Source organism: Nicotiana sylvestris, chromosome 1, assembly GCF_000393655.2.
Source record: "Nicotiana sylvestris chromosome 1, ASM39365v2, whole genome shotgun sequence".
Classification (NCBI taxonomy): Eukaryota; Viridiplantae; Streptophyta; class Magnoliopsida; order Solanales; family Solanaceae; genus Nicotiana; species Nicotiana sylvestris.
Genome location: NC_091057.1, coordinates 10,585,717 through 10,657,805, shown reverse-complemented (window position 1 = coordinate 10,657,805; position 72,089 = coordinate 10,585,717). Strand labels below are relative to the sequence as shown.

General features: G+C 38.4%; 1 protein-coding gene and 1 pseudogene across 1 annotated transcript; one reads left to right on the top strand and one right to left on the bottom strand.

Annotated features, from left to right (window-relative positions):
* Nucleotides 1–57,893: 57,893 nt before the first annotated feature.
* Nucleotides 57,894–61,553, top strand: LOC104233428 (uncharacterized). Its single transcript, XM_009786825.2, has 6 exons — nt 57,894–58,204; nt 58,415–58,519; nt 59,861–60,213; nt 60,548–60,643; nt 60,883–60,942; nt 61,028–61,553. The coding sequence occupies exons 2-6, from the start codon at nt 58,420–58,422 to the stop codon at nt 61,226–61,228; spliced, it is 810 nt and encodes a 269-aa protein (XP_009785127.1). The 5' UTR covers nt 57,894–58,204; nt 58,415–58,419; the 3' UTR covers nt 61,229–61,553.
* A 2,791-nt stretch (nt 61,554–64,344) lies between these two features.
* Nucleotides 64,345–70,567, bottom strand: LOC104233433 (sesquiterpene synthase 14b-like; annotated as a pseudogene).
* Nucleotides 70,568–72,089: the final 1,522 nt, after the last annotated feature.

Below are 72,089 nucleotides of genomic sequence, written 5' to 3'. Positions count from 1 at the left end.
TCTTAAATAGTAGCCCTTTAAAGTGGCTACCTAGTGTCATTTCTACCTAGTCAAACCAGTAAATGTGGTTATGTTCAAACGATAGGCTATAAATTAAATACTTGCAATGCATAGAAGATTATCCTCTTTGTTAGTATGATATTACCTAATTTTCAGTCACCCCATGAGCAATCCTTCGCGCACGAGTTAGCAATGACAGGAAATTGACCGGTCGGGGTCAATGATCTCAGGGGTTTAGGGGTGCTTCTCTGAGAGATCAGTACAATTTATATGCCCCCACATTAAATATATCTAATTATAAAGCATTAGTGTGTGTTTGGCATTAAGAAAAATGTTTTCCATAGAAAATGTTTTCCTGAAAAACGTGGTTGTGTAGTCTGATTATATTTTGTAACGAATGATAATCTTTTTTGTACATTTTATTGGTTTAATAATTAAGATGTTATAGTTGATTCGTTTCTCATAGTAATTTTTAGTATACTGAATTGTTTCTTCATTAATTAAGACGCCACGTATACTGATAAAATTAATGCAATGTTCTTCTTTTATTTTAAATTTTGGAATTTTCATATTTATTTGTTCTATAATTCTTTTTTATTAATTTATAAAAAAAAATGAAAGGCCTATGGGCTTGCAACCTATGTTTCGGGGCTTACAAATTTATCTATACTATATTAAAAGCACGAAGACCCTTAGCGAAATGTCGTTCGCCTTTTTTATCCTTTTAAAATAGAGCTCACACTAGACAAAATAGTCATTTAATTATTAGATCAGATGTGTTCAAGAAATTCACCAACAAAGATGGAAAATTCAAGGAAACTCTTACCAAAGATGTACATGGATTGTTAAGTTTATATAAAGCAGCAGATTTAAGAGTACATGGGGAAGAAATACTAGAACAAGCTCTAAGTTTTACACTCACTAATTTGGAGTCAATGATCCCTAAATTGAGCAACTCATCACTTAAGGCCCAAGTCAGTGCAGCCCTAAGTCAGCCCATTCATAAAAACTTCGGGGATTTGCATCTATACCCTGTTTTTGGGTCATGTTTTAACTTGTGCCCGCTTTGGAAAAAAGAATTGTAAGCATACCCTCTTTTTCGCGTAACTTCAGCATACGGAGCAGAAGTAGCAAAGGCAATCACACAAAACTTCAGCATTTTAGTAGACGGGCCTGAAGTAGCAAGTGTGCTGAAGTTTTTGTTTGTAATTGCCGAACTTAAGCATAGTAGCTGAAGTTTTGTTCTCTATTTGCTGAAGGTTTTATTTGTAATTGCTGAACTTAAGCATAGTAGCTGAAGTTTTATTCTCTATTTGCTGAAATTTTTGTTTGTAATTGCACTAAATAAGCTAAAGTTTTTTATCCTGGATTCATTAGTTTTGTCATTAAGCTTTTTCAAAAACTTCAGCAGAAGATGCTGAAGTTACTTAGTTCATTTATAAAAACTTCAGCACTAAATAAGTTGAAGTTTTTTTGTCCTGGATAAGCTTTTTCAAAAACTTCAGCAGAGATGCTGAAGTTATTTAGTTCAATTGTAAAAACGTCAGCTTATTTAGTGTTGAAGTTGTTATAAAAAGTGAAAGTTTTTATAATTTCTTGTTTATCACAAGATCAAGAAAAGACTTCTATAATTTCTTGGGCTCCTTCCCTAGTTGATCAGTTTAAGTTTCAAGAAAACCAAGAATGTGAGTTGAGCAATTTTTGGAATAAAAACGAGTTGATAGAGGCATTCTTTGTTTTCCTCATGGCTACAATAGTCGAATCAAATTTCCGTACATAGACAATCTTGTAATTTGATGGTTGTGGAAATTCAGCCATTGGATTGTTACTAAGTGGTACAACTACAATGCCACCTATTTTCAAAGCTCGTTCAATAAAATTTAAGGACTGAGGGAAACCATAGGAAAATACAAAGTGAAAAGTCATCAGGATTCAACATATATCTGTGTTACTGTATATTCATAGCAGCACCAACAACAGCAGAAGAAAGAAGAAGAAGAAGAAGAAGAAGAAGAAGAAGAAGAAGAAGAAGAAGAAGAAGAAGAAGAAGGAGGAGGAGGAGAAAGGGGACTGAAGTTGTTTAAAAAGTGGGTATAAGTTAAAACTTTTAAAAAATAGGTATAAGTTAAATGGAGGTGACCAAATAAGACGCCCAGTACAATTTTTACAAAATCTACCAAGGATGACAGCAAGAAAATACATATCTATTTATGAGAACATTGAATCTCATAATAACTTGAATTTGCTTTTGAAATTTGCAAAATTGGATTTTAACATTGTGCGAGAGCTTGGCGAGGTTATAAGGTACATACATTATTATTATATCCGCTTCATTCACATGAATATAGTATATACTTAGAGCTCAAAACGGGTCAGCCCAGCCCTGCCCAAACTTCATGGGCTTTTAAATTTGGTGGGTTGTGACGGGCCGGGCCGCCACATGAATAGGCCTTAAAATGGCTAGCCCAACCCAGCCCTAAGAGGGCTGCTGGCTAAGGCGGGCCGACCCTTCAATTTTTTCTAGAAAAAAAAATTCTTTAAATCCTTAAATATTTTTTCGTGACATAGTCGATTAATCATGTAACAATTTATATTTGCTTAGAGCGTATAAATAGCTTGATATATGACGAGGATTCTCGTAATTGAAATGTAAATTCTCTATATCTCTAGCTCTTCTTTTTTAAAGTTACATGAATATTTTTTTAATGTTTTTGTTTCATTTTTCTCAGATTCAGGGATTGCTTCAATAAGTTTATATGCTGAGATTTTTTCAATTTGGGATTAACATCATTTGTTGATTTCATCATTATAGTCCATAGATTTTTAAAATTCATGAAATTTGCTAGTGGTCAATTTGTTTTATATTTAAAACTGGTCTTTTTCTATACTGAAGAGCAGTTTATATATTAATAATATATTAAAGTAATTCAAACTGATCATTGGCCACTTAAAATAATATTTACAAAAAAATTATTATTGGTCACCTAAAACTTTTCGAGTTCATTATTAATTAAGCAAAAGAAAAACACATTTTGTCATATTACATGATGTTAAAAATCTATATTCTAGTTGATATGGAAAGGTAAATGAGCAATCTAAGATTGGGAATGGGATTACAGTTAATAGTTTTTAGTTTTTACTTTTTTAAAATATTAATTATTTAATAGCTAATTACTTTAAATTTAATTAATTTTTGGCCCACGGGCTGGCCCAGATCCAGCCTCGTCCAAACCTCAAGGGCCAGCGGGCTATCTTGGGCTGGGCTTATAAGCCTCAATTATAAATGGGCTCGAAAAATCCTAGCCCAACCCTACCCAAGTAGCGGGTTGGGTTGGATTGGTCTCATGGGCCAAGCCCATTTTGACGGCTCTATATATACTGATAACAAATGGACGGATTGAACCAGTCATAATGGATTAAATTAATAGCAAAAGAAATATATATTTTTAGTCACTCTAAAAAAAATAGCAGATAATTATATATATCTGTATTTTTTATCAAAACAATATACATATTATATACATTTTGGGCTAGTGATTATATATATATATTTGGCTAGCGAATGTAATTAGTTTTGGGACGACCCAAAGGGTCATCACCTGTTTTCTTACCCATTATGTGCTTCCGAGGCCTTAAAAACCTCATTTAGAGTCGCTTCGATTTCGTGCGCAGTCTGGACGCGTAGCCGGAAAGCTTAAATATGAAATTTTATGAAAAATGCTAAATTTTGATGTTAAAATGAATAAATTTGACTTCGGTCAACATTTTGGGTAAATAAACCCGGACCCGTGATTTGACGGTCCCGGAGGGTCCGTAGGAAAATATGGGACTCGGACGTATGCCCGGAATCAGAATCCGAGGTCCCTAGCCCGAAAAGTGAATTTTTTTTAAGGAAATTATTTTTTGAAAATGTCTAACGAAATTGAAATGAAATTTGATTAGAACGAGTTGGTATCGGGCCCGTATTTTGGTTCTGGCGCTCGGTAGAGGTCTTATATATGACTTGAGTCATTCCTGTGAAATTTGGTTAAAAACGGACGTCGTTTTGACGCGATCCAGACCTTAATTGAGAAATGTGATGTTTAAAAGAGTCTTGAAAAATTTCATTGATCACGAGGTGTAATTCGACGTTCGTAATATTATTTTGGTAATTTGATGACACGAATATGTCCGTAGGATATTTTTGAGGTTGTGTGTATACTTGGGTTGGAGTTTCGAGGGCTCGAGTGAGTTCGAGTAGGTTCCGGGATGCCTTAGGCTTAGAAAGTCAGATGTTGCAGGTTCAGGAAGTTGCAGGACTCTGAACCCTTTTGTGCGGTCCGCGAGAATCGCGTGCGACCGCGGAGGGGCCAGCGCGGCCGCGGTCGCCTTTGTGTGGGGCGCAATGGAGGTTGTGCGGCCGCAGTCGCCTTTGTGCGGTCCGCACAGGGTGTTGAACTGCAGGTCTTCAGGGAGGCTTGTGCGGCCGCAGTCCATTTAATGTGGTCCGCAGTGGAGCTCCGCGGCCGCAGTCCTTTTTATGCGGTCCGCAGTGAGGGTCTGAGAGAGGTATAAATAGACGGAATTTTCAGTTATTTTTCACTTTTCAAAACCCCAAAAACATAAAAGGCAATTTTTCAAACAACCTTTCTTCTCCAAATCAATTATAAGTCATTTTTAACTAGTTTTCTTCAATCATTAACATCTTTTAACATGGTTTCAACTTAAAATCAAAGATTTTCATGGGGGAAATTGGGTGTTTTGAGTAGAACCTAGGTTTTTTCCAAAAATTGGGGATTTGGACCTTAATTTGAGGTCCAATTTCAAAACAAATTATTCATTTGGGTTCGTGGGGGAATGGGTAATCGGATTTTGGTCCGAACCTTAGGTTTCGACCACGTAGGCCCGGGGGTGATTTTGACTTTTGGTTAAAACTTTAGGAAAACTCATTTTCATGCATGGGGGTTGATTCATTTAGCACTTATTGATGTAATTAAGTAACTTGTGACTAGATTCGAGCAGATTGGTGGTGGAATCAAGGGGTAAAGCTACAATTGAGGCTTGAGTGGTGTTTAAAGATTCGAGGTAAGTGTTTGGTCTAACCTTAGCTTGAGGTATTAGTAGTTGAGTCTTATTTGCTACGTGCTAATTGTCGAGTACGATGTATAGGCATGGTGACGAGTATCTATACGTTGGTGTTTATCATGACCGTGAGTCTTCATATTGCTTATATTCTGATTTTATTGTATCTTTCATGCCTTAATGATGATTTCTATATGTTGTAAAGAGCATGTGAAATAAATTGTGATCTTTGCACTTCGATAAGCATTGGCTCGAGTGGTAATACGAATTGTGAAAATATATGAGATAATTGAACCCTTTGGAGCATTGGCTCAAGTGGAAAAGTGAGTCATAAAGTAAGAAGTAAAAGAAAGAGAAAGAGTTATTGAATTGTTCCCTTGCTGGGATTTAGCTGTTTAATTGTATTCCCTTGCCGGGATTTCTATTATTATTTTTTGTTTAATCCCTTGCCCTTTGTTTGTGATTGTTGTTTGGGTGAGGAAGAGCGATAAAGCACGAAGGGTGATGTCGTGCATTGTTTGCTATTGTGAGGAAAGAGTATAAAGCACGAAGGGTGATGTCGTGTCGTACGATGTACCATTCCGTACCGATATTCATTGACTATATTGTGAGGAAAGAGAGTAAAAGCATGAAGGGTGATGTCGTGCACATTATTATGATACGATTTATTTGGAGAGGACGAGAGTAAAAGCACGAATGGTGATGTCGTGCATTTGTTAATTTCTGATTCTTTGTTGATATCCGAGTTATTTTGTTTCTTTCATTACTTGTTGTTATTTGATTTACTTTGAGGTATTAGATTCCCTTACCCTATTTGCCCTGTGATTGTTGTTTGGATGAGGAAGAGCGTAAAGCACGAAGGGTGATGTCGTATATTGTTTTGGTGAGAACGAGAGTAAAAACACGAAGGGTGATGCCGTGAAAATTGTTGATTTCTGCTTCTTTGTTGATATACTAGTTATGTTGTTTCTTTCCTTACTTGATGCCTTTCTATTCGGAACTATATTCACCCCCATAGCATGTTTCCCTCTCCCACATTGACCAATTATTCTTGTATCTCTTTTCCGTTGTGTATATATATATATATATGAACTGCACATGTTTATTTGGAGTCTGGTGCTAGCCTCAACACTACTTCGCCGAGGTTAAGCTGAACACTTACCAGCACATGGGGTCAGTTGTGCTGATACTACACTCTGTGCTCTTTTGCACAGATCCAGGTCTTGGACAGAAGCAGTAGCGCTGGAGCCAGCCTTCAGTCCAGTGAGACACCGAGGTAGCCTTGCAGGCGTTCGCAGGTCCGACGTCTCCTCTATCTTTTATTTCAGTCTGTTATCTCATGTTTCCGAGACAAACAGTTTATATTTTTCTTTCAAACGGTTGTATTTAGTATTCTTAGAAGTTCGTGAGTAATGTGACATCAGTTCTTGGGTAGAGGCATATGTTGATTTCCGCATATTTATTTAATTCCGTTGTTTTCATGATATTGCTGATAATTGTTAAAAGGAGTAATTTGTTAATGAAGTAAGCAGTTAAGGATTGGCTTGCCTATCTCACATTAGTAGGTGCCATCACGACTCCCGAGGGTGAGAAATCCGGGTCGTGACAAGTTTCGGTCGACTAATCAATTTTATAGTTTGCCCAATTGATAAACATGTCATGATCCAAAGTTTTTTTGGGTCAAATAAATGGTCATAATTTAGTCCCCCCCCCCCCGCAAACACATCCAAACCGATCTCCTCCTTTCTACTTTTTTATTTTTTAAAAGAAATTGTGAAAGATAGTGTATTTTTCTGAAAGTAGTAGATTAAGTTGATCTTTTAAATTAACATAATTTTCAATTTTCAAACATGATTTTATATGTTTGATTTGCGTTATATTTTGACATGTTGATTAACACTATCTTTACCTGTTTTGACTCAATAAATGGGTTATTTTGAGTTCAATCCACTGAATCAATATGAGTCAAGTCTTGGGCGGGTTGCTAAAAAATGGGTTGACAATATTACTTTAGCTAGTATGCATATACTAAGAATAATTCGATAGAAATGTAACTAATTAACCATACCTTTGTACGGTAAGTGGCAGAAAGATCCTATAGAGCAATTTCCATATGCAAGAGATTGATTGGTGTAATGTCATTTTTATACGGTAAAAATCTACTTTGAGCCTTAATATAGTCGTGCAAGAGAATTGATGCCAAAAGTACTTGCATATACACCATTGTTGATGACACTTATGATGCTTTTGCAACTTTTGATGAACTTGTGTCTTTTACCGATGCAATCGATAGATGCGGGTAAGCTTTTATTGTTTAAACATAATTGATTATTTAATTCTCTCATTAATGAGTAAGAAGAAATTATGTGTCAGTTAAGAACACGCCACTTTTTTATGAGATGATTTGTATAGAAATGTAGAAATTAGCTTATGACTCTGGTTCAAACCCTTAATGTGCAGATGTGACATTAGTGTTATCGGTTCAATACCGCCCAGTTTGAGACCTACTTATAAAGCCCTTGTAGACCTTTATACTCAAATAGAAGAAATATTTATCAGAGAAGATAGATTGGATCGTCTCTGTTGGGTTTTGTTATTATTTATTAATGACAAAAGAGGTGTGAATGGAAAATGGTGTAAAAAAACGGAGGAAAGTGAAATTTGAATGAGTTAATTTTACTAATACACTTTGTCCCTCATTGGTAGAAGGAAAGAAAATCTTTGTGTATATATAGAGAAGCTCATCTTTTAGCTCTTAAAGAGTTAAAAAGAAGGCAAGCCTCGCGCCGTCGTCATCGTCACTCGGCTTCGGTCAAAGATTGATTGATTAATCTTTTAGGAAAAAATTCTTTTAAGTCACTTTATGGACTTAGACAAGCATCCAAACAATGGCATTTAACCAAACAATGTTGGCAAATGGATTTAAAAACAACGAGTGTGACAAATATGTTTACATTAAAAATACTCCAGGTCATGAAGTCATTGTTTGTTTATATGTTGATGACATGTTGATAATGAGCAAAAGTATGACAGATATCAATGCTACAAAACACATGTTGGTTAGCAAATTAGACAGGAAAGACTTAGGAGTTGCTGATGTGATATTAGGAATCAGAATTCACAAGACTCCACAAGGTCTAGCATTATCATAGTCTCACTACATTGAAAAGGTATTTGACAAGTTCAAGTATTTGGATTTCAAAATTGCCAAGACTCCAATTGACGTGAGTTGTGCACTTCAAAAGAATGAAGGTGAAAGTGACTCACAACTGGATTATGCAAGAGTATTGGAAAGTTTGATGTTGTGATGATCCGGTCGGTCGTCTTAAGAATTTATGCCCAATCTCCTATTAACTGCTTTTCCAAGTTTATTTTGCTATTTTGATTTGCCGTGATATTCAGTTTTGAGTTCGGAGAGTTTTGGGACACTTAGTCCCTAAATGAGAGCTTAAGTGTTGGAAAGTTGGTCATAGTTGGAACAGTGTGAAGACGACCTCGAAATGGAAATCCGATGATTCTGTTAGCTCCATTAGGTGATTTCAGGCTTAGGGGCGTATTCAGATTGTGTTTTGGAGGTCCGTAGCTAATTTAAGCTTACCGAAAGTTGAATTTTTGAAGTTTCCGGTTCGATAGTGAGATTTTGATCCGAGGGTCAGGATGGAATTCCGGAAGTTGGAGTAGCTCCGTAGTGGTTAATGTGATGTGTGTGCAAAATTTCAAGCCTTTTGGACGAGGTTTGATAAACCTTTTAATCGAAAGCGTATTTTTAGAATTTTTAGAATTCTTAGGCTTGAATCCAATGAAAATAGGTGTTTTGATGTTGTTTTGAGTGTTCCGAAGGTTGGAACAAGTTTGAATGATGTTTTAGGATTGGTTGGCAGGGTTGGTTGAGATCCCGGGGGCCTCGGGTGTGTTTCAGATGCTCAACGGGTCATTTTGGAACTTAGAGAAATTGCAAAAAATTGCAGCAGCCCGGTTCTGGTTTCCTTCTTCGCAATTCACGAGTGGGGTCTCGCGCTCGCGAAGAGGAGCTGGGGTTTGGGGAGGTTTAATGCTTCGCGTTTGCGAAGTTTCTCCAGCGTTCACGAAGCTGAGAGGTCTTATACCTACGCGTTTGCGACGGTGTTCCCGCATTCGCGTAGAAGGAGGAGATTGCGCATCGTGTTCGCGATGAAGGAAAGTTGGACCAAACGAAGTTGTGCTTCGCGATCATGAGGGTCCTTCCGCGTTCGCGAAGAAGAAAATACCTAGGCAGAATATAAAATTTCAAAATCGAGGGTTTAGCCATTTTTATCAAAACTTAAGCTTGGGAGCTTGGATTTGAGCGAGATTTTGAAAGATTTTTAGAGCTATCGATTGGGTAACGGTTCTTAACTCATTTTTGCTTGTAACCAGGTAATCCAAACATGAAATCATCATTTAATTTCGTATTGGAGATGAAAATTGGGGAAAAGTTGGAAGAAAGTTCTTAGACCTAGAATTCGACTTTTGATTGGGAATTTGACCTTAGATTTGGATAATTTTGGTATGCATGAAATCGGGAGAGTGTGAGGATTCTAATAAAATAAATTTTACCCGATCGACGTGGGCCCGAGGGGCGTTTTGGTCATTTTACCTAATTTGCGTATTAGCTTAGAATTTATTTGTAGAATCAGTTACTTGAGGTGTTATTTACATTATGCAATTGAATTGAATAGATTTGGGACATTGGAGTCGAGTACTCGTGGCAAGAGCATGGTTTCAGGTTGATTTTGAGCCGGTTCGAGGTAAGTGACTTGTCTAACCTTGTGTGGGGGACCTTTCCCTTAGGATTCAGTATATTTGATATTTGAAATGCCTAGTACGTGAGGTGACGAGTGCGTACTTGAGCTAATTGTTGAAAATCCGGTTTTCTTTAAGTAATTTCAATTGTGTTCCTTTTCCTGTTTCATTTTACTTGCAATTTAAACCTGTTCTTAGCTTAGAAAAAGTATGTCTAATTGACTTAACTGTTTATTTGCTTAAACTGTCTTATTTGAATTATGTGAAGCATGTTAGATTAGAATTACCTGTTTACTTGATACGAAATTGAAATTAATTGAGTATTCTTGTGTTGTTGCTGTGTGTTTTACTTGGGGCTATGGGACGGCATCCCAGGAGATCCTCTGTACGTAATTATGATTTGAAATGAGGTGCGGGATACCGAGAGATCCCTGGCACATATATTGAGGATACCGAGAGATCCTCGGGATACTAAGAGATCCCTAGCACATATTGAGGATACCGAGAGATCCTCGGGATACCAAGAGATCCTTAGCGTATATTGAGGATACCGAGAAATCCTCGGGATACCAAGAGATCCCTGGCGTTTATTGAGGGTGCTAAGATATCCTCGGGATACTGAGAGATCCCCGGTTATTTCCTTATTATTGCTATTGCCTCTATTTCATTTATTCAATTCCTTATTTTCCTGTATTAAATTCCTATCATTAGTTTTCAACTGTACTGCTTATTTTATACTGTCATGTCTTATATTCTTTATTTTTTCTCAGTAGGTCCCTGACCTTCCTCGTCACTACCTGATTGAGGTTAGGCTTAGCACTTACTGAGTACCGTTGTGGTGTACTCATGCCCCTTTTGCGCATGTTTTTCATGTGCAGATCCTTGTACTACGACTCAGTCATATCACCCTTAAGGCGAGGTGACTGCTCCAACGACTTCGAGGTATATCTGTCGCGTTCACAGACCGAGGAGTCCCTTTCCATTCTAGCTCTTAAACATTGCGCTTCTGTATTTCTTTTCCTTATTAGATATTCTGGAGAATAGAGTATTGTGTAGTGATCCTTAGTTTGAGATTCATGGGTTTCCGGGTCTAAGAGATATGTATTGGTTTCTAAGAGTTTAATATTGTGTATGCCGAGCAGCACTTTTGAACACTGTTATAACACTCTTCATTATGTTTTAATTTGTTTTTTTATTCCGCACTTTGGTTATCTTCTGCAATTTAGGCTTACCTAGTCGTAGAGGACTAGGTGCCATCACGATGGTTCACGGAGGGCGAACCGGGTCGTGACATGTTGGTATCAAAGCTCTAGGTTCATAGGAGTCATGGATCACAAGCCGGTTTATTAGAGCCTTGCTGATCGGTATGGAGACGTCTGTACTTATCTATGAGAGACTATGTAACTGTTAGAAAAACAATTCCACTTTATTTGATTTCCCTGTCGTGTGATATTTTGACATCACAAGTCTAAACTTCTATCTTCTATTCTCTTACAGATGAACATGTGCTACCCGAGATGATCAGGCACCCGCGCCCCCTACTGCAGCCATCAGAGGCCGGGGCCGGGGTAGAGGCCGAGGACGCGCACGTGGTGCAGCCAGAGCACCTGCGCAAGCTACCATAGAGGTACCACTAGTAGTTTCAGCCAGAGTCTAGGCACCTAACACGCCTACTGCTACTACTACTTCAGCTCTTCAGGAGACTTTGGCACAGTTCATGAGCATGTACACCACTCTGGCTCAGGCAAGGTTGCTTCCCCTTACTGTAGCTACATCTCAGGCCGGGGGAGGAGCACAGACCCCCACCACCCGCACTCCTGAGCAACGAGTTCTTGTTGAGCAGGTCCCTAAGATTATTCTTGTACCGCCTGCAGTGCCAGTTCAGCCTGAGGGTAGGGCAGCCGATTCCGAGGAGGAGCAATTGAGGCTTGAGAGGTTCAAGAGGTACAAGCCTCCTGTATTCAGTGGTCTAGCATTGGAGGATGCTCTGGAATTTCTATATGAGAGTTACCGCATTCTACGTACCATGGGTATATCAGGATCGAGCGAGGTTTCCTTCACTACCTTCCAGCTTCGAGGAGCCGCCTATGAGTGGTGGCACACCTATGAGTTAGACAATCCGGATGAGGCAGCTTCACTGACTTGAACTCAGTTTTCAGATCTGTTCCGAAGAGAGTATGTTCCTCAGAGCCTCAGGGATGCATGGTACACAAAGTTTGAGCATTTGCGCCAGGGTACTATGACTGTCTCAGAGTATGCAGTCCATTACACTAGTTTGGCTAGGCATGCACCAGCCTTGGTTTCTACTGTTCGCGAGAGGGTTTGCCGGTTTATTGAGGGCCTTATTCCCAGTATCAGGTCTAGCATGAACCGTGAGTTGGAGATGGATATTTTTTATCAGCAGGTGGTGAGCATTGCTAGTAGGATTAAGGGTATTCATGCTAGGGAGATAGAGGAGAGGGAGGCCAAGAGGTCTCGAGAGTTAGGCCATTTCTCTGGTGCGCGTGCCCCAACTGCAAGTCGTCATGGTAGGGATTATATGAGTCACCCTGTTCATTCAGCTCTTCCAGCAGCCAGAGGTATTCCAGCTCCTCCTAGACCTCAGGAGCCTTATTATGCACCTCTGGTATCTAGTATGCCTATTGTGCGAGGTGCTTTCAGAGGTCAGTCCAGCAGACCTGGCCCGAGCTAGTCACAGCCACCACATCCTCCCAAATCTTGTTTTGAGTGTGGTGACACGTGCCATGTGGTGAGGGATTGCCCCAGACTTGGGAGATGTGCACCTCCACAGACTTCTCAGCCACAGCGTGCCCCGTAGAGTTCTCAGGCTATGGTTACAGCTCTAGTTGCTACCCCACCTGCTCAGCCAGCCAGAGGTGGAGGTTGGGGAGGTAAAAGTTGCCCTAGAGGAGGAGGCCAGGCCTGATACTATGCCCTTCCTGCCCGTACCGAGGTTGTTGCCTCCAATTCTGTCATCACATGTATTATACTGGTTTGTCACAGAGATGCATCGGTTCTATTCGATCTAGGCTCCACTTATTCTTATGTGTCTTCTTATTTTGCTCCGCATTTGGGTGTATCTCAGGATTCTTTGAGTTCCCCTATTTATGTTTCTACTCCTATAGGAGTTTCTCTTATTGTGGACCGTGTTTATCGGTCATGTTTGGTTGCTCTTAGTGGTTTTGAGACTAGAGCCAATTTATTGTTACTCAGCATGGTTGACTTTGATATTATTTTGGGCATGGACTGATTGTCACCCCATTAGGCTATTCTTGATTGTCACGCCAAAACCGTGACGCTGGCTATGCCAGGTGTACCACGTGTTAAGTGGAGGGGTACTTTAGATCACACTCGAAGTAGAGTTATTTTTTTCCTTAAACTCAGTGTATGGTTGAAAAGGGGTGTGACGCGTATTTAGCTTATGTGAGAGATGTCAGTATTGATACCCCTTCAGTTGATTCAGTCCCAGTAGTATGGGATTTTCCCTATGTATTTCCAGCTGATCTTCCAGGCATGCCTCCTGATAAAGATATTGATCTTGGCATTGATCTATTGATGGGCACTCAGCCCATTTCTATTCCTCCGTATTGTATGGCTCCTCATGAGTTGAAGGAGTTGAATGATCAGATACAGGAATTTCTTAACAAGGGTTTTATTCGACCCAGTGTATCACATTGGGATTATCCTATCTTGTTTGTGAAGAAAAAGGATGGTTTTATGCGTATGTGTATTGACTATCGCTAGTTAAACAAGGTTACAGTGAAGAACCGTTATCATTTGCCTCGTATTGATGATCTGTTTGACCAGCTTCAGGGTGCACGAGTGTTTTTTAAGATTGATTTGCGCTCAGGTTACCATCAGTTGAAGATTTGGGAGCTAGATATCCCGAAGACTGCTTTCAGGACTCGGTATGGTCATTACGAGTTCCTTGTTATGTCATATGGGCTGACCAATGCCCTAGCAACCTTTATGCATATGATGCACAGTGTGTTCTGGATGTATCTTGACTCGTTCTTCATTGTCTTTATTGATGATATTCTGGTGTATTCCCGAAGTCGGGAAGAACATGGGCAGTACGTGAGGACTGTGCTTCAAACTCTGAGAGAGAAGAAGTTATATGCTAAGTTCTCGAAATGTGAGTTTTGGTAGGATTTAGTGGCATTGTTAGGCCACGTGGTATCGAGTGAGGGTATTCAGGTGGATTCGAAGAAGATATAGGCCGTGCAGAGTTGGCCCAGACCATCCTTAGCTACCGAGATCTGCAATTTCCTTGGCTTGGCGGGCTACTAAAATCGTTTTGTGGAGGGGTTTTCATCGATTGCAGCCCATATGACCAGGTTGACCCAGTAAGGTGCTTTGTTTTAGTGGATGGAGCAGTGTGAGGCGAGCTTTCAGAAGCTCAATATAGCTTTGACTACAGCCCCAGTTTTGATATTGCCTATAGGTTTGGGGTCTTATACGGTTTATTGTGATGCCTCGAAGATGGCCTCAGAGCGGTGTTGATGCAGGACGGTAGGGTGATTGCCTACGCATCCAGACAATTGAAGGTACATGAGAAGAACTATCCGGTCCACGACCTTGAGTTAGCTGTCATTGTTCACGCCCTGAAAATTTGGCGCCATTATTTATACGGGGTTCCCAGTGAGATTTATATTGACCATCGGAGCTTGCAGCACTTGTTCAAGCAAAAGGATCTAAATTTGTGCCAGAGGAGGTGGTTAGAGTTGCTGAAGGACTATGACATCACTATTTTATATCACCCGGGCAAGGCCAATGTGGTGGTCAATGCTTTGAGTCATTGGGCAGAGAGTTTGGGGAGTTTGTCTTATTTACCAGCATCGGAGAGGCCTATGGCGATGGATGTTCAGGCCTTAGCCAGTCAGTTTGTGAGATTGGATCTTTTGGATCCTAGTCGGGTTCTAGCTTGCGTGGTTTCTCGGTCTTCCTTAGTTGATCGTATCAAGGAGCGATAGTTTGATGACCCTCATTTGCTTGTCCTCAAGGACAATGTTCAGCACGGTGATTCCAGAGATATAACTATTGGTGATGATGGGGTATTGAGGATACAGGGTCGGATTTGTGTACCCAATGTTGATGGGCTTCGGGAGTTGATTCTGGAGAAGGCCCATAGCTCGCGGTATTCTATTCATCCAGGTGTCGCGAAGATGTATCAGGATTTGAGGCAGCACTACTACTAAAGGCGAATGAAGAAGGATATAATTGGATTTGTAGCTCGGTGCCTCAACTGTCAGCAGGTGAAGTATGAGCACCAGAGACCGGGTAGGTTGCTTCAGCAGATAGAGATTCCGGAGTGGAAGTGGGAACGAATCACCATGGACTTTGTAGTTGGGCTCCCACGGACTTTGAAGAAGTTCGATGTTATTTGGGTGATTGTGGATCGGTTGACCAAGTCCGCTCATTTCATTCCTGTGTGTACTACTTATTCTTCAGAGTGGTTGGCGGAGATTTATATCCGGGAGATTGTTCATCTGCATGGTATTCTAGTGTCCATCATTTCAGTTAGAGGTACTCAATTCACATCACGGTTCTGGAGGGCCGTTCAGCATGAGTTAGGTACTCGGGTAGAGTTGAGTACAACATTTCACCCTCAGATGAACGGACAGTCCGAGCGCACTATTCAGATTCTTGAGGATATGCTTCGTGCGCGTGTGATTAAGTTTGGAGAGTCTTGGGATTAGTTTTTGCCATTGACAGAGTTTGCTTACAACAACAGCTATCAGTCCAGTATTCAGATGGCACAATTTGAGGCTTTATATGGGAGATAGTGTAGATCCCCGGTAGATTTGTTTGAGTCGGGTAAGGCTAAATTGTTGGGCACAGACTTGGTTTAGGATGCTTTGGAGAAGGTTAAGGTGATTCAAGATAGACTCCGTACAACCCAGTCTAGACAGAAGAGTTACGCAGATCGGAAGGTTCGTGATGTTTCTTATATGGTTGGAGAGCGGGTTCTGCTTCGGGTTTCACCTATGAAGGGCGTTATGAGATTTGGGAAGAAAGGGAAGTTGAGTCCGAGGTTTATTGGTCCTTTTGAGATATTGGGGCGTGTTAGGGAGGTTGCTTATGAGCTTGCTTTACCTCCCAGCTTGGAAGGAGTTCATCCGATATTTCATGTTTTGATGCTCCGGAGGTATCACGGTGATCCGTCACACGTGTTGAATTTCAGTTCAGTCCAGTTGGACAAGGATCTATCCTATATTGAGGAGCTAGTGATAGTATTGGATAGGAAGGTTAGAAAGCTGAGGTCAAAGAACATTGCAACTGTGAAGGTTCAGTGGCGGGGTCAGCCGGTCGAGGAGGCGACCTGGGAGATCGAGCAGGATATGTCCAGCCGTTACCCTCATCTTTTCACTACTTCAGGTATGTCTTTATGCTCGTTCGAGGACGAACAAATGTTTAAGTGTAGGAGGATGTGGCGACCCAGCTGGTCGTCTTAAGAATTTACGCCCTGATCCCCCATTAACTGCTTTCCCCAAGTTTATTTCTGCTATTTTGATTTGTGGGGATGTTCGGTTTTAAGTTCGGAGAGTTTTGGGACACTTCGTCCCTAAATAAGAGCTTAAGTGTTGGAAAGTTGGCCGTAGTTGGAACAGTGTGAAGATGGATTCGGAATGGAAATCAGATGGTTCTGTTAGCTCCGTTGGGTGATTTCGGGCTTAGAGGCGTGTTCAGATTGTGTTTTGGAGGTCCGTAGCTAATTTACGCCTGAAATGCCGAAAGTTGAATTTTTGAAGTTTCTGGTTCGATAGTGAGATTTTGATCCGAGGGTCGGGATGGAATTCCGGAAGTTGGAGTAGCTCCATAGTGTTTAATGTGACGTGTATGCAAAATTTCAGGTCATTCGGACGAGGTTTGATAGACCTTTTGATCGAAAACATATTTTTAGAGTTTTTGGAATTCTTAGGCTTGAATCCGATGAAAAATAGGTGTTTTGATGTTGTTTTGAGCATTCCAAAGGTTGGAAAAAGTTTGAATGATGTTTTAGGATTGGTTGGCAGGGTTGGTTGAGGTCCCGGGGGCCTCGAGTGTGTTTCGGATGCTCAACGGGTCATTTTGGAACTTAGAGAAATTGCAGAAAATTGCAGCAGCCCAGTTCTGGCTTCCTTCTTTGCGTTCGCGAGTGGGTACTCGCATTCGCGAAGAGGAGCTGAGGCTGGGGGAGGTTTAATGCTTCTCGTTCGCGAAGTTTCTCCCACGTTCGTGAAGCTGAGAGGTCTTATACCTATGTGTTCGCGATGGTGTTCCCGCGTTCGCGTGGGAGGAGGAGATTGTGCACCTCGTTCACGACTAGGGAATCGTGTTCATGATGAAGAAAAGCTGGACCAAGTAAAAGTTGTGTTTCGTGAACGCGAGGGTCCTTCCGCGTTTGCAAAGAAGGAAATACCTGGGCAGAATATAAAATTTCAAAATCGAGGGTTTAGCCATTTTTATCAAAACTTAAGCTTGGGAGCTCGGATTTGAACGAGATTTTGAGGGATTTTCAGAGATATCGATTTGGTAATGATTCTTAAGTCCTTTTTGCTTGTAACCCATTAATCCAAACATGAATTCATCATTTAACAGATTGGAGATGAAAATTGGGAAAAAGTTGGAATAAAGTTCTTAGACCTAGAATTCGACTTTTGATTGGGAATTTGACCTTAGATTTAGATAATTTTGGTATGCATGAACTCGGGAGAGTGTAAGGATTCTGAAAATATAAATTTTACTTGATTTCGAGATGTGGGTCCGAGGGGCATTTTGGTCATTTTACCTAATTTTGCGTGTTAACTTAGAATATATTTGTACAATCAGTTACTTGAGGTGTTATTTACATTATGCAATTGAATTGAATAGATTTGGGTCATTTGGAGTCGAGTACTCGTGGCAAGAGCGTGGTTTCGGGTTGATTTTGAGCCGGTTCGAGGTAAGTGGCTTGTCTAACCTTGTGTGGGGGACCTTCCTTTTAAGATTCGGTATATTTGATATTTGAAATGCCTAGTACGTGAGGTTATAAGTACGTACTTGAGCTAATTGTTGAAAATCCGATTTTCTTTAAGTAATTTCAATTGTGTTCCTTTTCCTGTTTCATTTTACTTGCAATTTAAACCTGTTCTTAGCTTAGAGAAAGCATGTCTAATTGACCTAACTGTTTATTTGCTTAAACTGCCTTAACTGAATTATGTGAAGCATGTTAGATTAGAATTACCTATTTACTTGATACGAAATTGAGCTTAATTGAGTATTCTTGTGTTGTTGTTGTGTGTTTTACTTTGGGACTACAGGACGACATCCTGGGAGATCCCTTGTACGTAATTGTGATTTGAACTGAGGTTCAGGATATCGAGAGATCCCTGTCACGTATATTGAGGATACCAAGAGATTCTTGGGATACCAAGAGATCCCTAGCACATATTGAGGATACCGAGAGATCCCCGGGATACTAAGAGATCCCTAACACATATTGAGGATACTGAGAGATCCTCGGGATACCAAGAGATCCCTAGCATATATTGAGGATACCTAGAGATCCTCGAGATACCAAGAGATCCCTGACATTTATTGAGGGTACTAAAAGATCCTCGAGATATTGAGAGATCCCTGGTTATTTCCTGGTGATTATTTTTGCCTCTGTTTCAGTTATTGAATTCCTTGTTTACCTGTATTAAATTCCTATAGTTAGTTTTCAACTGTACTGCTTATTTTATGCTGTCATGTCTTATATTCTTTATTTTTTCAGTAGGTCCCTGACCTTCCTCGTCACTACCCGATCGACGTTAGGCTTGGCACTTACTAAGTACCATTGTGGTGTACTCATGCCCCTTCTGCGCATGTTTTTCTTGTGCAGATCTAGGTACTACGACTCAGTCATATCACTCTTGATGCAAGGCGACTGCTCCAGTGACCTCGAGGTATATCTGCTGCATCCGCAGACCGAGGAGTCCCTTTCCATTCTAGCTCTTAAACATTGCCCTTTAGTATTTCTTTTCCTTGTTAGATATTCTGGAGATTAGAGTACTGTGTAGTGATCCTTATCTTGTGATTCATGGGTTTTCGGGTCTTGGAGATATGTATTGATTTCTGAGAGTTAAATATTGTATATAGCGAGCGGCACTTTTAAACACTATTTTATCACTCTTCATTCTATTTTAATTTGTTTTTTTATTTCGCACTTTGGTTATCTTCCGCAATTTAGGCTTACCTAGTCGTAGAGGACTAGGTGCCATCACGATGGTTCACGGAGGGCAAACCGGTTCGTGACAGATGTATATCATGAATTGTACGCGACCAGATACAACATGTGCTTTTAGTAAACTGAGTCGGTTTACAAGTAATCCCAATCAAATACATTGGATGGCAATGAAACGAGTGTTGGGATACCTAAAACATACCCAAAATTATGCTTTGCATTATAACAAATATCCTTCCATGATCGAGGGAATAGTGATGCAAATTGGATTACCGGATCATCTGAAGTTAAATCCACAAGTGGATATATTTTCACAATTGGGGGTGGAGCAGTGTCTTGGAAATCTTCAAAACAAATGTGCATCACCCGTTCTACAATAGAATCTGAATTCATAGCTTTAGATAAGGCCAGTGAAGAAGCTGAATGGCTCCAGAATTTGTTGGGAGATATTCCATTTTGGCCCAACCCTTTGGCACCTATTTGTATACATTGTGATAGTCAAACGGCAATAGGTAGGGCAGAGGAGCATTATGTATAACGGAAAATCTTGTCATATTCGACGGAGACACAATACTATTAGACAACTACTCTCTAGTGGTGTTATCACAATTGACTACGTAAAGTCAAGAGATAACGTGTCAGATCCACTTACAAAAGGCCTATCTACGGAGGCAGTTGAAAGATCATCAAAGGGAATGAAGTTAAAGGCCTAGGACAAGTCATCATGGCGGTAACTATACCTAGCAGACTGGAGATCCCAAGAGCTAGGTTCAAAGAGATCAAACAAAGTTATGAATGACGGTTCAACATTGTCAAATAACTCAACACATTCTCATGATGAAGAAAATGTTCAAAAAACGAGGTAAAGCATTAAGGCTTTATGATTAGTCAATAAAGATTAAAGCTTTTTAATGATTTTCTAAGTCTGGAAAGATATGACCACATATTGTGTCTTTAGGATTACATGTTTAAGAATCACCTATGTGAGTGTGAAGTGTAAGCCGCTCCAAGGAGAATGAAAGTAAAGGCCCATTCTCTAAGCAATCCTGAAACCAGGCAGTGTTCATAGCTAAAACGAACACAACCGTGAGAACCTTAGATGGTGAAGGATTGATTGTGTGACTTATGTTGTCTAGGTATACAACAAAGCTCGACGGTTCAAAGATAACAAATCTACCATTGACCGAGTATATCCGATATAAGTTTACTACGAAAAGTTCAAAGGGAAACCTATTTATCCAGATGCAATTAATTCTTGCATGTAAAACACACACAACTTCGTGCATTCCTTTAAGTTTATAGCCACTCCCCCATTCATGTGGGGGATTGTTGGATTTTGTTATTATTTATTAATGACAAAAGAGGTGTGAATGGAAAATGGTGGGAAAGGAAATGGAGGGAAGTGATGTTTTGAATGAGTTCATTTAACTAATGCACTTTGTCCCTCATTGGTAGAAGGAAAGAAAATCTTTGTGTATATATAGAGAAGCTCATATTTTAGCTCTTAAAGAGTTAAGAAGAAGGTAAGCCTCGCGTCGTCGTCGGCATCGCTTGCTCGGCTCGACTTCGGTTTCGGCTTCGGATTTGGATTTGGATTTGGTCAAAGATCGATGGATTGATTAATATTTTTGGACAAAATTCTTTTCAAATATTTAATTATTTAATTTAATTAATTAACGAAAATTCAATCCGGAATAACCCTTGACCCGCGACCTGGCCCGGTTTGGCCCGTTTTCTTTCCCGGGTTATTTTAAATATGTTTTACATTTCCCGCAATATTTCCAACAGCTATGGCTGTTCTGAAACAGTGTCAAACCTGTTCCAACAGCTATGACTATTCTGAAAGGGTGCAAACCTTTTCAGAAATAGTACCAAATTGGATATAAATATACCTTCAAATCCTAGAATATTAACTTACGAAATTTTATGATAATCATCTTCGTCTTTTGCACAAAAAATCCAGTGTGTTTGGCAGCCTTCGAATGGTTCGATGTTCATCGGTGTTTTTGGTACCAACACTCCGGTGAGTTAAATCATTCTATCCTGGGAGGTTATATTCCAGAACCTCGGGTACTTGAGGGGAATAATTTCATTAAGGACACATTGTGTATTCAGTGGTCTCGATTTGTTCCTATACCGTTTTCAGAATTTATTTTGAAGAAGTTCAAATACTATTTTCGGAATTTAATTTCTACTAACTTTCTGTTTCTGTTTTCAGAAAGATTATTATTTTATTTATTTACAGCAATACAGATTAATAACAATCTTAAGGAAATTATTTTATTATATTTTGTATTCTGTTTGTGGAGATTAAAACCTGTATGGTTTTCTACTCCATATGAATTTTACTATTCTGATTTGAAGTTATAAAAACTTCATCAGAGTATTGTTCAGAAAACAATTTAAAGAACATAAAAACTTCATCGTTTTTTTGTAAAACAGTATAAAAAAACTTAAGTTGTTTTTTATTACGTATTGTTTATTGATTACAGTATTATTTGTTGTTTTGGTTTGCCATTAATTGAACTCTTCTGTTGTTGACAGTGAGAAATGGAAAATGATAATGGAAATCCTTTTGCGACTGTTGGTGCAACAACGATAGCCTCGTCAAGCCGCAATGTTGTTCCTCCGGCCGAGAAACCGGGGAAATTGTTTGGAGACAACTTCAAAGGATTGCAGCAAAGGGTGGTCTTCTGGCTTACCACACTTGGTATGCAGAAATTCACTAGTGAAGATCCTCTAGTGCCTGTTGCGGACATGTCGGACAATGAAAAGTTCATGGTTGTTGAGGCGTGGAAGCAGGCAGATTTTCTTTGCAAAGGCTATATCTAAAGTGCTTTAGAGGATGACTTGTACAATGTGTACAGTGCAATGAATACTTCGAAAGAATTATGGACGCACTTGAGAAGAAGTACAAGACGGAAGATGTATGCTTGAAGAAGTTCGTGGTTGCCAAGTTTCTAGACTATAAAATGATAGACAGTAAAATTTTGGGAACCCAAGTTTAGGAGCTTCATTTATTTTTCACGACCTTATTGCTGAAGGTATGGTCTTGAATGAAGCATTTCAAGTAGCTGCTATGATTGAAAAATTGCCTCCTTCGTGGAGAGATTTCAAGAACTATCTTAAGCACAAGCACAAAGAAATTAAGTTGGAAGATCTTGTGAAACGTCTAAAGATCGAGGAAGATAACAAAACAGCCAAGAAGAAGTCTCGTGGAAATTCAACGATCATGGGAGCTAATATCGTTGAAGATACTGCTCCAAAAAGTAAGAAGAGGAAGAGATCTTTTGGACAAACTAAGGAGCAGAACTAAAAGAAATTCAAGGGAAACTGTTACAATTGTGGAAAAGTTGGTCACAAAAGCACAGACTGTCGTCTCCCGAAAAACGATAATAAGAAGGGACAGGACAACATAGTGGAGAAGAATGATGATATTGATTATCTTTGTGCAATGCTTTCGGAATGCACCCTAGTTGGAAATCCGAAGGAGTGGTGGATTGACTCCGGATCCACTCGACATGTTTGTGCTGTCAAAGAAGCATTTGCGACTTACTCTACTGCTGGTCCTGAAGAAAAAATTTCCATGGGAAATAATGCAACAAACAAGATTGAAGGTTATGGGAAGATATTCCTGAAGATGACTTCCGGCAAGGTGTTAACGCTCAACAACGTTCTTCATGTTACTACTATTAGGAAAAATTTAGTTTCTACTTCTTTACTTGTAAAGAATGGATTCAAATGTGTATTTGTTTCTGATAAAGTTGTTGTAAGCAAGAACGAAATGTATATTGGAAAAGACTACCTCACGGAGGGTCTTTTCAAACTCAATATAATGGTTGTTGATAGTATGACTAAAATTTTAGCTTCTTCTTATTTATTAGAGTCAAATGATTTATGGTGTATTCTTTTAGGACATATCAATTATAAAACCTTACAGAAGTTAATTAATTTAGAAGTATTGCCTAAATTCAAGTGTAATAAATCAAAATGTCAAATATGTATTGAATCTAAGTTTGTAAAACATCCTTATAAGTCTGTTGAAAGGAATTCAAATCCTTTAGACTTAATTCATACTGGCATTTGTGATATGAAGTCGACACCATCCCGAGGTGGAAAAAAGTATTTTATTACTTTTATTGACGATTGCACTAGATATTGTTATGTTTATTTACTTAATAGTAAGGATGAAGCAATTGAAGCATTTAAGCAATACAAGAATGAAGTGAAGAATCAATTGAATAAAAAGATCAAAATGATTAGAAGTGATAGAGGTGGAGAATATGAATCTCCATTTGTAGAAATATGTTCGGAATATGGAATTATCCATCAAACTACTGCACCTTACACACCTTAATCCAACGGAATTGTGGAAAGGAAAAATCGGACATTAAAGGAAATGATGAATTCTTTATTAATAAGTTCTGGATTACCGCAGAGTTTGTGGGGGGGAAGCTCTCCTTACAGCTAACCGAATACTCAACAGAGTACCCCACAGTAAAACGTAATCTATTCCATATGAAAAATGGAAAGGAAGAAAACTCAACTTGAAATATTTCATAGTATGGGGGTGTCTAGCAAAAGTACAAGTTCGTTTACCTAAAAGGGTTAAAATCAAACCAAAAACAGTAGATTGCGTTTTCATTGGATATGCTACAAACAGTAAAGCATGTCGTTTTTGGTTCATAAATCTGATAATCTCGAGATTCATGTTAATACGGTAATGGAATCAGATAATGCTGAATTCTTTGAAAGCATCTATCCGTATAAAACTGAAAGCGAGTCGTTAAGTGAAAGTCCTAAACGACCTCGTGAAAACCAAAGGAAAACACTCCAAGTATAGAAGATCCAAGGCGTAGCAAACTTCAAAGAACAACTACTTCCTTTGGACCAGATTTTGTGACATTCTTGCTTGAAAATGAGCCTCAAACTTTTAAAGCAGCTATGTCGTCTTCTGATTCAGCATTTTAGAAAGAGGCGGTCAATAGTGAGATTCAATCACTTTTGGATTACTATACATGGGAATTGGTTGATCTTCCTCCAGGAAATAAGTCTTTAGGTTCGAAATGGATCTTTCAACAAAACATTAAAGCTGATGGCACTATTGACAAATATAAGGCAAGACTTGTTGTCAAAGGTTATAGACAAATGGAAGGCCTTGACTACTTTGACACTTACTCGCCAGTAACAAGGATAACATCTATTAGGGTGTTAGTGGCACTAGCGGCCGTGTATGGTCTTGAAATCCATCAAATGGATGTTAAAACATCTTTCTTAAATGGAGAATTGGAGGAAGGGATTTACATGGAACAACCTGAGGGTTTTCATGTTCCTAGTAAAGAAAAGAAAGTGTGAAAACTTGTTAAGTCGCTTTATGGACTTAAACAAGCACCCAAACAATGGCATTCAAAATTTGACCAAACAATATTGGCAAATGGATTTAAAATCAACGAGTGTGATAAATGTGTTTACATTAAAAATACTCCAGGTCATTAAGTCATTGTTTGTTTATATATTGATGACATGATGATAATGAGCAAAAGTATGACAGATATTAATGCTACAAAACACATGTTGGATAGCAAATTCGGCATGAAAGACTTAAGAGTTGCTGATGTGATCTTAGGAATCAGAATTCACAAGACTCCACAAGGTCTAGCATTATCACAGTCTCACTACATTGAAAAGGTACTTGACAAGTTCAAGTATTTGGATTTCAAAATTGCCAGGACTCCAATTGATGTGAGTTATGTACTTCAAAAGAATGAAGGTGAAAGTGACTCACAACTGAATTATGCAAGAGTATTAGGAAGTTTGATGTATATCTTGAATTGTACGCGACCAGATATAGCATGTGCTATTAGCAAACTGAGTCGGTTTACAAGTAATCTCAATCAAATACATTAGATGGCAATGAAATGCGTTTTGGGATATCTAAAACATACCCAAAAATTATGCTTTGCATTATAACAACTATCCTTCTGTGATAAAGGGATATAGTGATGCAAATTGGATCACGAGATCATCTGAAGTTAAATCCACGAGTGGACATGTTTTCACAATTGGGAGTGGAGCAGTGTCTTGGAAATCATCCAAACAAACGTGCATCGCCCGTTCTATAATTGAATCTGAATTCATAGCTTTAGATAAGGCCAGTGAAGAAGCTGAATGGCTCTGGAATTTCTTGGAAGATATTCCATTTTGGCTCAAACCTTTGGCACCTATTTGTATACATTGTGATAGTCAAGCGGTAATAGGTACGGCAGGGAGCGTTAATTATAACGGAAAATCTCGTCATATTCGAGAGACATAATACTGTTAGACAACTACTCTCTAGTGGTGTTATCACAATTGACTACGTAAATTCAAGAGATAACGTGTCAGATCCACTTACAAAAGGTCTATCTAGAGAGGCAGTTGAAAGATCATCAAAGGGAATGGGGTTAAAGGCCTAGGACAAGTCATCGTGGCAGTTACTCTACCTAGAATACCGGAGATCCCAAGAGATAGGTTCAAAGAGATCAAACAAAGTTATGAATGATGGCTCAACATTGTCAAATAAGTCAACTCATTCTCGTGATGAAGACAATGTTCAAAAAATGAGGTAAAACATTAAGGTTTTTTGATGAGTCAATAAAGCTTAAAACTTTTTAATGATTTTCTAAGTCTGGCAAGATATGACCAGATAGTGTGTCGTTAGGATTTCATGTTTAGGAATCACCTATGTGAGTGTGAAGTGTAAGCCGCTCCAAGAAGAATGAAAGTAAATGCCCATTCTCTAAGCACTCATGAAACCAGGCGGTGTTCATGGATGAAACGAACACAACCGTGAGAACAATAGATGGTTAAGGATTCATTGTGTGACTTATGTTGTCTAGGTATACAACAAAGCTCGACGGTTCAATGATATCAAATCTACCGATTGACCGAGTATATCCGATATAAGTTCACTACGGAAAGTTCAAAGGGAAACCTACTTATCCAGATGCAATTAATTCTTGCATGTAAAACATACACAAGTCCGTGCATTCCTTTATATTTATAGCCATTCCCCATTCATGTAGGGGATTGTTGGGTTTTGTTATTATTTATTAATGACAAAAGAGGTGTGAATGGAAAATGGTGGGAAAAGAAATGGAGGGAAGTGAAATTTTAAATGAGTTCATTTTACTAATGCACTTTGTCCCTCATTGGTAGAAGGAAAGAAAATCTTTGTGTATATATAGAGAAGCTCATCTTTTAGATCTTAAAGAGTTAAGAAGAAGGCAAGACTTGCGTCGTCGTTGTTGTCACTTGCTCGGCTCAGCTTCAGCTTCGGATTTGGATTTGGATTTGGTCAAAGATTGATTGATTAATCTTTTTGGACAAAATTCTTTTCAAATAATTAATTAATTAAATTAATTAAAAAAAATTCAATCTACTAACTTTCTGTTTTTGTTTTCAGAAAGATTATTATTTTATTTATTTACATCAATACAGATTAATAACAGTCTCTACTATGCAAAAAATAAGGTAAGCTCCCTTAGCTTCATTTCTTTTGAATCAAACCTTACCATAGCTTCATTACAACAATAACAACAACAACAATAAAAAAAATTAGTGTAATTCTGTGACGACCCGGCCGGTCGTCTTAAGAATTAACTCCCCGATTCTCTATTAACTGCTTTCCTCGAGTTTATTTATGCTATTTCGATTTGCCGGGATGTTTGGTTTTGAGTTTCAGAGAATTTTAGGACACTTAGTCCTTAAATGAGAGCTTAAGTGTTGGAAAGTTGACCGTAGTCGGAACAAGATGGCCTTGGAATGGAAATCTGATAGTTCTGTTAGCTCCGTTGGGTGATTTCGGTCTTAGGGGCATGTTCGGATTGTGTTTTGGAGGTATGTAGCTAATTTAGGCTTGAAATGCCAAAAGGTCGAATTTTGAAATTTCCGGTTTGATAGTGAGATTTTGATCCGAGGGTCGGAATGGAATTCTGGAAGTTGGAGTAGCTCCATAGTTTTTAATGTGACGTGTGTGCAAAATTTTAGGTCATTCGGACGAGGTTTGATAGACCTTTTGATCGAAAGCGTATTTTTAGAGTTTTTGGAATTCCTAGGCTTGAATCCGATTAAAATGGGTGTTTTGATGTTGTTTTGAGCATTCCGAAGGTGGTAACATGTTTGAATGAAGTTATGGAATATGTTGGTAGATTTGGTTGAGGTCCTGGGGGCCTCAGGTGAGTTTCGAGTGGTCAATCGGACCATTTCATGATGTTTGAAGTTGCAGAAAACTGCTATATGTGTTGCAGACCAGTTGTTCTTCACATTCGCGAGTGGACCCTCGCATTCGCGAAGGGTTAGGATTTGGAGCTGCAGGTTTGTTTTTCGCGTTCACGAGGGAGGTCCCCCATTCGCGAAGGGCTGGGGTCTTTGAACTATGCGTTCACGAGAAGGGAGTCGCGTTCGCGATGGGCAGGGAAGATGAGCCTTCGCGTTCGCGAAGAAGGAAAAGTGTTCAACAATAATTTGTGCTTTGCGAACGCAAGGCTTTGACCGCGTTCGCGAAGAAGGATTTAAATGCCTGGGCAGAATGATTTAAAAGGCTTATTCCACGATTTTGAGTCTAAGTTCCTCCATTTTTCATTGTAGGATTTAACAATGCAGCAACACCAAAAATAGGGGGGATAGGGAAAAAATATTTTTTAAATTTAGGTTTCATAGAATTAATAGCTTCTTGATAAATTACTCCACCCTCTGAAAATTGAGTAAATAAATCTACAAGTGCTGCAATATAAACTAAACAGTTAGAAATAGTAGGATAATATTGGCCAGATAATTCATTTGTAGCAATATGAAATTGTTCTAAAAAGTCTACAAGCATTTTAACATTACTCCAATCTTGATTTGTAAGGTGCTCATCATCACCATCACCTACACGAGCATTATACGTTGCGCTTTTTGGGTTCCTATATTCATATTCAACAACTAAATTTTCATACATGTAATTCCATCTAGTCGGACAAGGTTTAGGAACCTTTCTTTCTCTAAGGCCAAATTCATCACATTTTTAAAAATAGTCTCTAAGTATACTTCTACGGTTTGAATAAAAAGCCAATTAAGAGCCATTTTAACCTTTTCAATTTCTACATTTAAAACTTTCATACCGGCACTGACGATTAAATGGTAAATATGACAAATACATCTAACATGAAAAATATTACTAAATGCAGGATTTAGTGTAGTTGTAAGCAACCCTATAGCATTAGTGTTACTAGAAGCATTATCCATTGAAACCGACATAATTTTTTCTCTAATGCAAAAATATCTACAACTGTGTTAGCAATAAACTTACCTGTGTGGCATGAATTTATTATTCTATAAGCAATAATGCGCTTTTGCATTATCCCTCTTCATCTATCCAATGACTTGTAACAGTTAGATAATCACATTCATTACCACTTCTACCAATATCAGTACTAATAGCAATGCGACAATCTATATGAGTAAATAAATAGCGCAAATATTGTTCATATTCATGTTTATATTTATAAATATCGCTCTTTACAGTTGCGTGAGGCCATCCTTTATAAGTAGGATTAAAAACTCTTGTAATATAATGCACAAAATGAGGGTTAGAAGGAAAACTATAGGATAACCACATAACAGTAACCATTTTTGCCAATTTTTCACGATCTTTATTTGTATCATAATATAAAATGCCACCGGTAACAGTGTTAATTCCCAATTGAACTAGATTTGAACCTGTACTAGGGTTAACCATACTATCTACACGTGTCCCCTCTTGCACAACTTTCATTTGTAAAAATCTAGCTTTATCTCTTGGGTGTTTCAATATGTGTCTAGTCAAACTACCCGTACCGCTACGGTCTCCAGTAAATTTATGAACTAGTTGAGACCCACAAGTTTTACACTTAGCCTTATTTTATTCTCTTAGTTGAGTAAAAAAGTGCCAAACAATAGATGTTTCAGGCCGTTTAGCAGGTTGTCTATTAAAAATAGGGGTTACTATATGAGGGTTAGGCGGGGCATCATTTGGGTTATTAATAGGACTAGTAGGTGTATCATCTAAATCCGATTGCATTTCATCTAAATCATCATTTTCAAAGATAGTTTCATTAGGATAAAGAGCATTCATAACTTCTTCATTTAATTGTTGACTCGGTGCAACATCATGACAAAATTGACTATCGAAAAATTAAAAACAAGGGTTATCACTATCAAGAATAATCGGTGGAGGAGGACGGGTAACAGGTCTGGGTCGGGGAGCCAGGGAAGAGTAGTAGCTTGGCTATTAGATTCAACAATTTTATATTTTCCCTTACCATTACCACAAAAAAAATTCAAAGAAAATGTCATATTAATTATAATTATACTAAATAAAACTAACAAAACTATAATATTAAAACTTAAGAGTTGGAACGAGTTTACTGAATTGACGAACAACTTCTTGAAAATTGAATATCGTTGAAGACTTGAATACTTCAATTCACCAACTTCACAATTTTTTCAAGAAATTGCAATAATAAAGTAAGCAATTATAGAAGAAAATTAGAGAGAGATTGCTGAATTTGTGAGTAAAAATGAAGAACGGGGGGGGGTATTTATAGTTGAGAATTGGGAAAAAGTGTAATTATAAAAAGTTTGGGGTTAAAGCAAAGTTTGGGGGCCAAATGACTATTTTTTAAAGTGCATAACGGACCAATTTTGAAGCACAACGGTCAGATTTTAAAATCTAGTCGTTGAGCATTTTAAAAAAAAAAAAAACAAATTTGAAAAAAAATAGTCGTTGGGGCCCGGTTGAACCGACCCAGGCCCGCCTGCCGGTCCCGGGCTCACGGGCTATTTGTGTTGAACCACCCCGCCACGATCTTTTGCACCACTTAAGCCCAAGCCCGTTTGGACCGCGGTCCCGGGCCCAGACTGGCCCACAATACAGCCTTATTTTTGGGCGATTTTGAAGCTTTTCAAGGGGATTGAAGTGGGATTCAAGGGGAATCACTTGGAGGTAATATCTTGACTTCATAACTCATTTATATGTGATTAAAGACCTAATTGGTGGTGAGAAATTTGAGAAAAAATGGGTAATTAAGGCTTGAGATTAAGAGACCTTAACATGGTAGGGGCCAATTGAACTCCGATTTTAGTGTTCTTGTTATGTATAGACTCGTTAGGGTACAATGTTTCTAAAAATATAAATTTTACCCAATTCCGAGATGTGGGCCCGAGGGGCGTTTTGGTCATTTTACCTAATTTCGCCTATTAGCTTAGAATTTCCTTGTAGAATTAGTTACTTGAAGTGTTATTTACGTTATGAAATTGAATTTAATAGATTTGGGTCATTTGGAGTCGAGTACCCACGGCAAGAGCATGGTTTCAGATTGATTATTGAACCGGTTCAAGGTAAGTAGCTTGTCTAACCTTGTGTGGGTAACATTCCCCTTAGGATTCAGTATATTTGATATTTGAAATGCCTTGTATGTGAGGTAACAAGTGCGTACTTGAGCTAATTGTTGAAAATCCGGTTTTCTTCAAGTAATTTCAATTGTGTTCCTTTTCCTGTTTCATTTTACTTGCAATTTAAACCTGTTGTTAGCTTAGAAAAAGCATGTCTAATTGACTTAACTATTCGTTTGCTTAAACTACCTTAATTGTATTACGTGAAGCATGTTAGTCTAGAATTAACTGTTTACTTAGTACGAAATTGAGCTTAATTGAGTATTCTTGTGTTGTTGCTGTGTGTTTTACTTTGGGAATACGGGACGGCATCCCGAGAGATCCCCTGTATGTATTTATGATTTGAACTGAGGTACGGGATACCGAGAGATCCCTAGCACGTATATTGAGGATACCAAGAGATCCTCAGAATACCAAGAGATCCCTATCATATATTGAGGATACCTAGAGATCCTCGGGATACCAAGAGATCCTTAGCATATATTGAGGATAACGACAGATCCTAGGGATACCAAGAGATCCCTGTCGTATATTGAGGGTACTAAGAGATCCTCAAGATATTGAGAGATCCCCGATTATTTCCTTGTGATTGTTTTTTTCCTCTTTTTTAGTTATTGAATTCCTTGTTTTCCTGTATTAAATTCTTATCATTAGTTTTCAACTGTACTACTTATCTTATACTGTCATGCCTTATATTCTTTATTTTATCTCAATAGGTCCCCGACCTTCCTCGTCACTACCCGACTGAGGTTAGGTTTGGCACTTACTAAGTACCGCTATGGTGTACTCATGTCCCTTCTGCGCATGTTTTTCATGTGCAGATCCAGGTACTGCGACCCAGTCCTATCACCCTTGAGGCGAGGCGACTGCTCCAGCGACTTCGAGGTATATTTGCCACATCCGCAGACCGAGGAGTCCCATTCTATTCTAGCTTTTAAACATTTGCCCTTATGTATTTCTTTTCCTTGTTAGATATTCTGGAGTTAGAGTACTGTGTAGTGATCCTTAGCTTGTGATTCATGGGTTTCCGGGTCTTGGAAGTATGTATTGGTTGAGAGTTAAATATTGTATATGCCGAGCGGCACTTTTAAACACTATTTTATCACTCTTCATTCTGTTTTAATTTGTTTTTATTTCGCACTTTGCTTATCTTCTGCAATTTAGGGTTACCTAGTCGTAGAGGACTAGGTGTCGTCATGATGGTTCACAGAGGGCAAACTGGGGTCGTAACAAGTTGGTATCAGAGCTCTAGATTCATAGAAGTCATGGATCACAAGCCGGTTTATTAGAGTCTCGTTGATCGGTATAGAGACGTATGTACTAATCTACGAGAGGTTATGTAACTATTAGGAAAATTTCACTTTATTTGATTTTCCTATCGTGCGATATTTTGACATCACAATTCTAAACTTCTGTCTTTTATTCTCTCACAGATGGTGAGGACACATGTTACCCGAGATGAACAGGCACTCGCGCCCCTACTGCTGCCATCGGAGGCCGGGGCCAGGGTAGAGCCCGAGGACGCGCACGTGGTACAGCTAGAGCACCTATGCGAGCTACCGCCGAGGTACCACTAGCAGTTCCAGCCAGAGTCCAGGCACCTGACACGCCTACTGCTACTACTACTCTAGCTCTTTAGGAGACTCTGCCACAGTTCATGAGCATGTACACCACTCTAGCTTAGGCAGGGTTGCTTCCTTTTGTTGTAGCTACATCACAGGCCGGGGGAGGAGCACAGACTCTCGTCGTCCGCACTCCTAAGTAGCGAATACATGTTGAGCAGGTCCCTAAGATTATTTCTGTACCGCCTGTAGTGCCAATTTAGCCCGAGGACATGACAGCGGCTTCCGAGGAGGAGCAGCTAAGGCTTGAGAGGTTCAAGAGGTACAATCCTCCTGTATTCAGTGGTCTAGCATCGGAGGATGCTCTAGGATTTCTAGATGAGAGTTATCGCATTCTCCATACCATGGGTATATCATGATCGAGCAGGGTTTCCTTCACTACCTTCGGATGAGTGGTGGCACACCTATGAGTTAGACAGTCAGGATGAGGATGCTTCACTGACTTGGACTCAGTTTGTAGATCTGTTCCTGAGAGAGTATGTTCCTCAGAACCTTAGGGACGCATGGCGTGCAGAGTTTGAGCATTTGCGCCAGGGTGCTATGACTATCTTAGAGTATGCTATCTGTTACACTAGTTTGACTAGGCATGCATCAGCCTTGGTTTCTACTGCTCATGAGAGGTTTTGTCGATTTATTGAGGGCCTTATTCCCAGCATCAGGTCTAGCATGGCTCGTGAGTTGGAGATGGATATTTCATATCAACAGGTGGTGAGCATTTCTAGGAGGATTGAGGGTATGGATGCTAGGGAGAGATATGAGAGGGAGGCCAAGAGGTCTCAAAAGTCGGGCCATTTCTCTGGTGCCCGTGCCCCAACAGAAGGTCATCATGGTAGGGGTTATATGAGTCACCCTGTTCATTCAGCTCTTCCAGCAGCCAGAGGTATTCCAGCTCCTCCTAGACCTCAGGAGCCTTATTATGCACCTTTGGTATCTAGCGTGCCTATTGTGCGAGGTGCTTTCAAAGGTCAGTCCAGCAGACCTGGCCCGAGCCAGTCACAGCCACCACGTCCTCCCAAATCTTGTTTTGAGTGTGGTGACACGTGCCATGTGGTGAGGGATTGCCCTAAACTTGGGAGGAGTGCACCTCCACAGACTTCTCAGCCACAGCATGCCCCGCAGAGTTCTCAGGATATAGTTACAGCTCCAGTTGCTACCCCACCTGCTTAGCTAGCAAGAGGTAGAGGTCAGGGAGGTAGAGGTCACCCTATAGGGGGAGTCCAGGCCCGATACTATGTCCTTCCTATTCGTATCGAGGTTTGTCCCTCTGATTCTGTCATCACAGGTATTATACTGGTTTGTCACAGAGATGCATCAGTTCTATTCGATTTAGGCTCCACTTATTCCTATGTGCCTTCTTATTTTGCTCTGCATGTGGGTGTATCTCGGGATTCTTTGAGTTCTCCTATTTATGTTTCTACTCTTATGGGAGATTCTCTTATTTTGAACCGCATTTATCGATCGTGTTTGGTTGCTCTTAGTGGTTTTGAAACTAGAGCCGATTTATTGTTGCTCAGCATGGTAGATTTTCACATTATCTTGGGCATGGACTAGTTGTCGCCCCATTATGCTATTCTGGATTGTCATGCCAAAATTGTGACGCTGGCTATGCCAGGTATACCGCGTGTTGAGTGGAGGGGTACTTTAGATCACACTCCCAGTAGAGTTATTTCTTTTCTTAAAGCTCAGCGTATAGTTGAAAAGGGGTGTGACGCATATTTAGCTTATATGAGAGATGTCAGTATTAATAACTCTTTAGTTAATTCAGTCCCAATAGTACGAGCTTTTTCCGATTTGTTTCTAGCTAATCTTCCAGGCATGCCGCCTAATAGAGATATTGATTTGGCATTGATCTATTGCCGGGAACTCAGCCCATTTCTATTCCTCCATATCGTATGGCTTATCTTGAGTTGAAGAAGTTGAAGGATCAGTTACAGGAATTGCTTGACAAGGGTTTTATTCGGCACTCCTATCTTGTTTGTGAATAAAAAGTATGGTTCTATGCGTATGTGTATTTATTATTGCCAGTTAAACAAGGTTACAGTGAAGCACCATTATCCTTTGCCTCGTATTGATAATCTGTTTGACCAGCTTCAGGGTGCACGAGTGTTTTCTAAGATTGATTTGTGCTCAGGTTACCATCAGTTGAAGATTCGGGAGCCAGATATCCCGAAGACTGCTTTCAAGACTCGGTACGGTTATTACAAGTTCCTTGTTATGTCATTTGGGTAGACCAATGCCCCAACAACCTTTATGCATTTGATGCACAGTGTGTTCCAGCCTTATCTTGACTTGTTCGTCATTATCTTTATTGATGATATTCTAGTGTATTCTCGGAATCAGGAAGATCATGAGCAGCACTGAGGACTGTGCTTCAGACTCTGAGAGAGAAGAAGTTATATTCTAAGTTCTCGAAATGTGAGTTTTGGTTGGATTGAATGGCATTCTTAGGCCACGTGGTATCGAGTGAGGGTATTCAGGTGGATCTGAAGAATATAGAGGCCATGCAGAGTTGGCTCAGACCATCCTCAGCTACTGAGATCCGCAGTTTCCTTGGTTTGGCAGGCTACTACCGTCGTTTTGTGGAGGGGGTTTTCATCGATTGCAGCCCCTATAACCAGGTTGACCCAGAAGGGTGCTCCGTTCTAGTGGACGGAGGAGTGTGAGGCAAGCTTTCAGAAGCTCAAGACAGCTTTGACTATAGCCCCAGTTTTGATATTGCCTACAGGTTCGGTATCTTATACGGTTTATTGTGATGCCTCGAGGATTGGCCTCGGAGCGGTGTTGATGTAGGACGGTAGGGTGATTACCTGCACGTCCAGACAATTGAAGGTACATGAGAAAAACTATCTGATCCACGACCTTGAGTTAGCTGCCATTGTTCACAACCTGAAGATCTGGTGCCATTATTTATATGGTGTTCCCTGTGAGATTTATACTGACCATCGGAGCTTGCAGCACCTGTTCAAGTAAAAGGATCTAAATTTGCGCCAGAGGAGATGGTTAGAGTTGCTGAAGGATTATGATATCACTATTTTGTATCACCCGGGCAAGGCCAATGTGGTGGCTGATGCTTTGAGTCATCGGGCAGAGAGTTTAGGTAGTTTGACTTATTTACCAGCATCGGAGAGGCCTATGGCGATGGATTTTCAGGCCTTAGCTAGCCAGTTTGTGAGATTGGATCTTTTGAAGCACAGTCGGGTTCTAGCTTGCGTGGTTTCTTGGTCTTCCTTATATGATCGTATCAGGGAGCGATAGTATGGTGACCCTCATTTGATTGTCCTCAAGGACAAGGTTCAGCACGGTGATGCCAGAGATGTGACTATTGGTGATGATGAGGTATTGAGGATGTAGGGTCGGATTTGTGTACCCAATATTGATGGGCTTGGGGAGTTTATTCTGGAGGAGGCCCAAAGCTCGTGATATTCTATTCATCCGGGTGCCGCGAAGATGTATCAGGATTTGAGGCAGCACTACTGGTGGAGACGGATGAAGAAAGATATAGTTGGATTTGTAGCTCGGTGCCTCAACTGTCAGCAGGTGAAGTATGAGCACCAGAGACCGGGTGGGTTATTTCAGCAGATAGAGATTCCGGAGTGGAAGTGGGAGTGGATCACCATGGACTTTGTGGTTGGGCTCTTACCGACTTTGAGAAAGTTCGATGCTATTTGGGTGATTGTGGATCGGCTGACCAAGTCCGCTCACTTTATTCCTGTGTGTACTACTTATTTCTCGGAGCGGTTGGCGGAAATATATATCTGGGAGATTGTCGTCTACATGGTATTCCAGTGTCCATCATTTCAGATAGAGGTACTCAGCTCACATCACGGTTCTGGAGGGCCGTTCAGCATGTGTTGGGTACTCGGGTAGAGTTGAGTACGGAATTTCATCCTCAGACGGACGGACAGTCCGAGAGCACTATTTAGATTCTTGAAGATATGCTCCGTGCGTATGATTGAGTTTGGAGGGTCTTGGGATCAGTTCTTGCTATTGGCGGAGTTTTCTAACAACAACAGCTATCAGTCTAGTATTCAGATGACACCGTATGATGATTTATATGGGAGACGATGTAGATCCCCGGTGGGTTGGTTTGAGCCAGGTGAGGATAGATTGTTGGGCATAGACTTGGTTCAGGATGCTTTGGAGACGGTTAAGGTGATTTAGGATAGACTCCGTACAACCCAGTCCAGACAAAAGAATTACGCGGACCGGAAGGTTCGTAATGTTTTCTATATGGTTGGAGAGCGGGTTCTGCTTCGAGTTTCACCTATGAAGGGCGTTATGAGAATTAGGACGAAAAGGAAGTTGAGTTCGAGGTTTATTGGTCCTTTTGAGATATTGAGGCGTGTTGGGGAGGTTGCTTATGAGATTGCTTTATCTCCCAGCTTGGCAGAAGTTCATTCGGTATTTCATGTTTCGATGCTCCGGAGGTATCAGGGTGATCCATCGCACGTGTTGGATTTCAGTTCAGTCCAGTTGGATAAGGATCTATCCTATGTTGAGGAGCCAGTGGCAATACCTAGATATACCTAGCACGTATATTGAGGATACCAAGAGATCCCTAGCACATATTGAGGATACCGAGAGATCCTCGGATACCAAGAGATCCTTAGCATATATTGAGGATAATGAGAGATCCTCAATATACCAAGATATCCCTGGCATATATTGAGGGTACTAAGAGATCCTCAATATACTGAGAGATCCCCTATTATTTCCTTGTGATTGTTTTTTTTGCCTCTGTTTCAGTTATTGAATTCCTTATTTTCATGTATAAAATTCTTATCGTTAGTTTTCAATTGTACTGCTTATCTTATACTGTCGTGTCTTATATGCTTTGTTTTATCTAAATAGGGCCCCGACCTTCCTCGTCACTACTCGACCGAGGTTAGGTTTGGCACTTATTGAGTACTGTTGTGGTGTACTCATTCCCCTTCTGTGCATATTTTTTATGTGCAGATCCAGGTACTTCGACCTAGTCCTATCACCCTTGAGGCGAGGCGACTGCTCCAGCGACTTAGAGGTATATCTGCTGTGTCCGCAGACCGAAGAGTCCCTTTCTATTCTAGCTTTTAAACATTTGTCCTTCTGTATTTCTTTTCCTTGTTAGATATTCTGGAGTTAGAGTAATGTGTAGTGATCCTTAGCTTATGATTCATGGGTTTCTGAGTCTTGGAAGTATGTATTGGTTGAGAGTTAAATATTGTGTATGCCGAGCAGCACTTTTAAGCACTATTTTATCATTCTTCATTCTGTTTTAATTTGTTTTTATTCCGCACTTTGGTTATTTTCCGCAATTTAGGCTTACTTAGTTGTAGAGGACTAGGTGTCGTCACAATAGTTCACGGAGGGTGAACCGGGGTCGTGACAAATTCCACAGGTGGAGTCTTACCATACAACAACAACAACAACAACCCAGTATAATCCCACTTAGTGGGGTCTGGGGAGGGTAGTGTGTACGCAGACCTTACCCCTACCCTGGCATAGAGAGGTTGTTTCCAAATAGACCCCCGACATCCTTCCCTCCAAGAATTTCCCACCTTGCTCTTGGGGAGACTCGAACTCACAACCTCTTGGTTGGAAGTGGAGGTTGCTTACCATCAGAGCAACCCCTCTAAAATAGCTTCATTAAAAGAGTAAGTTATAGTGAAGAAATAAAAAGAGTAGTGGGAAAGGAAACATCCAAAATCTAAAATAAGACTTGATGTATACACTTAAGAAGAATTGTGTGACCCTCTCGTCTAAAAGTTGAAACTATACTAGGACAAAATACATATTTTTCTTAATTATATTTTCAACAAGCCCCTTTACATGTGAGCCTGATGTTGTTTTCATGTGCCAAGCACGCGAAAATTATTTTTGATACGGGTATAGGAGCTTTGTAATGTAGAATTGTATGACCGCTTCATCTAAAATCTTAATGATTAAGACGTTAGAGAGAATACAATTTTAATTATTCACTTAATTATATCTTCAACATTATAAGTTCTACATTTTATTTTTATTTTCCTTCATAGATGAAAAAGGTGGCTAGAGCATTTTTCAAGGAAGCACAATGGTTAAATGCTGGCTATATTCCAAAATATGTTGAGTATATGAAGAATGCAAATATAACTACTACTTGTATGATGGGTGCAACAATTTCCTTGGCTCTTATGGAGGAACCTATAACCAAAGAGACCTTTGAATGGATAATAAATGAACCTTTAATTCTTCGAGCTTCATCAACAATCAACAGATTAAAGGACGATTGTATTGGACATAATGTAAGTACTACAATATATTCAATTTCTAGTTCACAACTTTTTTCCTTATAAAAATAAATTGTATAATCATCTCATCTAAAAGCTTAAGTTGTCGGAGTGAGTTCTCTTTTGATTTACTTAGTTATATTCTCAACACGCCCTAAACATATAATATTTATATTGAGTATTGAAATCTATTGAGTGCAGTTGGAACAAGAAAGAAAACATATAGCTTCATTCATAGAATGCTACATGAAAGAATTTGGAGGTTCAAAGCAAGATGTATATGTCGAGGCTCAAAAGAAAATAACCAATGCATGGAAAGACATGAAAAAGGACTTTCTTTGTTCTACTCATGACGAAGTACCAGCATTTATCCTCGAACTGGTTATAAATATATCACGTGTGGCATATATTTTCAAAGAAAATAATTTTTCAAGTGCCCAAGGTGAATTTAAAGACAAGATTAACCTGCTGTTTGTTGAGCCTATCAATGTTTGAAGATAAATTGGAGCAAAATAATGTAGTTTGAGAACATAGGAATAACATAAGTACTTCTATGACTTAGTGGATGATGAAAAATGGTGTATTGAATAAATTATATTTAGTTTATCAAGGAAGAGAGTGCATGTATTGTCTTCTTGCTCATATTTGTATGTTACAATAAAGTATACAACAATGATCCACACCCTGCCCCGTGGAGGGAAATTTATCGGCGACAACTCTCTTTCTGAATGTCTCGATTTCTTTCTCAAACCACTAGATATTGGCCGGATATTACTAAATCAAATGTGTTAAACTAATCAAATGTGTTAAACTTAATAAAGTAAAGAAAAAATGTATTTAATATATTCAGCATAATCTAAGAAATGATCTAAATAGAAATAATTTTCGAATTTAATTTTAATAAGCTGTATTGAAACCTATTTGTTTCCACTCTTTTGTTTTGATGTTTGCTACATTACTTTCAAGCCTTGAACGACTTGAAATAGTCAGACTAGTAGATGTGATTATGTTCTAAGGAAAGAAAACTAATGAAACTGAACTAATTGAAAGGAAATATGTGTTGGTTGAGAGATCATGATTTATGGTACATGAGAGATCAAGTTTCTGCCTTTATTTTGAAACTACAAGTAATTCTTTTTATCCATAACCATATTTTTTTAGTTCTTCTTATTGTGCTGTAATTATGTTTACTTTTGGAGATTTTGCATGAAGTAAATTTTTTTTAATTAAGCCATAGTATGCACCTAAAAACTTTTATATTTCTTAGTCAACATACAGACTTGTGTTGCATATTGAATGAATATCCATTGAAAGACTGCAAATTTCTTTTACTGACCATGATGTCGTCATTTGACAATTGAGTTAAAATAATATTATTCATGCTATAACTCTTGAGGATTGTATGAATGATTTGAGTATTTCATTATGAGTTATTGTTAATTAGAACTACACTTAGGCACAAGAAGGGGGTTAAATATGTTCTTTGAAGTAGATAAGCAGACTCAAATAAGAATAATTGCGAAAAAGTAATCAACACAAAGATTTTTACGTGGAAAACCTCCTTGCTCAAGAGAGTAAAAATCACGACCTGCCCAGTAGGATTTTCCTCAAATCTATACTAACTTCAATGTGATGGCCCAAAAGGTCATCTTATGATTTAGAGCTCGATTTCATGTTTTGAGTCCTTCAAAACCTTATTTTATTCCTTCTCGATTTACGTGCACAGTCCGGGCGCATTTCCGGTAAGATTTTATGTGCAAATTTGAGAAAAATACTAATTTTTGCCTTTAAAAGTAAATTTAGTTGACTACGGTTAACGTTTTGAGTAAACTAACTTGGACTCGTACTTTGACAGTCCCGGTGGGTCCGTATTGAAATATAGGACCTGAGCATATGCCCGAAATCGAATTCGAAGGTCCCTATCCTGAGTAAGTACGAAAATCTAATGATTTAAAGAATTTGATTAATGTTTGATCTTGTTGGTATCAGGGCCGTATTTTGGTTCCCGAGCCCGATATAGGTTTAAAATAATATTTAAGTCATGATTGTGAATTTTGGTAAAAATCAAAGTTGATTTGACGTGATTCGGGCATCCGGTTGAGAAAAGAGGGATTTCAAGTGTTCTTAAGAGCTTCATGTGTTTTATTGTTAAATCCGTAGTTTTAGATGTTATTTTAGCGATTTGATCACACGAACAAGTTTGTATGATGTTTTAAGACTTGTGTATATGTTTGGTTTAGAGCCTCGAGGGCTCGGGTGAGTTTCGGATAGGCTACGGAGTGAAAGAAACTTAGAAAACAAATTACTGGTGTTCTTTAGCTGTATTGCGGTCCTTACACCTCACAAATGCGAGATCAAGGTTTGCATTTGCGATTACTGTTGAGGTCGCATTTGCGAGCTTCTCATCGCAAATGCGAAGAGAAGCTTGGCCAGCCTATGTTCGCAAATGCGAACAACCCTTCGCATTTGCGAAGTTGATATGGGGAAGGGATTCTTCGCACTTGCGAAGAAGGTGGTCGCAATTGCGATCACTACTCCGCATTTGCGAACAATATGTTGGCATTTGTGACAGAAGTAGAAATGCGAAAGGTTTCACATTTGCGAGCTTTACAATTGCGAAGCTCATGTCGCAAATACGACATCTCCAACTATGCAAAAAGGGACTTAGACAGGATTTCATTCATTCTCCCATTTTTCAAAACCTAAACCACAATAGGCGATTTTTTAAAGATTTTTTCTTCCCCAAATCATAAGTGATACTTAACTAGTTTCTTTCAATCTTTTACCTCTTTTTATAAGATTTCATCCTAGAATCTAGGGTTTTTCATGGTGGAATTGGGGATTTTTCGATAGAAATTAGAGATTTTGAAATTTGGGGATTTAGACCTCAAATTGAGGTCGGATTCCAAAATCAATTGCATATCCGGGCTTGGGGTGAATGTATAATCAGATTTTGGTCTGAATTTCGGGTTTTGACCAAGCAAGCTCGGGGACAATTTTTTACTTTTTGGGGAAAATATTGGAAAACTTATAATTATGTATTGGAATTGATTTATTTAGCAATAATTGATGTTGTTAAGTTAATTATAACTAGATACGAGTGGTTCGGAGGCAGAAATTAGAGGAAAAGCGATAATAGAGCGTTGAGTTGGCCGTTGGATTGAGGTAAGTGTTGTGTCTAACTTTGACTTGAGGGATTAGAGATCCCCGACTTAATTGCTATGTGAAAATCCATGTGTGTGGCGTATAGGTGAGGTGAAGAGTACCTATGCGCTGCCAAATTATCTATTTAGCCTGTTTCTTTTCCCGTTCTTAATGTATTATCTTCCCGTCTTAATTGCTACATGCTTATTGTTGTTTCCACGTTTAATTGTTTCTTGTTAAATGTTATTTTCTTTATTGAAGGTATTAACTATTTCGTAGTTTCATTATATTTAATTATTGGTTTAAGTTGGTTTATCGGTATTTCATGGTATATTTTGGTTGGTCTCACTATGTGGTATCAATTGAGTGAAGTTTCATAATTGTATATGCTTCTGTTTGCTTTGATTTGAGTCTTAAATATTGTGGAGGGTTTTGAGCTAAATTGTAAAATTCTTGTTCTTATTGTGTGATTGGTACTGATGTGGTGGGATCGAGTTGTATGCCACAATAAGAGGAATAAGGGTGATATATTAAGGAGGAATAATGGTGAATTAATATTGTCTGGTGGGATCCGGTTGTACGCTGCAACAAGAGTAAAGGGTGGTATGTTGAGAAGAAATAAGGATAAATTACTATTGTACTATGGGATCAGGTTGCACGCCGCAACAGGAGGAATAAGGGTGGATTGAAATGGAATAATAAGGATGAATATTCACATTGATATTGATTATATGGTGGGATCGGGATGCACGCCACATCAGTTTATGTGTTTATGTACCTTTCTTCTTTTGTGCAAGTTATTCTGTAATTTGGCTTTACATTTAAGGATTGGCTATAGCTAGTTACTGATGAGATACTGGAGTTTTGTATTCTTTCCTTGCAAGTTACTATTCATTTGTTCCGTTCTTCTTTCTGTTTTATTATGCACAATATGCAGGTTATATTGTAACTGCCCCGATGTAGCCTCGTCACTATTTCGTTGAAGTTAGGCTCGACACTTACTAGTACATGGGGTTGTACTAATACTGCACTCTACACCTTTTGTGCAGATTTTGGAGCTAGTAGTGATTGATCGAGAGATCGATTGCAGACATTTCATCTAGGAGACCCAAAGTAGTCCTGCTGGCGTCCGCAGGCCCTGCAATCCCCTCATATGTTTCTACATTCCTGTTTTCTTTTCTTTCGAAACAGATGTAATTTGTTTTAGACCAATGTTTGTAGATATTCATAGTATGTTCGTGGATTATGACACCAGGTTTTGGGTGGTAACAATTATGGTATTATTAATAGTATATAGATAACAGGTGAATTACGTACTTCCACATTTATTTCAGCTTGATTTAACTTTGTTAATTTTAATCTATGAAATGTAAAGAAAAAATGGTGAATAAAACTCTAACATTGGCTTTCCTAGCAAGTGCGATGTTAGGCACCATCACGGTCCCGATGGTAGGAATTCCGGGTCGTGACAAGTTGGTATCAGAGCACTAGGTTGCCTAGGTCTTACAATTCACGAACAAGCTTAGTTGAGTCTGAGGAATCGGTACGGAGATGTTTATGCTTATCCCCCAGAGGCTACAGAGTTTAGGAACAAATTCACTTCTATTTTTCTTTGTCGTGCGATTTGTGCTCTCAATGCTAATTGAACTCTATACTCTTATTCCTTTGCAGATGGCGAGAACACGTACCTCTCCTTTAGCTAAGCAGCAGCTAGAGCCCCCAGTGGCAGCTCCTACGGGGGGCAGAGGACGAGGCCGAGGCCATGCTAGAGGCCGAGGCAAGGGCAGGGCTCAGCCTAGAGCTCGGGAAGCAGCACTAGCGGCAGAGCCTCAGGGAGAGTTTGATGAGGAGGCTCCAGCCCAGACCATTCCAATAGAGCCAGCTTAGGTTCTAGAGGGATTCATCGCTATCCCGGTACTTTAGGATGCTTTTGTTTGTCTAGTGGGCCTTATGGAGAGTGTTACTCAGGCCGACATATTCCCTGTAGCACCAGTTGTCTCTCGGGCTGGGGGAGGAGCACAGACTCCCGCTACTCATACTCTGGAGCAGATGGCTCCCCAGTTTCAGACTCCAGCAACTCAACCAATTGGGGTAGTTCCGCCGGGTGTTGCAACACAGATCGGCGATGGATCAGCTATGTCTTCTGAGGCATTGTGGAGATTGGATAGGTTTACCAAGCTTTTCACCACTACCTATGGCGGTATATCTTCAGAGGATCCCTAAGACTATCTGGACAATTGTCACAAGGTATTACGGAACATGGGGATAGTGGAGACCAGTGGGGTTGACTTTGCTACCTTTCGTCTATCAGGTTCTGCCAAGAAATGGTGGAGGGATTTTTGTTTGGCCAGACCAGCTAGGTCTCCAACTCTTACTTAGGACTAGTTCTCTCAACTATTTATGGAGAAGTACCTTCCTATCACTTAGAGAGGGGACTATCGGAGGTAGTTCGAGCGCCTTCAGCAGGGTTCTATGATTGTCACTCAGTACGAGACTAAATTTGTTGATTTGGCCCGTCATGCTCTTCTTATACTTCCTACTTAAAGAGAGAGAGTGAGGAGAATTATTAAGGGACTTGTTCATCCTATCAGATTGTATATGGCTAAGGAGATAGGGAGTGAGATTTCTTTCCAGGATACAACCAATATGGCCAGACAAATAGTTCTAGCTCAGGGGAGTGGTCAGGGGTTCGACAAGAGGCCTCGTCACTCCGGTGGATTCAGTGGGGACTCATCTGGAGGCCGGGGGTACTTTTGGTAGGGGCCATCCCCCCAGGCCATTTCATTCAATACTTCAGATATCCCATGGAGCTTTAGGGAGCCATGGTCCTTATGTACCTCCTTCAGGGTAGCCAATTTATAGTACACCACCATCTCCTATCAAAGCACCTCCTCTTCAGAGTTATTATTACGGTTAGTCAACTCGTCAAGGTCAGTCTCAGTTTCCACATCCGCAATATCAGGATGGATATTTCGACTATAGGGAGTATGGGCATATCCGAAGGACCTGTCTAAGATTAGTGGGTGTTCAGCCACAGCAGCAAGGTTCTCATGCCATGATCCCGGCACCACCCGCGTAGTCAGCTAGAGGTATGGGTTAGAGAGGTAGAGGACATGGAGCTAGAGGTGGAGGTCAGGCCGTTAGAGGTGGAGGCCAGACTGCTAGAAGTGGAGTCCAGCCAGCAGGAGGCCGTCCTAGGGATATGGTTCAGAGTGGTGGGCCCTAGCCCCGATGTTATGCTTTCCTAGACATGTCTGAGGCTGAATCATCCGATGCTGTTATCACCAGGTATTGTTTCAGTTTATAGTAGATATGTTTCAGTTTTATTTGATCCAGGGTCTACATACTCCTATACGTCATCTTATTTTGCTTCATATTTGATTGTGCCTCATGATTCTTTGAGTGCTCTCGTGTATGTGTACACGCCGGTAGAGGATTCTATTACTATAGATCGTGTCTATCATTTGTGTGTGGTTATTATTGGGGGTATTGAGACTAGCGTAGATCTCCTACTTCTCTATATGGTTGATTTCGATGTCATTTTTGGGGATGGATTGGTTGTCACCTTATCATGCTATATTGGACTGTCATGCCAAGACCGTGACCTTAGCCTTGTTGGGGTTGCCTCGATTAGAGGGGAGTAGGACTCCTGGTCATTCTACCAACATGTTTATCTCTTATATGAAGGCTCGGCGTATGGTTGAGAAGGGGTGTTTGGCTTATTTGGCTTATGTTCATGATTCTAGTGCGGAGGCTCCTTCCATGGATTATGTACCTGTTGTTCGGGAGTTTCCAGAAGTGCTTCTTGCAGACTTCCTAGGGATGCCACCGGACATGGATATTGACTTTTGTATTGATTTGTCTCCGGGCACTCAGCCCATTTCTATTCCACCATACCGCATGGCCCTGGCAGAGTTGTCATGCCCCAAAAATCGTGAAACGCGACTAGCGCTCAACCGAGTAAACCTGACTGAGCAAATCTGTTAGATTCATTCTACCCAAGCTAGTTCGTGAATAAAGAGGGAATGTTATCCCATTTATCAAAACACTAAGCAATCTTCCATTAGCAACTTTCATTTCATTTTCGTTAATGACTTCATTCATAGTTTATAAAATATTACAAGTTTACAAGTTTAATGAAAAACATGCTTATCAAGTACCAACTTTTCTAGTCTGGACTCCTAACATCAACCACCACCCACAAACAGTCTACGGAGCCTCTAAATATAATAGAAGAGTAATAGGAAAATGCCAGCAACAAGGCTCCGGCTATACCTCAAAACGTGATGAGAAAATGAACAAAAGATACATGACATGACCCCAGGATGGAGTGGGGCTCACCAAGACTGCTAGGAAGAGAGTACCGCTATCACTGGCCGATGTCGCCCACTATGGAACCACCTGTATCATTAAACAATACAGCGCCCCCGACAAAAGGGACGTTAGTGCCGTCGAATATCACTAGTATGTAAGGCTAAAAGTCCTCTTTCAGAATAGAATAACCATACAAGCAAAGAAACCACAAAATAGTAAGTCAAAATCAACAATATACTAGCATCCAATTTGAAACATGTTAGTCTTCTAGTTTACGAAAATAATATATATAATTTTTGGCTGGGAGATCATTAGCATCGATATGAGTTATACCACCATCTTTGTTAGCACGGAGTCCTATTACGACCCGATCGGCTAGGTCGTCCCTTTGGAGACATGTACCACAATCACAATTTCCAGTTTTTGATTCCCAACACAATACCACCGTGTGTGCGGTATGGCTTCCGATCACGACCCGATCGGCTAGGCTGTCTTCCCACATATGTTGTGTGGGTTGGCGTTACCAATTTATAAATGTTACCAAGTTCATCCCAATTAAGGGGAATAACCATGATCCATCTCTACACCGGCACGTGTAGTTTCGGGTGTGAGCCTTATGACCCACCCTTCCTCGGTTTTGCTAATGATACTCCCAAAAACATTTTATGATTTGATTTGATATTGCACACAATTGTAGTATAAATACAAGTATACAAATATAGCATAAACACAACCATGCTTACCTCAATACCTTTCACATTTTATAGTTTTTATTAATGACCTCAATCTCTCTCGATAATAGTATTTCTTTGGCCCTTTGGGCCTTTCACAATATTCCTCTTTTCATGGCACGAAGGCCGCATTTGGTTTTCCACATTTTTCCATCTCCTTTATTTTCAAGGATCACCAACCAATATCAATGTACCGAATATTCTAGAAATCATATAGTTTTGAGTCAATAGTAGTAAAATCATCAAACACAAAGGATTCTTCCCAAAAGGGAACATGCCAACCAATAATTGAAATACATATCGAAGTAATAAGCAAGCAATAACCTCAATTATCCTTGAATTATCCATTTTTCCATCATGACAAATGCACAATTTCAACATCGGAATGTGTAAGGACTAGCATTACATGTAATGCATTTATAAGGCAAAACATTATCTAAAACAACTATTTATGGGCATAGTTCAGGAACAAGGCCTTTAGGCCATTCTATTTTTGAAGTTAGTTCATAAGAGTTGAGTCCAGGCTTATTTCATAATTTATTTCACATTTTCTCATTCGATTCATCTCCAAACATCTTTAGAGTTTATCAACAAATGGCACATTCAATCAAGGCACTTAGTACACATAAGAGCAACTAGGAGCATTAAACAGATCAAAGTCTTCTCACCCGATTAGTATACTAACCTTTATTTAAAATATGACTCAAGGTTATACCATTTTGGTAGACAAACCACACTTAAACTTACAAAACAATATGGAATTCACTTCCGAGAGAGAAAGTTTAGCCTATATACCTCAATTGAGCTTTCCTTAAGTCCTACTATACTCCAAGACTCTTCGCAACGTCAATCTCTTAGGAACATGACAAATCGAACCACAAATTAGAGAGGTGATCATAGTTCTAGCTCCTTTGAGCATATTTTCAAACACTAAGAAGGCGTTATGCTTTTAAAACTATTTGTGAAAGATCCTACCATCCCTCATCCTATCCTTGGCTCAAAACCTCACCAAATACTTTAAGAACTCATGCATGCAAGATATCCACTCCCAAACTCATGGATTACCCTTATGATGGTCTATCCTAGTTATATATAGCAATTAAGAGTTTGGGTTATAGAACCTTACCTTTTAGGAAGAAGACCTAGATGCCTTTCTTGACAAATCTTTAAGGTTTAAGCAAGATCGTAGGAGAAATGTTGATGAAGAACCCCTTCTCCCTCTAGGACCCTCTCTCTCTCTCTATAAATGTATCAGAAAAAATGCCTAAAATGAAGGGCAGTGTATAATATATCGACATGGGGTCGGGTAAGAAACTTAGAAATTTGAAGCCCCGAAACAGATCTATGATCGCATATGCAATCGTATAATTGACATGCAGCCCACAAAAGGGACCGCGAAATGGCTCCCAAAACATAAACAAACTACCCAGGTATGCGACAAGAATACGGTCTACATACATGTTCTATGGTCGCATAATGCACCGTAGAACTGCCACTCGCAAAATTCCAAGGAGATTATGCGATGACGATGCAGTCCGCATATTGATTATGCGATCGCATAATTGGCCGCATAGTTGACCTTAAAATTAACCATCAAACTGCCTCACTTTACGGCGGCTATGCAGTCCGCATAGCTATTATGCGACTGCATAATGGACCACAGAAATGCACTCTTCTGAAAAACATTATTCCTTAACTTTTCAATGCACAGATCAATCAAAAGGTTCTGAACCGTGGTGAAGAATTTTATGAATTTCTAACACATATTCCTAACTTGGCACTATGAGATCTCGGGTTTTGAACAAAATTTTCATGGGGCCTTACAAGAGTTGAAAGAATTGAAGGAGCAGTTGCAAGATTTGCTTGATAAGGGCTTTATTAGACCTAGTGACTCGCCCTGGGGTGCACCGATGTTATTTGTAAAGAAGAAAGATGGGTCGATGAGGATGTGCATAGACTATCGGCAGTTAAACAAAGTCACCACCAAGAACAAGTATCCATTGCCGAGGATTGATGTCTTATTTGATCAGCTTCAGGGTGCGAAGGTGTTTTCAAAGATCAATTTGAGGTCTGGCTACCATCAGTTGAAGATTAGGGCATCTGATGTCCCTAAGACAGCTTTTCGGACTCGGTATGGGCATTATGAGTTTCTAATGATGTCATTTGGGCTGAGAAATGCCCTAGCAACATTTATAGATATGATGAATCGGGTGTTCAAGCCCTACCTGGATTCCTTCGTGATTGTTTTTATTGATGATATCTTGATCTACTCCCATATCTGAGAGGAGCATGAGCTGCATCTTCGGATCGTACTTCAGACTCTGAAGGACAGCTAGTTATATGCTAAGTTTTCAAAATGTGAGTTTTGGTTGAGTTTAGTTGCTTTCTTAGGTCACGTCATATCAATAGAGGGTATGCAGGTGGATCCTAAAATGATTGAGGTAGTCAAGGACTGGCCTAGACCGACATCAGCTACAGATATCCGGAGTTTCTTGGAATAGGGGGTTATTACTATCGATTTATGGAAGGGTTCTTATTTATAGCAGCACCGATGATGAGGTTGACCCTGAAGGGTGCCCTGTTCAGATGGTTGGACGAGTGTGAGTCAAGCTTTCAGAAGCTTAATACTGCTTTGACTACAGTGCCAGTGTTAGTGTTGCATTAGGGTCTTATACAGTATATTGTGATGCATCTCGTATTGTACTTGGTGCAACATTGATGCAGAGTGGCAAGGTTATTGCATATGATTCGCGGCAACTAAAGATTCACGAGAAGAATTACCTAGTTCATGACTTGGAAATAGTAGCCATTGTTCACGCGCTGAAGATTTGGAGGCACTATCTATATGTCGTGTGAGGTGTTCACGGATCACAAGAGTTTGCAATATTTTTTCAAGAAAAAGGAGCTCAATTTGAGGCAGAGAAGGTGGTTGGAGCTATTAAAAGACTATGATATCACCCTTTTGTATCATCCCGGGAAGGCAATATGGTGGCTGATGCTTTGAGTAGGAAGTCAGCTAGTATGGGCAACCTTGCATACATTCCAATTGGTGAGAGACCGCTTGCATTAGATGTTTAGGCTTTGTTCAATCAGTTCGTGAGGTTGGATGTTTTTGAGCCTAATCGTGTTTTAGCTTGTACAGTAGCTCGGTCTTCCTTGTTTGAGCATATCAGGGAGTGAAAGTATGATGACCCTCATTTTCTTGTCCTTACGGACACGGTGCAGACGGTGATACCAAGCAGGTTACGGTTGGAGATGATAGAGTTTTGAGGAAGCAGGGTCGTGTTTGTGTGCCTAATGTGGATGGGCTTCGTGAGTTAATTCTTGAGGAGGCCCAAAGTTCCCGGTATTCTATTCATCCAGGTGCCGCCAAGATGTATCAGGACTTGCAGGAGCATTATTGGTGTAAGAGGATGAAGAAGGATATTGTTGCATATATAGCTCGGTGTTTAAATTGTTAGTAAGTAAAGTACAAGCATCAGAGGCCTGGTGGTTTGCTTCGGAAGATAGAGATTCCTGAGTGGAAATGGGAGTGTATCACCATGGATTTCGTTGTTGGACTCCCACGGACTTAGAGGAAGTTTGATGCAATCTGGGTTATTATAGATACGCTGACCAAGTTAGCGCATTTCATTCCTATTGCAGTTTCCGATACTTCGGAGCGGTTGGTAGAGATTTATATCTGTGAGATCGTTCGTCTTTATGGTTTGACCGTGTCTATCATTTTTGATCGAGGTACGCAGTTTACCTTGCATTTATAGAGGGAAGTACAACGTGAGTTAGGTACACAGGTCGAGTTGAGCATAACATTTCATCCTTAGACGGACGGACAGTCCGAGCGTACTATTTAGATCTTAGAGGATATGCTCTGTGCTTGTGTTATTGACTTTCGAGGTTCTTGGGATCAGTTCTTGTCGTGAGCAGAGTTTGCCTACAACAACAGTTATCAATCGAGCATCCAGATAGCTCCCTATGAGGCATTGTATGGTAGACGGTATCGATCACTGGTCGGATAGTTTGAGCTAGGGGAGGCTCAATTATTGGGTACATATTTGATACAAGATGTCTTGGATAAGGTTAAGATCATTTAGGATAGACTTCGTACAGCTCAGTCCAGACAGAAGAGTTATGCTGACCGTAAGGTTCGCGATGTGGCATTCATGGTCGGAGAGAGAGTGTTGCTTTGGGTGTCAGCCATGAAGGGTGTGATGCAGTTTGGGAAGAAGGGAAAGTTAAGCCCTAGTTTTATCAGGCCTTTTGAGATTCTTGATCGAGTGGGAGAGGTGGCCTACAGACTTGCGTTGCCCCCAGGCTTATCAGCGGTACATCCAGTCTTCCATGTGACCATGTTTCGGAAGGATCATAGTGATCCATCCCACATATTAGACTTCAATACTGTCTAGTTGGAAAATGGTTTGACCTACGAGGAGGAGCTGGTAGCCATTTTAGACCGACAGATTCGTCAGTTGAGATCGAAGAGTTATCCTTCGGTTCGGGTGCAGTGGAGAGGTCAGCCTATTGAGGCAGTTACTTAGGAGTCCGAGTCTGATATTCGAAGCAGATATCCCACCTTTTCACCAGCTCAGGTACTTTTCTAAGTCCGTTCGAGGACGAACGATTGTCTTAGAGGTGAAGAATGTGATGATCCAAAAGGTCATATTATGATTTATAGCTTGATTACGTGTTTCGAGGCCTTCAAAACCTTATTTTAATCCTTCTCTATTTGCGTGCACAGCCCGAGCATATTTCCAGAAAACTTTTATGTGAAAATTTGAGAAAAATAATAACTTTTGCCTTTAAAAGTGGATTTAGTTGACTTCGGTCAACGTTTTGAGTAAACGGACCTAGACTCGTACTTTAACAGTCCCGATGGGTTTGTATTGAAATATGGGACCTGGGCGTATGCCTCGAATCGGATTCAGAGGTCCCTAGCCCGACTAACGAATTTTTGTTAAAAATTATAAGTCTGAAAATCTAAAGAATTTGATTAATGTTTGATCTCGTTGGCATCGGGGCCATATTTTGGTTACGGATCTCGGTACAGGTTTAAATAATATTTAAGTCATGATTGTGAAATTTGGTGAAAATCGGAGTTGATTTGACGTGATTCGGGCATCCGGTTGAGAAAAGAGGGATTTCAAGTGTTTTTGTGTTAAATTCATAGTTTTAGATGTTATTTTGGCGATTTGATCACACAAACAAGTTTGTATGATATATTAAGACTTATGTGCATGTTTGGTTTGGAGCCCCGAGGGTTCGGGTGAGTTTCGGATAGGCTACGAAGTGAAAGGAACTTAGAAAAAAATTGTTGGTGTTCTTCAGCTGTGTTGCAGGCCTCAGACCTTCTAAATGTGAGGTCAAGGTTCGCATTTGCGATTACTGTTGAGTCACATTTGCGAGCTTCTCATTGCAAATGTGAACAACCCTTCGCATTTGCAAAGTTGATATGGGGAGGGGATGCTTCGTATTTGCGAAGAAGGTGGTCGCAATTGCGATCACTGCTCTGCATTTGCGAACAATATGTTCGCATTTGCGACAGAAGCAGAAATGCGACAGGTTTGCATTTGCGATGCCTGCTTCGCATTTGCGAGCTTCGCAATTGCGAAGCTCATGTCGCAAATACGACATCTGCAACTGTGCATAAAGGGACTTAGACGGAATTTTTCATTCATTCTCCCATTTTTCAAAATCTAAACCACAAGAGGCGATTTTCCAAAGATTTTTTCTTCCCCAAATCATATGTAAGTGATTCTTAACTAGTTTCTTTCAATATTTTACCTCTTTTTACAAGATTTCATCCTAGAATCTAGGGTTTTTCATGGTGGAATTGGTGATTTTGGGTAGAAATTGGGGGATTTAGACCTCAAATTGAGGTCGGATTCCAAAACCAATTGTATATCCAAGCTTAGGGGTGAATGGATAATTGGGTTTTGGTTTGAATTTCGGGTTTTAACCCAGTGATCCCGGGGGCGATTTTTGACTTTTTGGGAGAAATGTTGGAAAACTTATAATTATGCATTGGAATTGATTTCTTTAGCGATAATTGATGTTGTTAAGTTAATTATGACTAGATACGACTGGTTCGAAGGTGGAAACTAAAGGAAAAGCGGTAATTGAGCGTTGGATCGATGTAAGCATTGTGTCTAACTTTGACTTGAGGGATTAGGGATCCTCGACTTAATTGCTATGTGAAAATCTATGTGTGTGGCATATATGTGAGGTGACGAGTACCTATGCGCTGCCAAATTATCTATTTAGCCTGTTTCCTTCCCCGTTCTTAATGTATTGTCTTCATGTCTTAACTGCTACATGCTTATTGTTGTTTCCACGTTTAATTACTTCTTGTTAAATGTTGTTTTCTTTATTGAAGGTATTAACTATTAAATAGTTTCATTGTATTTCATTATTGGTTTAAGTTGGTTTATCGGTGTTTCATGGTATATTTTGGTTAGTTTCGTTGTGTGGTATCAATTGAGTGAAGTATCAAAATTGTATATCCTTCTGTTTGCTTTGATTTGAGGCTTGAATATTGTGGAAGGTTTTGAGCTAAATTGTGAAATTCCCATTCTTATTGTGTGATTGGTACTGATATGGTGGGATCGGGATGCGCGCCGCAACATGAGGAATAATGGTGATATGTTGAGGAGCAATAAGGGTGAATTACTATTGTCTGATGGATAGGGTTGCACGCTGCAATATGAGTAATAAGGGTGGTATGTTGAGGAGAAATAAGGATAAATTACTATTGTACGGTAGGATCGGGTTGCACGCCGCAACAGGAGGAATAAGGGTGGATTGAATGGAGTAATAAGGGTGAATATTCACATTGATATTGATTATGTGGTGGGATCGGGATGCGCGCCACATCAATTTATGTGTTTATGTACCTTTCTTCTTCTGTACAAGTTATTCTGTAATTTGGCTTTACATTTAAGGATTGGCTATAGCTGGTTATTGATGAGATACCAGAGTTTTGTATTCTTTCCTTGCAAGTTACTATTCATTTGTTTCGTTCTTCTTTCTGTTTTATTATGCACCGTATACAGTTTATATTGTAACTGCACCGACGTAGCCTTGTCACTATTTCGTCGAGGTTAAGCTTGACACTTACCACTATATGGGGTCGGTTGTACTGATACTGCACTCTGCACTTTCTGTGCAGATTTTGGAGCTGGTAGTGGCTGATCGAGAGGTCGGTTGAAGACATTTCATCTAGGAGACCCAAGGTAGACCTGTTGGCGTCCGCAGGCCCTGGTGTCCCCTCCTGTGTTTCTACATTCTTATTTTCTTTTCTTTCAAAGCATTCAGACCAATGTTTGTAGATATTCATAGTATGTTCGTGGATTGTGACACCAGTTTCTGGGTGGTAACAATTATGGTATTGTTAATAGTATATAGATAACATGTGAATTACGTACTTTCACATTTATTTCGGCTTGATTTAGCTTTGTTAATTTTAATCTATGAAATGAAGGAAAAAGGTGAATAAAACTCTAGCGTTGGCTTTCCTTGCGAGTGCGATGTTAGGCGCCATCACGACCCCGATGGTAGGAATTTCGGATAGTGATATTCAAAGAGCAATTTTTAGGTTATAACTCAATAATCAATGGAATTAACTCTAGTATCCTAACCCCCCACAATTAACCCAATTTTAGCAACCCCTTTCCAGACTAACTCTAGCCTAGAAAGCTAACAGAAACAAAGTCTTAATGATAACCTATTACAAAACTTTTATGAAAGCAGATTTATTGGTTACAAATCAAAATAAAAGACTCAACCTAACAACTAAGAATTCGAGCAACTTTATATTCAAGAACCTATTCTTCAATTGATTAAGTTGGATCTTCAGAAGTACCTTATTCCTTTGCTTGCTAGTGTCAGAAGTACTCTCAATATTTCATAATAATACTAAGAGAATACTAGAATAGTACTAGTACTACTAGTAAGCATAGGAGAAACTCACAACTACCTACCAACTTAATTACGACCTTCACACCTTCCTATCGTGGGTCATGCCCTCCGTAAGGCCTAAGGAATGACTCATAACTATACTAGCAAGTTACATAAAAGGCCTTTACTAACACCTTTGAATTAGGAAGACAACTGCTCCAACTCCAATTTAGGTTGAAGAGGTAATACATGAGCAGAGTATGTGATGTGTCTACAGAAACTTAAACTAAAGCATAAGCTAAATGTTGTGACTCTAACAAACAATTCTGCATTCACCATATAAACAAAAACCTGCATTGCTAATCCCACCGAAGAAGGGACGTCGCCGACCGTAAAAAAGCTCCTTGAAGCATCATGACCGATACGCTAGTGAGCGTGCCCAACAGGGCCACAACATGCCCGACTATAGAGACTGCAAGAACCTACACAGTGCAACGATCAGGATTCATTGCTTCAGTAAATTCTTTACCTAGGATTTTCTTTTGTTGGAACCATTTTCTCTCATCTCTCCCGTTTCTCCTTTTCAGCTCGTTCTTTCCTCCACTAAATTTCCCATATTGGGTAGTCCTTGACATTGTAGTCTAGCTTGCTACACTTATAGCACCCATCATAATTAGCTTTGTCAATGCGTAGGCTTACCGCTGGTCTCTCTCTTAGATGCACTTTTGGAGTTCTTCATGAACCTCTTGAACTTAGCAAACATTGCTAGATCAGGATCATCATTATCAGATTCATCTTTCATACGCTTTAAGAACTAAGATCTTATCCCTCTTTGGTTCTTCCTTGCACAGTTCTATCTTCCTAATTTCATGAGTCTTTAAGTTTTTAACCAACCCATTAAGAGAGATTTTATCCAGCTCCTTGGCTTCTTGGATCATTGTGACTTTTGATTTCGATGAAGCTGGAAGGATCCTTAGAACTTTGCTGACCAACTCTTTTGAGGTAAACACATTTCCAAGTGATTTTAGTTCATTCGTTATTATGGTAAACCTAGTTATCATCTCCTAGATGGTCTCAGACTCCTTCATGGAGAAGAGCTCATAGTTTCTCATAAGTAGTTTTATCCTTGATCTCTTCACTTGGTTTGTTCCTTCATGAGCAGTTGAAGTGCATCCCATATCTGCTTTGCATTAGAGCATGCAAAAATTCTGTTGTACTCATCAAGACCAAGTCCATAGATAAGGATTTTCTTAGCCTTTGCATTCTTCTCTATCATTCTGAAATCTACTGTCACAAATTTAGAGGGGTTCTTAGGAACTATTTTATTTTGTGCATTTTGTTTAGTATGAGCCAATGGGACTTGGTTCACTATGGTCCATAGTTCATATTCTTCAGATGTCAAGAAGTCTTCCATTCTTGCTTTCCACCAACTGTAATATTTTTTATTGAACAAGGGTGGTCTGGTAGTTGATTGTCCTTTATTAATTCCGGGTGGAGCACGCATCTTGCTTGCAAGATCTCTCTGGGTGTTAGCCGCGCGTGTATGAGACAACCTGATCTACTACCAATTGTTAGTTTGAGTGCCCGTATGAATTACTAAAGAACTTGGTTCTTTACCGTGTTCCTTAAACGTGAAGTAAAATAAGCAGTAAAGTAAACATATTGATTTTTACGTGAAAAATCACCCGGCTCAAAAGGTGTAAAAATCACGACCTACTACGTAGGATTTTCAACTTCAACTCCACTAGAACAATGAACCAAAATATATCAATTACAAGAGTATAATTCAATACCCTCTAGTACTTCTACTACGACTATTTGATTTACAACTTACTCTAACTTGTAAAGCAAACACTCACTCCAACTCACTAATTGTTGGTGACACTTGATTACAACTCAATTTCCTAAAACATATTCACTAGATTGACTCAAGAAGAACACAATACTGGTACTTGACTAGATTGAACAAAATATAGTTCTTTTGTTGATGTATAAAAGAATAATCTTAGTAGTCCAAAATAGATAGTAGTATTTAAATGCCTGGACTTCAAGATCTTCTAGGAGTCCTATGCATAGTCAGCTTCTCCTTTGATAGGACTCCTACTGTTCCAAGGACTCTACAAGTTTTGGAACTCTTGTCTCTTGCTGATTTAATCGTATCTTCTTGGCCAACAACCCTTATAACATGCAATAACGGTTTTCCATCAAATCTGGGTAACTTTGAGATAAAATTATTGTCTTGCACAAACATACAATCATCAACCAGCGGAACTGGTCCTTTACCTTGAGGAGCTGATTCTTAGAACAATTAAGCAGCTACGTTGAGGACCTCGTTCTTCGAATATTGCATCTAAACAAACTTTGTTAATCATCAAAATCTCAAAACTCGACATAATCTATTGATGACATTTTGTAAAAGTTTCTGGGAGAACAATACATCACAATTGTTTAGTATATGCAATCTATTTTGTCTTCTTTTTCTTTGTGATCTGCCTTTGTATGCTGCTTTTTTGGTTTTTTTTTTGCGTGTCTTTATTAGCCAAAGACTAATAGTATTGGAAGAACATTGTGCTTGAAATTTTCTAATTTAGATTGTCATTGATTTTACTTTTAGGCAAAAATTTTGTTGTGTTGTTTATTAACATGTCTAAATTATTTAAATTAAAGATAATCTCAATGGTGACGATTTTACGTAACCTTCACATTATGAAGTTCTTTAGAACGAATATACATGCCATGAAATTGAATATTCTATACTTTTCCTATAGAAAAAAATAGAGAAAATAATGCTTCATTATTTCATGAAAGATCATTCAATATTGGCTATTCAATTATATCAAGGAATAGATGTTGCAATAGATAAATACTTAGAAGATAAAAGTGATAAAGACGTAGAAGACTTTTGTAATCATTTATGAGAGGTTCTTGTCTTCTTGAAATATGTAACGATGTCAAATCTACTAATTTTTTTGTCTTAAATTATATGTCATGATTTCTAAAAATGATTGTCTCAAATTATTTCTCAATTTAGAATTTGAAGACAAATTTAATTACTTTTTTTATTTTACCCTTAGTAGTAAATATTTTTGAATACTACAAATACCTCAATTACGGGATGATATTGTGATAGACAAAAATAAGGGAAAAAATAGTTAAAAATACCTCCTAATTATTACTCCCTCCGGTTCACACTAAGTGATCAGTTTAATTTTTCATTTTGGTTCAAAATAATTATCCAGTTAGGTAATCAAGAAAAAATTTAATCTGTTTTTACTCTTACCTTTATGTGCATATCCCTAAAAAGTTTTTTCACTCCTCACTATAACAATGTGACCAATATTTAATAAGGGTAGTTTAGTCATACTAGGTATTTTTGTATAAGATTTAGTATTTTCTTAATGGGCGTGCTAAAAGGAACTGGTCACTTATTGTGAATCGAAGGAAGTATTTTCTTAAAAAGCTTGTAAAACAAAAACACAATAGATAATTTGAGGCGGAGGGAGTAATTTATATTGAAATATCCTTAATACTTTTAGTTTTTATAGGATATAACTTTTCGTTATTGATATTAGCAAAGGATTATTGTAAGTTTAATGAGGTTATTCGTTTACCTAGTTACAAAAAGCCTAGGCCAACCAATTACACAAAATAGGTTAGGGTTCTCAATTTCTCACTTCTCATTTCTCCCTCCTCGACGAGAACGACGACTCTGAGCTTGCGACTGCTCCGACGACGCCTCTCCGTCCTCGCCGTCTCCTCTCGGCAAGAATTCAAGTTTTCAACACTCAACAGGTTCTCATTCCTCAATTTTCATCATTTTGGTAGATTCTGACTCTAGCTCTAGGTTTATGCCCTCTCTGTTTTTTGCTGTTTCTGACCCAGTAGGAAAAGCGAAATTGCCTCTTGCAAGTATTTGTTACTTAATATTTTATGATTATGAATCCAATTATAAAATCGAATGGTTTGTCCATATAAAGGTAATGTGATTTTGCATTATTGTAGGCAAAATGAGGCTTTTCATCAAATGGACTGCGAATGCTTGCTTATCTCGTTCCTCTAATCAGTATCCTCAAGTTTTCAGGACCTTTTCTGCACTTCCAAATTTTGGTAGGTATATTTATTCAATCCTCTATCAAATTTGCCATTTTTATAGCTGAAAAATGTGTAAGTTTTAGTTTTTTTTTTAAATTCTATTATCGTTGTTCTGCAGTATTTTAATTCACCTAATTAAGCTTAGATTAGGTATATTTGTTCAATTCTCTATCAAATTTCATAGTTTTGGGTTTTTATGTTCTGTTTGGATACTTGTTTAATTTTTTAAGCAAAAAGATTTAAACCTTTGATTAATTGTTCAAAATGAGGTATGTGCTTGCTAGTCTACAAAGCTATAGGAGACTATGTTTTTGATGATTGAATATCACTTGAAGAGTGAAAGCTTCTATGGCTTGACCGACCTTTTTTTGCCGATTTTTCTGATAATTTGAGGAGTGGAGATAGCCAGCTTTTAGACAAACTATTCATGTGTTTCTATTCACAAAGAATTATAAGTTGCATAGCTTGAGGAGGATCCAAGAAGCATGTAATTTTTGTAAAATAAGGAGTAGATCACAATATAATGTTGAATATTAGACTATCTGCATCCAAGGGTGTGGCCTAGTGGTCATTTTGGATCTATCCTTTAAACTTTTTGAAGGCTATAGTGTTGGAATTTGACCTGCTCCCCTTTGTACGACCATGGTATTCTTGCCCTGGTTGATTTTGGCTTAAAAAGGATGCGCTGAGAGTGAGAACCGCTTTGAAACTCTAGGAGAATGGACGTTTAAGGGCGAGATCTATAAAAGCACTTCCTTAGTGCTTTACTGAATACAAATTTTACTTTTTCTCAACCAAATAAAAAAAGAGCTTTGAGGTCAAGTACTGATGCTATGGCATTAAAAGCGGAAGATCTTCCCTTGTCCGAATGAATCTCTTGGATGAAGAAAGCTCATAAATGTTGATATTTAAAAAAAAGTGGCGAGGAAAAAGTAAAGGTTAGAGAACAAAAGAACAAATAAGGGTCTATTACGAGACTCACCTTTGGCTGTCATCTCATTTAAGTATATTATTATGCATCTTCCCTGAAGAAACACTTGAAAAAATTGTTGAGTTGTAAACATGTGAACACATTGGAGACACAATGAAAATGTGCATCGTGTGATTGAATAGCAGAAAGAATTCTAACGTGATCAAGCATCTTTTGGATACATGATGTTTGACTGGCCACACTTTTCTTTTGGGAATTGTCTGCCTTTCATATTGTACGAACTAAACTGACGTTACGAGTCTTTATTCTGGATATCATAATGTGTTTCTTCAACATTGGTCGTCATCAACTTTTTCATGTATGTTCACGTTCTCTTTTTATATCTACATCCCTGGTAATGGACAACTTTTTTTGTCCCTGCACAGTCCCTGATGATAAGCAAAACACCAACTCATTTGAGTCTACTGAAGATTTTGAAAGACGAATTTTTGGTGATAGTACCGGAAACAGGCCAAGTCCAAACTCCTTTTTCAGAAAGCTTGACAGGGCTGAAAAGTCTTACGATAGATCTGGTCCGGGCTCCACATTCAGTACTGGAAACAGATCTAGTTTCCTCGATGGTCTGGATGAGAGTTTTGATTCATTATCAGATGGGATGGATGGTAAACTGAAGGAAGCAGCCACATATTTTAAGTTTGATCCTGATGAAATAGACAAGGATGATTATGCTTACAGAGCAGATATGACCTTTTGGCCCGGGAACACTTATGATATCAAGGTATGATTAAGAGGTAGCATTTCTTGCATGCATTCAGCATCTTGAGTGTCATATTTTAATCTGAGGATGTCTCAGTGTGTTTTCTGTATATTTTGCACTCGTTTTTGCATGTAAACAGCTTCCATGAAACATTTAAATGTTTGAGCTGTGCTAGAATTGTATGTTCTAAATGTTTATTCCTAGTATACCGTGTTTTCATACCTCATTCTTTGTGGCACGAGCAGAACTATGGATGGCATTAATTTGTCGCCATAATTCAACCAGCTCTCGTTTGCACTGTTAGAATCTATGGTGTTCTCATGTCCACCTCTAAGCTTTTCATTATTATCTGCAGGATCTTGATCTTAGAAAACCAGGAGTTCGCAAGCCCATGAAAAGGGATGAATTTGAAACTACGACAGAGGAAGTTTTACGCAAAGCTGATTTCAGGGTTAGTATTATTGGTTCCACATCTTTTGACCATATATGTCTTTAACATGTAACTGTGTATGCACCCAACTATCTGCATGCGGAAACACCATCAAATATGTATATTGCTTATTTGATATTCTTAGCCTAATTTGCCCCGTTGGTTAGTTCATTTTTACTTAGTTTCCAAGTACTCGGATGTTGTCTTGAACTTTCTGACTCCTTATCTGATTTATACGTTTAACAAATTTGCAAATTCAGAATGTGAGGTTCCTAGCTAACTTCATCACGGAGGCTGGAATTATTATCAAGAGGAGCAAGGTTCGTAATCAAATCCATCAACTAGTTGATTTAGGGACCAACTACGTGAAATGTCTCTTATTTTTTTCTTTTTGGTCATGTATAGACTAAAATTAGTGCTAAGGCTCAAAGAAAGATTGCCAGGGAGATCAAAACTGCCCGAGCTTTTGGTCTGATGCCTTTCACCACTATGGGAACAAAGCAGTTTGTATTTGGCAGAACAATGGAGAACCTTGATGCAGATTATGAATATGAGCTGTACGATCCCAATTTTGTCGAAACAGACACTGGTCGGGAGCCTCTTTAATCCTGGAAAATACTATTACTAGTTCTTTGCTTTATCCAAGGTGGACGTTATCCCTGTGTATTCTCAGCTGTGGCGATGAAATGCCTGTAAACAATGCTCTCTCTATTAGCTGAGATTTTGTTTCAAATTACATAGCGCTTAATACAGAATACACATGGGTTCCATTGAACTAATTTCAGATTGTAGGAGACTGCAGCTTTGGGGAATGCAGAAATTTAACAGTGTTGACAGTGTGTTCATCCAGTCTAGTTATTTACATTGCTGAAAATTTATGAAATTCATGAAACAGCATAATCATCAATAAGAATTTACAGTCTTTTCAGGTTGTTTCCTGTCATAGTAGCATGCTGCTGCCCATTTTTGTTTGGTCATTCGATTTATTTCTAACTCACTGAATGAAGAGTTGCATAGAAGATTCTTTTGATAGTTCTAGCACACATCATCCTTATTTGCTATTTTAGACTTCTTCCACGTGATTTTTAGTACAAATTAATTGTGCTTTCCAGTTATGCTTGTTCATAGTCAGGGTTAAAGTCTGAAGCCCGGTTCTGCCGAACCTAGTAGTTTTAGCTCAAACAGTTGAATTTGTGTTAAGAAATTTATTAAATATCTGGAAAGTTGAAATCATGTATTTGCTTTTATTCGTAGTTAGCTTCCTGTGCTTGATCTTGTTTCTTCTAAACTTCCTTGAGATGCTGAATTGTGTCCATCTCTTTACCCAGTATACGCACAGTGTATGATATTAGTTGGTAAGACGTATTGTTGGGATTAGCAATGCAGGTTTTTGCTTATATGGTGAACGCGGAATTGTTTGTTAGAGTCACCAAAATGGTTAAAAGAAAACAGATAATTATCCATATTATCCATTAAAAAATGGATTGGATAATGAACTTTTTAAAAATAGGTCAAATATGGATAAGAACCATATTATTCATTTAGAAAATGGATAACCAATGAGTAACCAATGGATAACTAATGGGTCTAACTTTTATATTTGTAAAGCCTCAAATTGGGGGTTCCTCAAGTAAAAAAACAACAGCAACCCAGTATAATCCCACTTAGTGGGGTCTGGGGAGGGTAGTGTGTACGCAGACCTTACCCCTACCCTGCGGTAGAGAGGCTGTTTCCAAATAGACCCCCGACATCCTTCCCTCCAAGAACTTCCCACCCTGCTCTTGGGGAGACTCGAACTCACAACCTCTTGGTTGGAAGTGGAGGTTGCTTACCATCAGAGCAACCCCTCTTGTCGGTTCCTCAAGTAAGAGAGACTAAGAATTTTCCCAAAAGAGATTATATGCAAGAATTCATGGATAATATGGTTACCCATATTATCTGCCGGTTAACCCGTTTTTTATTCATATTAAATATGGGTCGGGTCGGATAATTGATCTATTATTTCATCACTAGTTTTCGATCCGAACCATATCCGACCCGCCTCGCCCCTTTGCTACTCCTAGTCACGACATTACCTCCTCAACCCAAATTGGAGTTGGAGCAGTTGTCTTATTGATTAGAAGGTGTTAGTAAAGGTCTTTTATGTAACTTGCTAGTATAGTTATGAGTCATTGCTGGGCCTTACCGAGGTTATGGCCCATGATAGGAAAGTGTGAATGTTGAAGATTAAGGTGGTAGATTGACAGGTAGTTGTAAGTTTCTCCTAGGCTTACCACTAATACTAGTACTATTCTCGTATTCTCTTAGTACTATTATGAAATATGAGAGTACTTCTGACAATAGCAAGCAAAGCAATAAGGTACTTCTGACGATCCAACTGAGCATGTTTCTTGTTCTGAAGAACATGTTACGTTGAGTACATATTGAGTACTTCTGAAGAACATGTTACGTTGAGTCTTTTGTTCTGATTTGTAACCTATCTGCTTTCATAAAAGTTTTGTAATAGGTTATCATTAAAACTTTGTTTCTGTTAGCTTTCTAGGCTAGAGTTAGTCTGGAAAGGGGTTGCTATAATTGGGTTGATTGTAGGGGTTAGGGTACTAGAGTTAGTTCCCTTGGTTATTGAGTTGTAACTTAAAAACTGCTCTTTGAAGTTTGTGGACATTTGAGGAAAATCCTACTGGGTAGGTCGTGATTTTTACTCACTTGAGCAAGGAGGTTTTCCACGTAAAAATCTGTGTTGATTACTTTTCCGCAATTATTCTTATTTCAGTCAGCTTAACTAGTTCAAAGAACCAAGTTCTTTGAAGACACGAAAATCAAGCAAGACATAATTCAACCCCCTTCTTGTGTTTAACTGTAGTCCAAATTAACAATAATTCATAACGAAATACTCAAATCATTCATCAAATCCTCAAGTTATAACATAAATAATATTATTTTAACTCAATTGCCGGATGACGACACCATGGTCTGCATGTTGACTAAGAAATATATAAGTTTTTAAATATATATTATGGCTTAATAAAAAAAAACTTAGTTCATGCAAAATCTCCAAAAGTCGACATAATTACAGCACAATAATAAGAACTAAAAAAATATGGTTATGGATAAAAAGAAGTACTTGTAATTTCAAAATAAGGGCAGAAACTTGATCTCTCAAGTCTCAACCAACACATATTTCCTTTCAATTAGTTCAATTTCATTAGTTTCCTTTCTTTAGAACATAATCACATCTATTGGTTTGACTATTTCAAGTCGTTCAAGGCTTGAAAGTAATGTAGCAAACATTGAAATAAAAAAGTGGAAACAAATAGGCTTCAATATGACTTAATAAAATTAATTTCGAACATCATTTCTATTTTGATCATTTCTTAGATTATGCTGAATGTATCATATACATTTTTTCTTTACTATATTAAGTTTAACACATTTGATTCAGTAATACCTGACCGTTATCTAGTGGTTTGAGAAAGCAAAATCGGGACATTTAGAAAGAGAGCTCTCACCGATAAATTTTCCTCCACGGACTGGGTGTGGATCATTGAATTATACTTTATTGTAACATACAAATATGAGCATGAAGACAACACAAACACTCTCTTCTTTGATAAACTAAAGATAATTTATTCAATACATCATTTTTCACCATCCACTAAGTAATAGAAGTACTTATGTTATTCCTATGTTCTCAAACTACATTATTTTGCTTCAAATTATTCTCAAACATTGACAGGCTCAACAAACAACAGGTTAATCTTGTCTTTAAATTCGCCTTGGGCACTTGCAAAATCATTTTCTTCGAAAATATATGCCACGCGTGCTATATTTATAACCAATTCAAGAGCAAACGTTGGTACTTCATCATGAGTAGAACAAAGAAAGTCCTTGTTCATGTCTTTCCATGCATTAGTAATTTTTTTCTGAGCCTCAGCATATGCATCTTGCTTTGAACCTCCAAATTCTTTCATGTAGCATTCTATGAATGAAGCTATATGCTTTCTATGGCGTTCCAACTGCACTCAATATATTTCAATACTCAATACAGATATTATATGTGAAGGGCGTGTTGAGAATATAACTAAGTTAATCAAAAGCGAACTCACTCTCGCAACTTAAGTTTTTAGATGAGATGATTATACAATTTATTTTTTTAGGGGAAAAAGTTGCGAACTGGAAATTAAATATAGTGTAATACTTACATTATGTCCAATACAATCTCCCTTTAATCTGTTGATTGCTGATGAAGCTTGAAGAATCAAAGGCTCATTTATCATCCATTCAAAAGTCTCTTTGGTTATATGTTCCTCCATAATAGCCAAGGAAATTGTTGCACTCATCATACAAGTAGTACTTATATTTGCATTCTTCATATACTCGTCACATTTTGGAATATAGCCAACATTTAACCATTCTGCTTCCTTGAAATACGCTCTAGCTACTTTTTTCATCTACGAAGGAAAATAAAACAAAAATGTAAACTATATAATCTTGAAGATATAATTATGTGAATAATTAAAAGTCTATTCTCTCTAACGTCTAAAGCTTTTAGATGAGGCGGTCACACAATTCTACATTACAAAGCTCCTATATTTGTATCAAAAATAAATTTCACGTGCTTGGCACATGAAAAAGCATCAAGTTCGCATGTAAAAGGCTTATTGAAAACATAATTAAGTAAAATATTTGTTTTGTCTAAGTATAGCTTAATCTTTTAAACGAGTGGTTGGCTTTCTTTAGCGCAAAAATACAAGAAATTATTTTGGCGTCCTCCGAAATTTATTTTTTAAGAAACCGACCAACTTTGGTTAGTTTTTCATATAAAATAAATTAAAAAAACTTACCGAAATCGGGCGGTTATTTCAGTCGTTCATTTTAAAAAATCGACCGATTTCGGTCGATAATTTTATATTTTTAATGAAATCGATCAAAATGGGTCGGTTATTTTCGCGCAAAAATGCACTTAAAGAGTACAAATAAAATAAAAGATAGTCTTAAACCAAAATGTACCAATGCTCTTGTGGTAGAATAGTATCCTGCCACAGTAGAGACCCCGATTCGATTCTCAGATGATGCATTTTTTAATTGCATAAATAAAATACCGACCGTAGTTACGACATCTTTTTTCTTTTTTGGTCGCTTGTGAAATTTTATTGACCGACTAAAATTTGTAGGAAATTACGGCCGACTTCAACTGCTACTTATTACCGACCAGCCTATTTCAACTAATTAAAGTCGATCGAAAATTAGTCGATTTTTTCAATTTTTCGGCCAATTTCGATCGGTATTTCTAGACGGTTTTAGGCGATTTTCTAGTAGTTAGCGTATATATCATGTCTTCTTTTAGATTTTGGATGTTTCCTTCCCCACTACTCTTTTCATTTCTTCACTATAACTTAGTTAATTAAACTAATTAATGAAGCTATGGTAAGACTCCACCTGTGAAACTACACTGCTTTTGTTGTTGTTGTTGTTGTAATGAAGCTATGGTAAGGTAACTAAGGTTTGATTCAAAAGAAATGAAGCTAAGGGAGCTTACCTCAAGTTTTGCATAGTAGAGACGATCCAATGTACCTTCTCTGATAAGTTTTTCTTCTATTTGAGTATCAAGGTCTACAAGGGCTTGATAAGTAGGTTTCAGACTGGGCGGTATTGAACCCATGGCACTAATGTCACATCTGCATTAAAGATTTGGACCAAAGTCACAAGCTAATTTCATATTTTTATACAAATCTTCTCGTGAGAAAGTAACATGTACATAATTGACATATAATTTTTTCTTACTCATCAATGAGAGAATTAAATGATCAATTATGTTTAGGCAGTAAAAACATACCCGTATCTATCGATTGCATCGGTAAAAGGTACAAGTTCATCATAAGTTGCAAAAGCATCGTAAGTGTCATCAATAATGGTGTATATGGTGAGTACTTTTGTCATCAATTCTCTTGCACGACTATATTGAGGCTCAAAGTAGATTCCTACGGTATAAAAGTGACATTCCACCAATCTATCTCTTGCATATGGAAATTGCTCTATAAGATCTTTCCACCACCTATAGTACAAAAGTATTGGTTAATTAGTTACATTTCTATAGCATTATTCGTAGTATATACATGTATATACTAGCTAGAGGTGATATTGCCAACCCATTTTTTAGCAACCCACCCAAGTTAAACGACTTAGATCATGACTCATTTGTTGACTTGATTCAATGGATTTAACTCAAAAGGACCCATTTATTGAGTCAAAATGGGTAAAAGATAGTGTTAATCGACAGGTCAAAATATAACACAAATCAAACATATAAAATCATGTCCGAAGATTGAGAATTATGTAAATTTAAAGATCAACTTAAGCTACTACTTTCAGAAAAATACATTAACTTTCACGATTTTTTTTGAAAAATAAAAAAGTCGAAAGGAGGAGATCAGTTTGGATGTGTGTGTGTGGTGGTGGTGGTGGTGGTGGTGGGGGGAGGGGAGGTTAAATTATGACCATTTATTTGACCCAAAAAAACTTTGGATCATGACATGTTTATCAATTAATATAAAATTAGTTGGTTGGCCGAAACTAATTACATGCGCTAGCCAAAAAATATATATAATCACTAGCCCAAAAATGTATATAATATGTATATTTTTTTGTTAATAACACACATATATATATAATTATCGGCTATTATTTTTTAGAGTGACTAAAAAAATATATTTCTTTTACTATTAATTTGACCCATTATGACTGATTCAATCCGTCCATTGTTACTAGTATATACTATATTCATGTGAATGAAGAGGAGAAAATAATAATGTATGTACCTTGTAAGCTCGCCAAGCTCTCTTTGATGCACCTTTTGCACAATGTTAAAATCTAATTTTGCAAATTTAAAAAGCAAATCCAAATTATTTTGAGGTTCAATGTTCTCATAAATAGATATGTATTTTCTTGCTGTCATCCTTGGTAGATTTGTATGAATGGGCTGACTTAGGGCTGCACTGACTTGGGTCTTAAGTGATGAATTGCTCAATTTAGGGCCCATTGACTCCAAATTAGTGAGTGTAAAACTCAGAGCTTGTTCAAGAATATCTTCCTCGTGTACTCTTAAATGTGCTGCTTCATATAAACTTAATAATCCTTGTACATCTTTGGTCAGTGTTTCCATGAACTTTCCATCTTTGTTGGTGAATTTCTTGAACACATCTGATTTAATGTCATGGTAATTAATATATGAGAGATATTAAACTAGTTACAACAGGAGCGGAGCTAGAAGGTTATGTACCAGAAGACATGAAATGCCTTTGTTGTCTCAGTAGTCGAAAACGAAGAGCGACAACATAAAGGTTGTCATCTTCATTTTCACTCTGTTGGGACGCATCAAAGATGTTCTTAATGGATGTTTGAATCTCATTTTTAAAATGATATGAAACTCCCAATCGTTGGATTGTATCAATCAATTCAAGTTTTTGTATACTATTATCAGGTGTTTCAACTAGCATTTGTCTGACTTTTTCTTTCAATTCTTCAAGTTCAACTCTTCAAGTTCAACTCTTTCTTGGCTACTAATTTCCTGCACCAAAAGTTAAGCATTATTATTTGTTCTCTTGTAAAAATATAGTCAGACCTTTATATAACATCACTATATAATATTCATTCACTATAAAAGCCAAGTTTTTTATGGAATCAATTTTCATGTTATGTTAGTAATATATATTCTCTATAACAACGTACACTCCAAAAAAATCCGGCTGTTATAGAGTGATTCGACTGTATTTATTACGTTAAAGGGTTCATTGGTTGGAAAGATTCAAAAATTAATAACCTCAACATAAAATGTCCCCTAAACTAATTATAGTTTAAGCACAAAAAGTTTATACAGCATGAATAATTTGTGTATAATTTATGTATATTGGTTATGTCATACCCTGAGTTGAGTGTAGGAGAGGAAATAGTCTCCCCAGACTACTGCTGGAAGTATTATCAACCATTGCTGCACTCATATTCAAATGACTCATATTTTTCTCCCTTCCTATAGAACTGTCATATGATGAATACGTATGTTTTACTGTGAGTTTAGAGTTATTTTTGTGGAGAAAATTATGAGAACAACCCCAAAATATTGATTGAATATTTCCCAAGTGACAACAGCTGATTGAAAAAGCAACCATTGTTTGTTGCACTCTCTAATAGTTTTTTCTGGTAATTGTATAATTAAACTTGTGAGATTTACTACTTGTATGGTGGAAGTATTTATAGTGCAAATATAAAATGAAGTCAAATTAGGAGGTTATGTAAAGATGTATGAAGTTTAGGCATAAATATTAAAACTTCAGTTTCTATGTTTAGATAATTAAGAATGTCTCAAATTCGGCTTTGGCAAATCAAAATTCAACAAATAATTTATTAGATCCGCCAAACAAATTGCATAGACTGTGGATTGCCTATCATTATATAAAGAATATTAAAGATCACATTTGCATATGTTTAGTCAATGAGTTTAACTAATATCCACCGTCGATGGAAACTTTTTTCTTCACGATTTTTCCTTATCTGCTCGTAATAGTTTATCTTCCTCTCATAGTTGGTATTCTGTTGACTTACTCGAGGTACATTCAGTGACGGACCCAGAATTCTGTATAAACGGGTTCAATAAATGATGACGGTAGCTAATAGTATCAACATTTGATTGATGACAAGCATGATTCGATAACTTATTTTTCTTTTTGTTACACAATCTCAAAATAAATTCATTTTAAAGTTGGCACACTAGAATTTTAACAAAGTTGAAAATATTTTGAAAAAAGGTACAACAAATTTATCTACTTTCTATTTAAGTTAACAAAAGTTTATTAACCCTAAGATATTTAAATATTTTGTTATTATTAAGAAGTTGTTACTTGAAAAAAAAAGAGAATTAAAAAGACTTCTCAATGCTAAACCAATAACAGTGAAAAAAGAGCTATACACCAAAGCAGAAAATTAGTATAAAATAATTAAGCATTAATAATTAAATTAAACTAACAGATTAGAAATGATTTCGATAAATATACTTGCATGTTAAAATTTAAGGAAGAACGAACCAAAATTACTTTGTGGATAAGTTTACTTTTTTTTTTTTTTAAAGTTGATTAAACTATGGAATATTTTTTTTAGATCTCACTTTGTTTAAGTGAGTTCAAATATTATTTTTATACGTATATTCTTCGTTTTAAATATTATTTACCTATATATGCAGTATAATATTTTTACAAAGCGGGTTCAACTGAACCCCCTTGACACCACGTGGGTCCGCCCCTGGGTACACCACGGTTATCCAAAAAAAAAAAAGGGTCAAATGCTCTTGTTGTATAATAAATTTTTGTGGGCTATAAAACCAAGTGCAGTTTTGTTTTCTTGCGTTATAATTGAACAAATTTATCATAAGAGATTTCAATGTTTGATAGAGCTACTAGATGACCTGCTATTGAGTAGATTAATAATTTGGACTTTGGACCAAGACAGAATAGGGAAAATCTAGGCTTCAGACTTCGCCCCAGACTATGAACAAGCATAACAATTTTTATCAATCTTTTCCCTCAACTATCTTTCTCTTCTCCCTCAACTCTCTCCTTTTTCCCTATATTTTTGCCCTCGGCAAGGTCGCCTTCCATCTTCGTCGCTGCCGGTCATATTCTCTAGCTAAGCTCTATCGGAGCCCAACCAAACAACCTCTTCTTTCTCTCTTCCATTCTTTTGTCTCCATCATCGGATCCAGCAACCTTTCTCTTTCTTCCCTTCTCTCATATCCATCGTTAGATGGATCTGAAAATCGCAAAGTTGTGATGGGTCCATTATTGGCAGTGAAAACAATGGAGGAAGAATATCGGAGGCGTCATCAGATCTGGATCTAAGGGAGATGCCGGAATCCATGGCTTCTTCTCTTTCTTTAAATCTCACATCTGAATGCATTCGTTTGACCGAATTTTGGTAGATACAACGTGATAGTATATTCTCAGATGTCACTGTCGCGCTCCCTTTTTCTTGCGAAATAGGGTTTCGATGTTTGACAACTCTTTTGAAAGGGTAGGAAAAAGGAATTGATTTGAGTCTCCACCTAACAGATTAAGGTGTGTTAGGGCACCTAGAGAAGATAACTCATATTATACCAGTTTGCATCACCAGAGATCTGGTAAGAGCTCGAAATTACCTTGAGGGGAAGGTGTTAGGCACCCCTCGAGGTCCACAACAGTGGGTCCCGACCGAACTTAACTTTACGAATTAGTCTAATAAAGAAGTGAGAAGATTATTTAAAAGGGAGGGGGGGATGGAGGGGGTCCTAAATTTTTTAGCCTAAAGGATCACCCCATGCAACATAAATAATACTTGGTAACTCCCTCGAATTAGGGCGTTACTCATATTATTTAGCGGGCACAGACTATCATCTCCTGCTACCCGATTACTATCTTTAAGTTGTTACTTAAAGCGCTTTAGTTGATTCTAGTTCGTTTCCTATGCATGCACTACGCGTCCCTTACCTATGGTCCTAGAAGCATTAGGACTGCTATTTGGGATGGTTCTAGACTAAGCCTGGATTGCTCAAAATTGTAAAATACTAAGCGACAAGCAAAACAGTTAGGACTTTTCACATAAAAACAAATATGGACTCATATTACCTCCACATATAAACAACAAATGCACGCAGCTGATTAGCAGGTTTTATTAATTGCAGAATCCTATAGACAGGATATCTATGCGAGAAGACAGGCCAACAGTAATATACCGAATCAACTTCATTAATGCGAGTGTTAAGGCCTATTATTTTGCCTACTGATTTTATTTAGTACAATATTTGGGCGTTTCATGCAGTAATGAATAACAGTAAATCACAGTTACGAATCCAGAATGGTTGTTCAATCCCATGTTGATAGTGACGATCATATTCAAAATCATTTAGTAGAATCCTATAAGCATGATTTCTATCATTGAACTGATTTTTACTCCTATAGGCATGATATTTAATTAAACTGATTTTTAATCCTATAGGCATGATATCTATCCTTGAACTGATTTTTTATTCTATAGGCATGATATCTAATTAAATAGCATACATGCAGAAATTTAGACACATTACCAGAAAACAGTTGAGTCAAATATTGGTCCCATAGGCATGATTGCTAACATATATTGATACGTCTTAGAGGTAGGATTTCTAATGTACACACCATATAAAACTCATACGAGTTTAAGCAGAATTGATATCACCAATGAAAGTCCTATAGGCAGGATCTCTAAACAACGTGGAACTTAATAGTTTTAGACAAAATGAGAAGAATTAACAGCATAGATGAATCCCTATAGGCAGGATTGCTACCCAGTTTAACAAAAGAAATAAGAAATCCACCCCGATTTTACTAAATACCCTAGAATCTATTTATTACAAAGTTATTACAGACCAAATTAGTAAATGAATTACATAACAGTAATAAAAGTA

What these genes read in the sequence shown, in the direction of transcription:
- LOC104233428 (XM_009786825.2), top strand. Translation starts at nt 58,420, where the DNA reads ATGAGGCTTTTCATCAAATGGACTGCGAATGCTTGCTTATCTCGTTCC. An exon ending in TTCTGCACTTCCAAATTTTG is followed by an intron (nt 58,520 to 59,860) that starts GTAGGTATATTT and finishes GTCCCTGCACAG; the next exon opens with TCCCTGATGATAAGCAAAAC. An exon ending in TACGCAAAGCTGATTTCAGG is followed by an intron (nt 60,644 to 60,882) that starts GTTAGTATTATT and finishes TTGCAAATTCAG; the next exon opens with AATGTGAGGTTCCTAGCTAA.